This window comes from Vitis vinifera, chromosome 3, assembly GCF_030704535.1.
Source record: "Vitis vinifera cultivar Pinot Noir 40024 chromosome 3, ASM3070453v1".
Lineage (NCBI taxonomy): Eukaryota > Viridiplantae > Streptophyta > Magnoliopsida > Vitales > Vitaceae > Vitis > Vitis vinifera.
The window spans coordinates 18,534,352-18,606,440 of record NC_081807.1 but is presented as its reverse complement, the minus strand read 5'-3'; the positions used below and the strand labels follow the sequence as shown (position 1 = coordinate 18,606,440).

General features: G+C 35.3%; 1 protein-coding gene and 1 long non-coding RNA gene across 2 annotated transcripts; both read right to left on the bottom strand.

Annotated features, from left to right (window-relative positions):
- Window positions 1-18,223: 18,223 nt before the first annotated feature.
- On the bottom strand, window positions 18,224-32,648 carry LOC100265806 (peptidyl-prolyl isomerase FKBP12-like). Its single transcript, NM_001281050.1, is given in 5 exon segments — window positions 18,224-18,523; window positions 19,575-19,627; window positions 23,646-23,707; window positions 23,834-23,867; window positions 32,543-32,648. Coding segments are annotated over 5 exon segments (339 nt in total). The 5' UTR covers window positions 32,631-32,648; the 3' UTR covers window positions 18,224-18,421.
- Window positions 32,649-35,890: 3,242 nt separating this feature from the next.
- On the bottom strand, window positions 35,891-37,217 carry LOC132253570 (uncharacterized). The gene is made up of 2 exons (XR_009465430.1): window positions 37,057-37,217; window positions 35,891-36,085 (listed from the first exon to the last, which is right to left on the bottom strand). It is a non-coding gene; the product is annotated as an uncharacterized LOC132253570 (long non-coding RNA).
- Window positions 37,218-72,089: the final 34,872 nt, after the last annotated feature.

The following is a 72,089-nucleotide window of genomic DNA, read 5'->3' as shown; positions in this document are numbered from 1 at the left end:
AGGAGCCATCGGGGGCCTTCTCAAACTTCATCCTCCCCAAGGACTGCTCATCGTATGTATCATAAATACTAGGGGCCTCAAAGTCTGTCTCTCTACTCAAATCAACCCTGGCATCCTTGAATACTCTAGTAAGGAAGGCACCGTAGATGAGTACTCAGGTTGTGTTCTCACATCATGATATCATGTGCATCATCATTAGATACCCCACAGGAATCTGTCTCCCCATCAGAATCGAGTCTATGAGGAATGCCTCAAGGTAGGAGACCTCGTCTCAATACCCACCTCATGATAGTAGAATGGAGCAGATCATGTGGTGAAAGACTCGGCTACTCACGATCAGGCTATGTGCCGATGGTTTTCCCATCCCTTAGGCATCTATAAGGTCGTACATCCTCTAAATAGCCTCTTTAGGCTCAAAACCCGACACATTGGGCCAAGCTTTGAACTCATATACCTTGAGTCCAATTGGAGCAATGTCGAAAATGTGGTAAATGTTCTCCAGGTCCAACTGGATCTCAATTCCTCTAATAGTGGAAATGATCGGTCCACCAAGTCCATATGTCACTCTCGAGTAGAAAGCTCGCACCAAATTCGAGAAAATCGACTTGAAAATTGTCACAATTGGAAGCCATCCCATTCGTCCGAAAAGTCTCTCAAACCTGAAATGTTGTAGTTGGGAGAAATTAATATTTCTCCCTAGAACCACCTTCCTTTGAGCGAACTTCTGCTTGTATCTTTGATAATCCTCCACAATGCTGAAGAGGGGCGTGTCAAACCTCGCCTTTCGGCAAGCCTCTGTCTGAGCAGGTTGAGACAGCTCAGTAGGGCGCTTGCTCTATGCCCTGAAGACAGTCGTCTCTCTCTTAGGCGTCATTAAAAAGTCAAAAAGAATGGGACGAGGCTGGTAGAGAAATAACTGAGCATAACCAAGAGAAAACAAACCCAAACAAAAGCCCTAGGCTCGCGGGAACAGAGCTAAAATAGGCTGTGACGTGTGCTAAAGGAGGAGCCATCCAAAAAACGAAGCCCTAGGTCCCAAAAATCAATCTGAAATCCTTTAAAATGCTGCAATGGCGTCAAAAATCTCTTTTGGGCAGCTGAAACGGCACAACCCTTGAAGAACTAGAGGAAACAAGTGAAAAAATGAGACGCGGGAGGGGTATTTAAAACGACACCCTAACAAATTGGTCCTAATCCGGTCGACCACCTGGTCAATAGTCAATGTGGTCAACGCTTTGATTTTTGTGCATTTTCTCGTCTCGTGATCCTCCCTTGCCCTTTTTAGTTGAAATCGCCAATTTTTTTATGTATGCTAAGGGAATTTTGATTTTTGGTCAAAATTTGACCATTTTCCTAAGTATATGTCCATATGATACATATGACATGAAATTCGCAATCAGAGGGTATATTCAACAAGAATTCATTAAACAATTATTAGATCATAAAGAAATCACCTCTAGTTGTCTTCTAATATCAACAAATTGTTCTTCACTTAGAGGTTTTGTAAATATATCGGCAAGTTGATCCTTTGTGCTTATAAACTCAAATGTAATGTCACCCTTTTGTGCATGGTCTTTAAGAAAATGATGTCTAATTTCTATATGCTTAATCCTAGAGTGTTGCACGGGATTTTTTTGAAATATTTATGGCACTTGTGTTATCACATTTAATAGGAACATGCTCAAAAGCCAAATTGAAATTACTAAGTGTTTATTTCATCGAAATAATTTGTGCACAACATAAACCAACTACTATGTATTTAGCTTCCGCCGTTGACAAAGCTACCGAATTTTGCTTCTTACTATGCCATGAAACAAGTGAGTGTCCTAGGAAATGACAAGTGCCACTGGTGCTTTTTCTTTCAAATTTACAACTGGCAAAATCGGCATTCGAGAATCCAATTAATTCAAAGTTATCTCCCTTAAGATACCATAAGCCTATGTCCATTGTCCCTTTCAAATATCTAAGAATTCGTTTTACGACACTTAAGTGAGATTCTTTAGGACAAGATTGAAATCTAGCACACAAGCATACACTATACATGATGTTGGGTCTACTAGCGGTCAAATATAGGAAAGAACCTATCATGCCACTATACATAGTTGAGTCAATGGATTTACCTTTCTCATCCTTATCAAGCTTGATGGATGACCTCATTGGAGTCTTCATTCTTTTGGCTTCTTCCATGTTGAACCTTTTGAGAAGATCTCTTATATATTTTGCTTGATTGATGAAGGTTCCTTCCTTTAGTTGTTTGATTTGAAGTCCAAGGAAGAGGTTGAGTTCTCCCATCATGCTCATTTCAAACTCACTATGCATTCACTTAGAAAACTCTTCACAAAGAGAGACATTAGTAGCTCCAAAAATAATATCATCAATATATATTTGAACTAAGAGCATGTCATTTTCTTTGGTCTTTATGAAAAGAGTTGTGTCAATTTTTCCCATTTTAAAACCCTTTTTCAAAAGAAATTTACTCAATCTTTAATACCATGCTTTAGGTGCTTGTTTCAAACCATAAAGTGCCTTTTTAAGTTTAAAAACATGGTTAGGAAAGTTAAAACTTTGAAAACCAGGTGGTTGTTCAACATATACTTTTTCATTTATAAAGTCATTTAGGAAAGCACTTTTCATATCCATTTGATATAAAATAGTCTTTAAAACATGTAAAGTCAAGTAGCATCCTAATGGCTTCTAATCTAGTTACAGGAGCAAAGGTTTTTTCATAATCTATCCCTTCTTCTTGATTATAACCTTGGGCTACCAATCTTGCTTTATTTCTAACAATTATATCATTTTCATCTATTTTATTTCTAAAGACCCATCTAGTCCCAATAACACTTTGATTTGAAGGTCTTGGCACTAATTCCCATACCTCACTTCTTTCAAACTGATTTAACTCTTCTTGCATAGCAATCATCCAATTTTCATCAACTATAGCATCATTTATATTTTTAGGCTCAATTTGAGAGATAAAAGCAAGATTATTGCAAATATTTCTAAGAGATGATATAGTTCTTACCCCACTAGATGGATTACCTATAATTTGATCTTGTGGGTGGTTGATGACAAACTTCCAATCTTTAGGAAGGTCTTGGCTTGATTCACCTTACACTTGTTGAGGAAGGGGTAGTGCCAAAGGTGATTCTTCTTGCTTGGGATCCTCTCAAATTTCTTCTTGTTGCCTTCTATCTTCAATTTTCAATTTTTCCATAGAGGTCTCCAAGCCTAAATCATCATCAAAACTCTCTCTTTCTTGGAGAGAATTGTTAGATTCATAAAAAATAACATGGATGGACTTCTCTACAACCATGGTTCTTGTTAAAAACTTTAAAGGCTTTACTTGAAGTTGAGTAACCAATAAAAATTCCAACATTCGATTTTGCATCAAATTTTCCAAGATTATCTTTGGTGTTTAATATAAAACATTTGCACCCAAAGACTTTGAAATAGCTAATGTTGGGTTTCTTGTTTTTCCAAAGCTCATAGGGAGTTTTCTTAAGAATAAGCCTCAGTAATATTCTATTTAAAACATAACAAGAGGTGTTAACCACTTCGGCCCAAAAATATTTTGGCAAATTGTTTTCATTTAGCATGGTTCTAGCCATTTCTTGAAGAGTTCTATTTTTCCTTTCAACTACCCCATTTTGTTGAGGAGTTTTAGGAGCCGAAAAATTGTGGTTAATACCATGCTCATTGCAATAGTCTTCAAAATAAAAAATTTCAAATTCTCTCCCATGATCACTTCTTAAACAAGTAATTGTAAAACTTTTTTCATTTTGAACTTTATTGCAAAACTTTGAAAACTCATAAAAGACTTCATTCTTTTGACTTAAAAATAAGACCCAAGTGTATCTAGAGAAGTCATCCACAATAACATATGCGTAAGATTTTCCTCTAAGGCTTGGTGTCCTAGAGGGACCAAATAAGTCCATATGCAACAACTCAAGAGGCCTAATTGTTGAAATGAATTTTTTTTTAAAAGAGTTTTTATTTGATTTCCTACTTGACAAGCTTCATGATGTGACTCATGGTAGCTTAGCTTTAAAGGCGTATCAACAAAATTTATACCTTAAATACTATTACTAAAGTAGCCAAGCTACTATAGCATAGTGGTTCTAGGATCGTTCACTGGGAAGGGTTTTTACAAACACTAGTGATATTCAAATTAGGAAAATAGGTGATTTTCTTATGGATGTTAGCTTTAAAAGAAGATGTAAATGTTTTAGAAAGATTTAAACTAATCTAAGCTAACATTAAAGACTAAAATGAAAGGATGTAAAAACAAGTTTCTCAAAGATAGGATAGCTATGCTCTGACTCTTATGCAAATTGGAAATCTCAGGATAGGCTCCTCGCGTTGGGGTTGCAACTATGGTGATGCTTGCTTCCCGAACCGGTATGGATTTAGCAAATCAAGTTTTAATCCTTTAAAATGACAAAACAGATGGTAGTGAATTTCATCAATGGTTATTCACCTTAGACTTCCTTTGAATGGCTCGTAAGAGATAACTAATGGTCTAAAGCCAAAAGCTTACCAAATATTGGCAACTCAAAGTCATTTTAGGTGATAAACTCACCTTTCAATGGCCATTGAAATTGGCTCTAATGGATTAATACAAAACTTGGAATTGAAAACCTCACCTTCCAATAGCTCGTAGGAGATAACTAATGAATAGAAATCCAAAAGCTTATCAAGTATTGGCCGTTGGAAGTTGTCCAAAGGAAATAAAAAACCAAACTTTGCATTAATGAACCTTTAATGAAAAACGTCTACCTTACCTTCCGGGTGCGAGAAATTTCCATGGGATTGCATCCAAGTCATCACATAACATCCATACTTTGAGAAACTAAAAGTTTTAGCCAATCATCCTCTGAGGAAAAGCCCTCAGAGGCTGTTTGGCTTCCAAGAAAATAAAATAGTAAAGAGAAAAGAGAGACGAGAGAGCTCTGTATATATTCTCTAAGTGTCAAACGTAATATGTATTCTATATTTTCCAAGAGGTGATTTCCACCCCTTATATAGTCTTTACAAAAGCAAAAGCTTGTGATTGGTTAGTTACAAGGATAAGAAAGGAAATTACATCACAAAATACAAAGGAAAATATCTAAAGTGGAGTCGGCAAAAGCAGAGGAAAATTCGCAACACGCATGGGTTATGCAAATTTTGAAGGTGTTATGCGAATTTCGCATAACCTGGAGCAGTTGGCTTCCAAAGGCCATATCTTCCTCATTTCAACTCCAAATCATGTACGGTTTAAAGCGTTGGATTCTTGACTTCCAGAGATTTGAAATGGTATATAGTATGTAAAAAATGGACTTCGGGAAGTGCTCCAAAAGTGCGAAAGAAGACTGCAGCTGCTGTCCTCTTTGCTTCTCTTCACTTTGCTTGTTTTTCCTCTTTTCCATTGTTCTTTCCTTGCATACTTTGAACGACTTTGGCAAAGGGCTATGGAGCTCCAAAGCTTGGTTCTTCATGAATTTGAGCTTCCAAAAGCTTTTCCATAACTTGTCCAAGTAGCTCCTCCATCATTTGGCATGCTTGAATTGATTCATAAGCTGATAAAAACATGTAAACTTGCCACAAAATGGTTAAAACCAATTACTAAGGACCTTAATGAATTAATTGGGTTAAATGAATATGATTACTACTCAAAGCTGCTTAAAACCATTATAATTAGGTCTACAAAATAGCACTTTTTGGTAGTAATCACACCCCCCAACCGACTCATTGCTAGTCCCTTAACAATGGAGGAGATAAAAACTAAGTAAACTATAATAATATACATAAAAGGGATCATGCAAATCACTCCAAAAAATGATATGAGTGGCATGATGGACATCCATGGATCAATATAGATGTGAAACTCAACCTATAATAAGAGTTGTCAAAGCATTCACTTGATCATAGAGTACAAAGAATGGATATTATGCAAGTTTAAGCATCAAAAGAATTTCCACTCTCAAAAGATCCAAATCAAATTCTTCCACTAAAATCTAAGTGTTATTTATTAGTTTCCGGATATAGTATGTCAAACTAATCTCTCCCCTCAACCTAGTTCTTTTCAAAGCTTAGCAAACTAATCAACCTCCAATAGGCTAAGAACGCACCTCTTTTCTTTCACAATTTTTTTCTTGTACGAGTGCAAAGCTTAAAGGCATTCTTTTCTAAATTGTCCATGTAACGGGGGTCCATCGATGACTCCCAACCAATTAAGGTTTAGGGCATCAAGCTTTAAGGATCTTTCAACCACTAACTCCTCGGATTTTACCCCGGACTTTTGAGAATGATTTTTAATACCCAAGCACCTACAATATGTTAAACTCCACCTATTCACCCTTGTAACGAGCATTGAGGTCGGTGACTCCCAACCAATTAAGGCTTAGGGCACCAGGTTTTAAATATTTTCACCATATACCCCTCAGACCTTGCTCGGGTTTCAAGGCAAGCAAACATTTTTCTTTCTTTCTTTATTTTCTTCAAAGACTCATTGGCCTTTTACAAGGTGTCTCAACACTATTAAATGAGGTCAAAGGTACCAAGTCTAAAATTTTCCTAAGTCAAAAGGGAAATAGTTTTTCATCTTATAATCGGAACCTATTGTGCACGGTGTGTGATAAGCTTAAAGTGGAAGAAATAAGTTTGCATGCAATGAGAGTTTCAACAATTCATCAACTTTTAGAAGAGCATAATACAAACTCTAAGACTCATGTAATCAAGTTGAAACTCGACTTCTCTCATTTAATTTTGAGAGTTAATCCTTAATATCCATGGAGTTTAAAGCAAAAATTTTAAAATTTAAACAAAAAGTAACTAATTTAACTAAGTATGATAAAAATTTAAACTAATACTTACTTCCTCATCTCTCCCCCCAACCGAGATGAACATTGTCCTCAATGTTTGAATCGAAAATAAGGAGGAAGGAAGTGGTACCTCATGTGATGTGGACTTGGAGTTGAGAAGGTAAACCACCTATTTCAAAATTCAAAAATTGAATGAGAGAGGAATTTATACTAAATATTTACAAAAATGATGAGTGGGTCCCACTTTGAGCAGCTGAGGACAAGGCTCAAAGGCTTGGGATTGGGAAGGGTAGGGATGAAGAAGCTAAAAAATTCGCACAAGGGAAGAGTGGTGTGAAAATTTCGTACAAGGGGATGTGTTGTGCGAAAATTTCGCACAAGGCACTATTCACCCGCCCAAATGCAAAATTGGATTCTTTCAAATGGTCATAACTTCTTCGTTTCAAATCCAAATCGTACACCGTTTGAAGCACTAGACTCCTGACTTCCTAAGCTTCAAAAAGAGATATGGTATGAATAATTTGAGCTCCAGAAAGTGCTCCAAAAGCGTGTCCAACAGTAGCAAAATGGGGTGCGGCTGCAACATTCCCGTTCAGCTTTGCACAGTCGTCTTCAAACGGCCATAACTTCTTCGTTTCAACTCCAAATCGAGCACCGTTTGAACCTATGGACTCCTGACTTCCCAAGATTTGAAACGAGATATAGTACGCATGAAATAAACTTCAGGAAGTGATCGAAATGGGCCCAACAGTTTCCGTAATGGGGGTGGTGCGAATTGCTCTGTTTTGGCTTTTCTCCCCTGTTTTCCCTTGTTTTCACCATAACTTCGATTTTTGCAAGCATCATACCTGCATGAACACTTCAAAACTCATCTTAAAAACATATTAAAACTAAATTAAAGCTAAGAATTCAAACTAAAACATGCATAAATTTAAAGAAAGCATAGAATTTAAATGAAGCTGATAGCATGTACCCCAAAAAGAAAATGAACTATTTAGCTCATCCTCACTCACACACCCACTTCATGCTGAATTCCCCCTGGATCCCAAACAAAATTGGCATCCTTCCCATTTGGTCCAAGGGAATTCGTTTCTCTTCTCTTCCTTGGAGAAGTGGATGCTTTAAAAGGTTCAGGTAACCCTTTGTCATCTTGAACCTTATGATTTTCAATGGAAGGTTGGTCCATGGAGTTGTCATAGCAATCCCCCACCAAAGTGTCGATCTTCAACACTTTCCTTGATCTTTTTGCATTGGTTCCTTGAAGGTTATGGTGGGGTGGAGGAGGAAGCTTCCTTTTTTCCCTTGCTATGTCGAGATTGGTGAGCTTCTCAATGGAGTCTTGAACTTTTTCTATCCTTAGTGATAGATCATTATAAACCCCCTCCATTCTTACATTTATTGAACTCTCCAAATTATCAATCTTTTCATTAAGATGAGAGTTGATCTTTTGTTGCTCACCTACAAAGTCCTCCATAACTTTACTTATCTTCAAAATGGCTTGCTCCAATGAAGATGTACTCATTGATGGTTAAGGCTGAGGTTGTGTTGTAAGGTTGGGATGGTTATTCCAACTTGAGGTGTAGGAGCTTTGGTAACCGTACATGTCTCTCACAGTTGGAATGGTAGGGCACTCCCATACCATATGCTCATATGAATCATCTCCATTCAAAGCATACTTACTACTCCATTGGCTTTGTTGAACTTGCCTTTTCCCTAATTCAATCCGATCCCTCATGGATAAGTATGCAAATTTGTCCTTCTCATGATCATAATGAGAGCTTTGATCTTCATGTGGAATTTCCATTTCTAAAAAAATAATATTCAACTAAGGCTCTTTTCTTCAACTTGTACCAGGGTTCCCTCTTGGTCTCGAATCCAACAAGGAATGCACAAATTGAAATTAAAACAAAAATAAAAGAAAAGAGAATAAAAAAAAATTAACTAAATAAAAACTAAACTAAAAAAATTATAAGAAAACTCACCAAACTTGTGATGAAGATCACAAGTTACCCTTAATGGTTGTTTCACTGTGCTTGTGGCACCTTCCCCGGCAACGGCGCCATTTGATGCGACTCATGGTAGCTTAGCTTTAAAGGTGTATCAACAAAATTTATACCTTAAATACTATTACTAAAGTAGCCAAGCTACTATAGCATAGTGGTTCTAGGATCGTTCACTGGGAAGGGTTTTCGCAAACACTAGTGATATTCAAATTAGGAAAATAGGTGATTTTCTTATGGATGTTAGCTTTAAAAGAAGATGTAAATGTTTTAGAAAGATTTAAACTAATCTAAGCTAACATTAAAGACTAAAATGAAAGGGTGTAAAAACAAGTTTCTCAAAGATAGGATAGCTATGCTCTGACTCTTATGCAAATTGGAAATCTCAGGATAGGCTCCTCGCGTTGGGGTTGCAACTATGGTGATACTTGCTTCCCGAACCGGTATGGATTTAGCAAATCAAGTTTTAATCCTTTAAAATGACAAAACAGATGGTAGTGAATTTCATCAATGGTTATTCACCTTAGACTTCCTTTGAATGGCTCGTAAGAGATAACTAATGGTCTAAAGCCAAAAGCTTACCAAATATTGGCAACTCAAAGTCATTTTAGGTGATAAACTCACCTTTCAATGGCCATTGAAATTGGTTCTAATGGATTAATACAAAACTTGGAATTGAAAACCTCACCTTCCAATAGCTCGTAGGAGATAACTAATGGATAGAAATCCAAAAGCTTATCAAGTATTGGCCGTTGGAAGTTGTCCAAAGGAAATAAAAAACCAAACTTTGCATTAATGAACCTTTAATGAAAAACGTCTACCTTACCTTCCGGGTGCGAGAAATTTCCATGGGATTGCATCCAAGTCATCACATAACATCCATACTTTGAGAAACTAAAAGTTTTAGCCAATCATCCTCTGAGGAAAAGCCCTCAGAGGCTGTTTGGCTTCCAAGAAAATAAAATAGTAAAGAGAAAAGAGAGACGAGAGAGCTCTGTATATATTCTCTAAGTGTCAAACGTAATATGTATTCTATATTTTCCAAGAGGTGATTTCCACCCCTTATATAGTCTTTACAAAAGCAAAAGCTTGTGATTGGTTAGTTACAAGGATAAGAAAGGAAATTACATCACAAAATACAAAGGAAAATATCTAAAGTGGAGTCGGCAAAAGCAGAGGAAAATTCGCAACACGCATGGGTTATGCGAATTTTGAAGGTGTTATGCAAAATTTTCGCATAACCTGGAGCAGTTGGCTTCCGAAGGCCATATCTTCCTCATTTCAACTCCAAATCATGCACGGTTTGAAGCGTTGGATTCTTGACTTCCAGAGATTTGAAATGGTATATAGTATGTAAAAAATGGACTTCGGGAAGTGCTCCAAAAGTGCGAAAGAAGACTACAGCTGCTGTCCTCTTTGCTTCTCTTCACTTTGCTTGTTTTTCCTCTTTTCCATTGTTCTTTCCTTGCATACTTTGAACGACTTTGGCAAAGGGCTATGGAGCTCCAAAGCTTGGTTCTTCATGAATTTGAGCTTCCAAAAGCTTTGCCATAACTTGTCCAAGTAGCTCCTCCATCATTTGGCATGCTTGAATTGATTCATAAGCTGATAAAAACATGTAAACTTGCCACAAAATGGTTAAAACCAATTACTAAGGACCTTAATGAATTAATTGGGTTAAATGAATATGATTAATACTCAAAGCTGCTTAAAACCATTATAATTAGGTCTACAAAATAGCACTTTTTGGTAGTAATCACTTCACAAACTTTGTCTTTTTGAAAATTTATTTTGGGAAGGCCTCTAACAAGTTCATCTTTGTTGAGTTGGGAAATGAGGTCCAAGTTAGCATGTCCCAACCTCCTATGCCACAACCAACTTTGATCATGCATGCTTGAAAAGCATCTATCATGGCCATCATATTTTGAAATATTTATAGCGTAAACATTCTCACATCTATGGCCCATGAAGATGGTTTTATCATTTTGAATATCCTTGATGATGCAATGAGATGCTTCAAAAATCACTTTGAAACATTTGTCACAAAGTTAACTAATGCTTAAAAGGTTATGTTTTAAACCATCCACTAATAAAACACTTTCAATAAGAGTCATTACCAATGTTACCTTGTGTAGACCCTCAATTTTGTCCATTGACACTTGCATTTTATCCTATGGGTGTCACATGCACCCATGTTTTCATATGACCCCGCCATGGCCCCCTTTTGGCCTTGATCGATTTCTGAGCCTTGTGTAGGTTCATTTGCGGTCCAATGTAGTGCGGTTGTATAGTTCATTTTGGATTTCCTTCATGGCCAATTTCCCTAGGTGTTCACATCATGCTATAGGGAAGGAAGTGAGGCCCCCAAAAAATTTCAGTTCAATTGGAATTCATAGGAGCAAGTTCGAATTCAGAGCACTTGGGCTTGTTTTGATCATATCTTCCTCATCCAAACTCGGAATCGTGCACCGTTTTTTTTTTGGACTCCTTATTCTTCAAGGAATATTATATCAAAATTTCAAATTTTTTCTCAACCGACTCGACCGGTTCCCAAAGTTTCAGTTTAGGCATAATTCATTGAAGCATGTTTGAATTCGGAGCACTTGGGCTTGTTTTGATCATATCTCCCTTATCCGAACTTGGAATCGCACACCGTTTTTTTTTTTATGGACTCCTTATTCTTCAATGAAAATTCTGTCAAAATTTAAAAAAAATTTCTCAACCGCCTTGACCAGTTCCCAAAGTTTCAGTTTAGGCAGAATTCATTGAAGTAAGTCCGAATTCGGAGCACTTCGGCTTGTTTTGATCATATCTCCCTCATCCAACCTCAGAATCACACACCATTTTTTTTTATGGACTCCTTATTCTTCAAGGAACATTCTGTCAAATTTTCAAAAATTTTCTCAACCGGATCGACCGGTTGGCATCCGGTTCAACTTGTTCATCAAGTCAGCTTGTATGGATCACTGATTTTGGTGATTTTGGAGCCCAATTCCTACATGGCTTGGGCCTATGGGCTCCAGATCAGTTTTTGGGCTGTATTTTGGATCCATTTTGGGCTTTATTTCGGATTCCTTGCAGCCCACTATGAATCCATATGGATCCTTGGTGGGGAAGCAAGTTGAAAGCTTAAGATAGTCAGCTTGCATGGAAAATCAGGATGGGAGTTAATAGGGAAGCTGATTCCAAGACTGATTGGAGCTCTTTCTAGAGCTTGAAGGAGAGAAAAATGAAGAGGCTTTGATGGCTGGAGGTCTGGGACTATAAAAGAGGAAAAAAATCAAATTTGAAGGGACTTCTTCTTTTTTCTAAGAGTGGGGACTCTGTGGAATCGTGGGGGAGGAATTTTATAAGAGGTTTTTGGAGGGTTTCTTTTCGTGAGTGGTCTGAGGGAGTGGAGTGAAGAGGTCCTCAGACTTTTAGGGGTCTCGGATACGTTTGGAGAAGTTTTGCAAGCTAAAGGAGCACCTCTCAAAGGCAGGTTCTTCAAGTACGTTTCTGGTTCCTCACGGAACTCTTGCTTGCATTTGGTTCCTCTTTCTGATCGTTCTAGAATGATTAATGCTTTATTGATTGGTGTGGATGAAAAGGGCCACAAATTGTTATGTTGAAATTGGTTCTTTGTGTGTTTTCCATGATCTTCACTCAGTTGACGCCATTGATCCCGTTTGATTTTTTTCATGTTAAAAATCTATTTTGAATCATTCTCCTATTTTATAAACGCATTGCCTTGTTTTGACCGGTTCTCCCTCATCCGGGCTCGAAATTGAGCGTCGTTACTTTTTTTGGATTCTTTATTCTTTGGGGAATTTACTGTTAAAATTTCAAAAAATTTCTCAACCGGTTCAACAAGTCCTGCATGTCCATCCCTATTTTATAAATGTGTTGCCTTGTTTTGATCGGTTCTCCCTCATCCAGGCTCGGAATTGAGCACCGTTGCTTTTGTTGTATTATTTATTCTTTGGGAAATCTACTGTTAAAATTTCAGAATTTTCTCAACCAGTTCAACAGGTCCTGCATATCCAGCCTTGTTTTATAAACGTGTTGCCTTGTTTTGATCAGTTTTCCCTCATCCGGGCTCGGAATTGAGCGACGTTGCCTTAGTTGGATTCTTTATTCTTTGGGGAATCTACTATTAAAATTTCAGAATTTTTTCTCAACTGGTTGAACCGGTCAGGAACCGGTCAAACAGTCTCTGCATGATCAGCCCTGTTTTAGTATGTTTTGACCCCTATTTTTGTTATGGCTTGAGCCCTTAGGTTCCGAGGCACTTGTGGGCCTCTTTTATAGTTTTAAATGGGCTTTGAACTGAATCAGAATAGACCCGCTTTAGAGCTAGAGGCATTGGGGGTTAGGTAAGTTTGGTTTGATTTGATGTTGGAGATTGGTGAATTGTTGTTTGAGGGAATGTGTAAGGAAATAAATAATTGGGTGTCGTCATTTCCATACACTTCCTCTTTAAGCATGAACTTTGATGCTTGATCATGAATGCCTACTACATGCTTGTGTTTTTTGCCTCATCTTTTCCTTGCAACGCATGGCTGGGAACCCCAGGTATGCACTCTGATTTTTACTTGTTGAGTGTATGTGCATGCTAAATACTAGGCGGGTCTATGTGATTCATGTCATTTGTTTAGCCTAAGGTTTGTTTGATCTTTGACTCATATGCTCCCATATACCCAGTTCATTAGTAGAGACCGAGTTCCGGGCCTAGAGGGGTGCTACCTCCCGTGAGGTACCTTCCCGATAGGTAACCTGATCCCCGAACCTAGAATCTAGTTTTCGCAGACCATTTTTTCCTAATTAGAGTCATGCTGGGGTTTTTGTTCTTACTTAAATTTTCCCCATTTAAAAATAAAAATAAAAAGTAAGTGGTGACTCCAAACAAAACCGTTCCTCACTAGGACGAATTTTTCAAAACTCGAAAATCAGCTTTCCCTTTTACTCTTTTTTTTAAAAAAAATAGCGAGTCGCGCTGGTTGGTGGATCGGGTAAGGGTCCACACCTTGACCAATGATCCTTCATTTTGCATTGTTTCCAAAGGTGACATATCCTCCATTTATCTTTGTAAGGAAAGCAAACTTGGATTCATCCCCGGTTATGTGTCTTGAGCATCCACTATCCAAGAACCACTTATCCTTCTTTGAACCCTACAAAATAAAATTCAAGTTGATTTAGGTACCCATATCTTTTTGGGTCCTTGAGGGTTAGTGACCTTGAATTTTTCAATTCAAACCTTTTTAGCTTTTGCATTTGAATTCTTTTCAGAACCATTTCTTAAGGGACATGTACTACTAATGTGCCCTCCCCTTCCACAAAAGTTGCAAGTAGTAGAAGGACTTGCACTTGAGGATTCTTTTACAAAGTAGTTTTTAAAATACTTTTGATTTTTTGAAGATTTGAATCTTAGCCTTTGTTTGTCAAAAACACATTTTTGGCTAGCTAAAATCATTTCAAAAGATTTTTGTCCACAAGAAAAAATTGAAAGAAAGGAGGTCAACCATTCATTTTTCTTTTTCAAAATCTCATTTTCATTTCTCAAAAATTCATTTTCTTTTTCAATATGGGATTTAGAAATTTCAACAATTGAAAATTTTTCTTTCACTTCTTCAAGTTCTTGAATTTTCTTTTTGAGAGAATTATTTTTCAAACTAATTTTTTCAAAATTCTCATATAATTCTTCAAAAACATCATGCATATCTTCATCACTAAAATTAGAGTTTACCTCATCAAGTTCATCTATTGCCATGAAGCACATGTTTGCCACTTCTTTCTCCTTTTCTTCTTCGGAGGATTCTTCACTTTCACTCCAAGTGGCCATCATTGCCTTCTTCATTCTTCTCTTGGCTTCACTTTTATAGAGAAGACAATCATATTTAATGTGTCCCGATTTTTTGCATTTGAAACACATCAAATCTCTTTTCTCTTCCCATTTGTCCTTGTCACCATGAGATGAAGATTCCTTTTTAGAAAAGTCTCTTCTAGAGGTGAACTTTCTTCCTTTAAACCTTTCACCCCTCATGTATTTGTTGAGCTTTCTTGTGATGAGGGCTAAATCATCATTTTCTTCACTTGGTTTTTCTTTTTCAACATCTTCTTCTTCCTTAGTTGTAGCTTTGAAAGCTATGCTCTTCTTCTTTTTGTCTTCACCATCTTGTAACTTCTTTGCCAAATTGATCTCATATGTCATTAATGACCCTATGAGCTCCTCCATAGGTAACTTGGTCAAGTCTTTTGCTTCTTGAATTGCGGTGACCTTTGTATGCCACTTTGATGGGAGTAACCTCAATATCTTCATCACTTTTTCTGATTCCTTGTAGGTTTTTCCTAAAGATTCAAGACCATTGACAATGTCAGTGAACCTAGTAATCATCTCAACAATAGTCTCATTTTCTTTCATCACAAACAATTCATAGTTATGAACAAGTATATTTATTTTTTACTCTTTCACTTGATTTGTTCCTTCATGAGTTGTTTCAAGCAATCTCCAAATTTCTTTAGCCGATTTATATTGGCATAATCTATTATATTCATTTCTATCCATAGCACATTGCAAAGTAAAAACGACCTTAGGAGTTAATTGAAAATTTCTTATATCAAGCTCATTCCATTCTTGCTTGGGTTTTGGAACCAAGGCTCCATCAACTGGTTTTGTAGGAAAAGCTAGGTCATCTTCAATGACGTCCCATACATATAAATCGGTTGATTGTAAATACCAAGTCATTCTAATTTTCCAATATGGATAGTCGGTTCCTGTAAAAAATAGAGCTCTATGTTTTGTAAAATTTTCAGTTTGAGATGAGCTTGATGGAATAGTCATTTCCTCTTAGACGATTAAGTCTTAAACAAAAGGCTTTGCTCTGATACGAATTGAGAAAATAAAGGCTATGCTTAAATGAGAAAAACTCCCAAGAGGGGGGTGAATTGGGTTTTTCAAAAAAATTTCAACACAACAAATTCAAACACAATATAATCAAGAAATAAAGAGATAGAGTTAGAGAATTCAAACTCGGATTTTATAGTGGTTCGGCACTTCCTTGCCTACGTCAACTCTCCTCAATCTCCTAGCCGAGTGAGGGTTCCACTAGTTTAAAGCTTCAACCAAGCTTCCAATTCTTTACACTTAGATTTCGGCTCCAATGGGCTCTTACACAATCTCTTCAAGATTCAAACCTCTTAAAGGCTTTAACACTCAAGTTGTACAATAAAGAATCCCTCAACCTAGCTCAAAGATAGCTCAAATACAAAACAAAACTAGGATGACTCACAAGGGTGCACTAAAAGATATGCAAGTGATGGTTTAATGCACTAAGAAAGAAATGAGAGCTTTTAAGCAAAAAACAGGTAGGTAGACAATTGATTGCAAGTGTTCTCTATGTCATAAATGAAGTGGAGCTCTCAATTTATAGGTTTCTAAGCTCGGGAGCCAAAAAAAGCAAAAGGCAGCCTCGATCAGTCGAGCTAGGGGTCGACCGGTTCACTAGCTGTTGGAGCATTTAATGTTTTGGCAGGTTACCGTTGCCTCGACCAAACCTCAACCGAGAAGAGGAAGCTACTGGATGAGAGAAAGTGTTTTTGGTACTCCTTGACTGGACCTCGACTGGACAAGGGCAACCGGTCGACCGGTTCCCCAACCAGTTGAGTTGGTTGGCCAAAGCCTTGACCGGTTCAACCTTTTGGCCTTGAAAACCTATTAATTTCTTTCTTTTCTAACACTTAGGCAAGATCTTTAGGTAAATTAATATGCCAATTTTGAAGCGTTTTGCCTAAAGTACATTTGATAAAACTCGGGTTTTAATGAAATTGGAATTTTAACGAATAAACCAAGTTTTCAAAGATGCATGAAAAGGTATGAAAAAAAAAAAAACCTAAGTGCACCCCATGCATTCATCTTACATTCGTTTCCTATGATCAAAAGTCTTTCAATAGTCTCAATCTTGTATCTCTTTGGTCCTTTGATGAATTTCTGAATTTATACCTCAAATTCTGTATCATTCAACCCAATTAGTCACTTAACCATTGGTTTGTTATCATCAAAACCCGATTGGGAGAACCCTTGGGCTAACACTTCTTTATCGTCTTCTTTGATTATTTTTGCGAGACAAATATTGGTTTTGTCCACAAATATGAGATCATAATCGAATAGTGGATAACCAAATTGAGCCAACCATGAAGTGTAGTTTATAGGGGTAAGTTTCAATGGTATTTAGGTGGAGACTTTAATAACAACAAGGTTGTTTGAGGATGGAATGTTAGTAACTACATTGAGAAAGCTTTAGGTTAAACAAAAGCTACTCATGGTAGTTGAGAATGTGAGGACCGTAAATGAAGAGAAAGAAAAGGTAGGATTGTAGGCTTGTAGGCTTGTTAGAGCATTTCAAAGCTTTGAAACCATAATAAGTGTAGACTCACACTTTTCATTTGCATTTTGACTCAATGAAGTCCCTTTTGATTAAAATTTTCCTTTTATTTTTTATTCTTGAAAAAATTTTGCAGTCACCGTTTAATTTATTTTATTTTTAAATGAAAAAGTAAACAAAGAAAGCCAAAGCCCTAAATCATTAGGAAAACTTAAATCTATCTCAGGAGTTATGATACTTACTAGGAAGGTACTACAAATCATCATTACACCCCTTTTAGCCATAATCAACTTGGTCTCTACTAGAAATTTGGGTAAAATTGACTCTTGATTAACCAACCATTGAATACAATGTCACATAAAATAAAAATGAAAAAGTAACTTACAGAATAGATGTATTTACAAAGTCAAACAAAGATAAATGGCTGCTATCAAATTTTTATTAGTTTTATTCTATGGCTATAGTTTAGAGAAAGTGATACTGACCAATTATTAACTAAAAATTGGTCAGTATGTGGATTTGCATATTTATTTCTTCATAATTAGTAGATTATAGTTTTATGACAAAAAAATACACATGTTTTGACCTTTTCTATTAAATTAAAAATATCATATAGGCATAAAATATTAATTAAAAATGTATATATTTTTAAATTATTTAATCTTTATACAAAAAATAATAATAAAATGAGTTCAAAAAAATAAAAATAATTTATTAGCTTTAATTTTTTTTTCCTTCATTTTTTCTTACTATTTTATTTTTTTTCTTGCACTTTCCTCGAATTTTAAATGACCAAACACAGAATTGTATAAAAATAGATTTGGGTGGAAAGACTTCGTAAAGCCCTCTATTAAGCCCACTGTTCTAGGGAAACCCATAGGTGCTTATTGTGGATGCCTAGGTGGCGCCTTATTTAACCAACGGCTGAGTTAAGCTCTTAGCCATTATATACAGCTAACTTCCTGCATCCATAAGCTCAAATGTGTCCCGTCTTGCTCCTCTTGGCTTTTGTTGCCAACTAAATGCCAACTTCTGATGCCCCAGGCATAGGAACCTATACCAAGACTAACCAACAATTATAATATAACAGTAGCTCATTGTTTAAACAAAGTACAGAAACACCATATAGTTAAAACAAGCAGCTAAGGTAATGAAACACTGCAACATGGCCTCCAGTTGAAACATAGCATTTATGTGTCTTATTTCATTAGCTATATCACACATAGGCTTCTCATCCAAACCAAATCAAATATGGCAATCACTGCAAGCTTAGGACTTCAATCTCAAAAACTAAAGCCGAGTTAGGTTGTATTCCCCATGCTGGAAATCCATTAGGGCCATAGGCGTAGTCTGGAGAGCACTGCAAGTTCATAAACAGCATTTTGAGATGTATAATCAATGACTTCCAATGCATGGCATTCAATAAAGCACACTAATTGACAGTGGACCAATAGCTATCACAATTTATGGAAACTGCTACTTTGTCAACCATATCAATATTGGATCATGAACATGGTAGCTACCCAGGATATGAAAATGTCTAGAAGAATTCAGAATTCAAAATTCAAAATTCAGTCTGCTAAAGGACGAAAAAATTATAAAGGATTAAGAAGCTATTGGTAGATTGAAAGAGAGATTGAAAAAGAAAAAGCAAAAAATAATGGGTCATTAAATCATGGGTTCAAGAATCTGCAAAAAAATGTCCAATGTTGGTGAGAAGGGAAAAAGGGGTGCCAAGGAAGGCATATACATGCTGTAGAATTATTTATAATATTCCCAAAACCGTTTTATAGTTTGTTACATTGTTCATTCCTTGCAAAATACTTGATAACAAAGCTTAAGGAGCAAACACTATTTACTTGAGCACATTGATTATTTGGAAAATCTGCCACACTGCTTAGAAGTAGCACACCCAAAAAAAATTATCCAATTATCCCTAACAACTTAAAACATAAGTCAAAAAACAAGAGACCAAAAAGATATAGGTGAGGAGTCTCTCTCCCTTATAGGCTTGTTGGAGTGGTTAGCATCCACTTAAGGGGTGGTGAGTCTCTCTTGGTTTTTTGTTTTAGAGGCCTTAGCCGCCTTGTATACCACCTGTATGCTGTGTGGATTTTTGTCTCTTCTTTTATGAATTTCTAGTTTACTTATCAAAAAAAAAAAAAAACCAAGAGACCAAAAAGAAGGAAAATAACAAGACTAGTACTCCTCGAGATTTTCCCAAATTAGCTCCTCGTTGATCTTTACATGCATTACTTTATAAATTGTTTTCCACAATGAGATTTTTTTCAAAGTAGTCTTTAACCTTATATGTGCATGTATCACTTCATACAATGTTCTCAATAATATATCAATTTAAACTCTAATGACTGACTTTAAAGCAGAAATCAAATCAAGGGATGAAATAATACCTGCAGACGAGCAACTTCTCCCACTTGCATTCCCATCACACCTTCATCCCATCCTGCAAATAGATAGAATGTGGTGTTGGAAAGTCAACATAATACAAAGTTAGGAATGAGCTGTACATTTTGTATTCAATTTACTTTAGTTTCTGATATTGTGATCTTTTTTCCTTTATTATCCAATCTTCTCCCTGAATTTTAGGAATTGTATAGTTAGGTAACAATAATTATTCCCTTTTCAGTGTAGAGGAATATGAACTATTCTTCTTCATTGTTATGGTATCAGAGCTGTAGGAAAATTTTTGGCCTTCATTGCCACTAAAATTTTTTTCTGAGATCGGCCTTCTTTGCGGGAACACCAGTTTGTTTTTCCATCTGCAGTTGTTCCTTTTTTTGGTTTGTTTCCATATTTGTTTCTTCTCCTCTCATTCCTACCACCAATCACGTCTAAAACATTAAAATTAATCTCTTCAGCCCTTGCTTCAAACACCAACACCCAACCTTCGAGCATCCTTGTTTCAACTTGGGTGGGTTGGTTAGGTTCATTGGTAACCCAAGCTCAACCCCAATTAAGAAACAATCAATCCAAGCTCAACCCAACCTAACCTCTAACTTGAGATACTCAACCCAAACCCAATCTAACCTCATTTTTCTAAACTTAGGTTGAATTCGGGTTGGTCAAGTTAAATTCGGGTTGGTTGAGTTACAATCAGGTTGATTGAGTTGCATGATTTAAAATCCATAAAGGAACTTTTGCTTCATTCTATATATTTATACCAAAATTTAAATAATAAATAAGACAAAATTCAAAGATAACAATAAAAAATTAAAAATAAACATAGATATCTATCTAAAAAATGAAAAAGTATATGATATAATTATAATTTGATATTTTTATTTAAAATTTAAAAAGAAAATGAATATTATTATACAAAATAAAACATTATAAATATTATAAAAATATTAAATCAGGTTCAGGTTAGACTCAGGTTGTCCAAACCTTGGTCCAAACCTAACTCAAATTAAGTTTGGGTTGAAAAAACTTAACCCAAACTCAAGCCAAGTATTGAAAATATTTGCCCAAGCCCGTCCAAACATTGGGTTGGATCGGGCCAACTTGCTCAAGTTGCACCCTTGCACATAACCATTATAAACATAGCATTTGACCAACACATTGTTGAATCATATCTCATTATATTTGAAAAATTATATACACAATATTATAAACATAAAATATATAATTCTAAAACCAAGTAAAATCATGCATCATAAGATCACTTACAATAAGAATTCCAAAGTGGAATTGTCGCAATACTTTCATTATGACAACTCAAAAAACCCAACTTTCAAAATAACAACACTATAAAAGCTTTTTTGCACTTCTTTTCTTTCCTTTCTTGGTAAGTGAAGACCTCTATTTATAAGGGTGGATGGGAACCTAAAGCAAATAAACTTACTAGTGACTCGTTGCATGGATTACCTAAGGGTATTGCTTAAGAAGAAATGATTTATATGGAGATGACATATGGTGACGTCTTAGAGCCATGCAGCTACTTAACTAGGTGAAGCATGCACATGACTGGTTGCATGGATCACCGAGGAAAGGATTTGCATGGAGATGACATGTTAGCATTAAGCCTTGCAACTTCTTAAGTAGGTGAAGCAAGTCCACAAGTCACCATGCCTAGTTAGGTGTCACATGGTTATAGGGGCTTAGTATCCTTTTGGTTGCATGCATTCCGACCCATCATGCAGGTTGCTTGCATTTTGACGCCTTATGCTTGGCAATGACAAGCAAGAAGGTGATGTGCTTGATTGCTTAGTAAAGGACAAGCACGAAGGTGATGCCCTTGCTTGTCTAGTAAATGAGAAGCAACAAGGTGATGCACTTGGTTATTTGGAAAAGAACAAGCAAGAAGGTGATGCACTTGGTTGCTTGGTAAAGGACAAGCAAGGAGGTGATGCTCGTGCCTACTTAGCAAGGAGGTGATTAAAAGGGAAGTTTCAAAAATATTGTTCTTAAAAACTAGGGTTGTTACAATATAACTAGTGGGGAGAACTCCCACATTCAACCTAAAACTCTAACTAGACTTTCCACATTGACAACCCCCCAACAAAAACCAACTCACTTTTCTCCAAATTGATCTTTAGACATGAGATTGGCTCAAACCACATGAATACCCAACTCAAGATTTCAACCTTTATGGCTTCATAGAGAATTACAGTATCATTATCAAATAACAAATGGGACACCACTATTCTCTCTCATCCTCTTCCACTAACTAAGAGCCCTGCGATGAAGCCTCCTTCCGAGTGCCTCCATTGCTAAAATGAAGAGATGTGGGGACTAAGGATCATTCTATCTCAAGCTTCCATAACTCTAGAAGAAGCCTATTGGCATTCCATTGACTAGTACAGAGGAACGAGCCACAGAGATACATCATTAAATCCATCTTATCCGCTTAGGGCCAAATCTCCCCCCCCCCCCCCCCCCCCTTTTTTTTTTAATGGCTAATAAGAAGTCTCAATTGGCATGATCAAATGCATCCTAGATATCATACTTACATATGAATCCCATACTGGCACTTTTTATCCTAGAGTCAACAATTTCATTTGCTATGAGGACCATATACAAAATTTGTCTATCCTCCACAAATAAATGCTGGAAAAATGAGACCACTTTTTCCCACCGCTTTTTTAAGTCTATTAGTTAGGATGTTTGCTGGAAGATTGTATAGTCCCCCATTGTTTGTACTTCCCTTTTTTGGGACTAAGACTATACAAGTAGCATTTAAACTTCTCTTAAAAGAGCCTAGCTCATAAAACTCCCTAAAAAAGCCCATTACTTCACTTCTCATAAAGTCCCAACTGAATTTCCCAAAGGCCAAAGGAGCCATTTGGTCTTGGGGCTTCTTTATCCCCACACAAACTGGAGAAGGCTAAAAAGACCTCCTTAGAAAATAGTGTCTCCAAAACACCCTGAATCTTCTCTACCCAAAGCTTCAAAAATCATTCTATCAATACTCAGTCTCTAATCCCCCGATGCAAAAAGAAGACTGAAAACTTTTTACCACCTCCTCCTTTATAAACCATCCTCATATTTCCACCATTCACCCCTATTTTAACCATTTTTCTACAAGCATTGGCCATTTTGTGTTTCCATAGATGTACACACATAATTGATCATTTATTTTTTATAAATGTAATATTTTCATGAATCAACAAGTTCAATTCATTTAAGAGGTCTCAATTTCAACATATTGCTTTATCAATTGAATAGCAGATTGAAATGAAACATTTAGAATGAGAACTTAAGAAGAGTTTTAAATTCTTTGTATATGAAACTTATCCATATTTAAGTTTAGATGAACATTCTAATTGAAAACTTAATCGCAATTAAGTTCTTTATAAATGCAACTTCAACCCAATGAGAAGAGAGAACATCATCAAATAAGAGAGCGAGGTAGGACATCATGACATAAGAGCAAATCTTCTAAGATTTTCATCAACTGAAATAGAAAGAGAATGAGCTAAAGGCACAAGGGCCTTAATAGTGTAACAAAGAGAGTAAGCTAGAAAGGAAACATGGGGACTTCATCAGGTGTGAATGAGATGAAGATGAAATCATTGCATTGAGAGAGAGACTCAACTGGAGATGAAGTTATGGTAGGACTTCGTAGGAGAGCTAGAGAAATAAATGAGTTTAAAGGGAGAGTAAAGTGGATAGAAAGACTGAGATGAAGGGGAAAATGATGCTTTTAGAGTGAAATAAAAGAAAGGGGGATAAAACTTGTCCAAAGGATGTCATATCTCAGCAAAATTAATGAGGGGCACATTTTTGCAAATAACCCTTTAAAACATGAGGAATTTAAAGTCATAATGATATTTAGTAAAATATAACAAACACTACCATCAACCTATTTGGAATATCGAGTTCTTGTCTCATGCCAGAAACCAGATGACATTCATGATAAAGGGATGATATTCAACAGAAAAGGCATCCCCATGTACATAGTCTCTTTTGTAATATAATTATGGACGCCAACTTAGCAGAAACCAACCAAAATAAAGACTAACCTTTTATAACAGAACCTTGGCCAATTTTAAATGTGAAAGGCTTCTGCCCAGGATCCTTTGTGCTAATATAAACAAAACAGCAAACCAGGAAAGACAACTATCAGAAAAGAAATGCCAATGGAGAGAGCCTTTACTGTCCACTTTTACAAATTTCAAGGATATGAAGTGCATAAAAAGGCAATCCTCACCTCCAAAACTTCTGAGAAAGATCACCATTTTTTCCTGCAACAATAATAATAATAATAAAAATGAGGGCAGCACAAAATAATAAAACTGAAATGCAACAAAAGGACCACCTGACCAAAAATCAATAATATATAGTTGGATATTGGACTGTGGGATAATCTTGGTCTTGGTTTTGGTTCAAAATCATGCATTGACCCATGAATTGTGGGCTGGTCATGGGGTTGGTTTTCTAGGTAGAAAAAAATAATGTATATTAAACCCAACTTACACAGGAGAAAAAAATAATCATACACCAATATAGTGTCAAGTAACTTAAGTTTTGCTATTTAGCTCCTAGGGATGCCCATATAATTTTCAAATGAACCAAGGTTCAATATGAATCTTAAAGGGGTTTGGCAAATGGTTTGAATCGCAAATAGTAAGCGGTTAATTTTCAGAGAGAGAGAGAGAGAGAGGGGTAAGACAATAAGAGGAGCAGAACAAGACAGAGAAGGATGTGCACAAACATAGTCAATCACACTTCCGGCTCCCTACACGCATTTAGAAATAAGGCAATCACACCTTCCAAGAGCTTCAAAGCAGTAAAATGGTCATTGATCAATCCTTAACCAACCTCAAAAATATTTTCATTGATTTATCATTAACCCTAGTCCATGAATCAAAACTTTTATTTAGACTTGGTAAATTAACTCCAAAAGACATAAAAACCCTCATTTAGTCACTCTGCTATAATAGCATGAAAAGTTCACACTTGTCACTCAACCAGTTTCAGGCTGCAGAAACATGGAAAGTAACTATTTATAGAACATAAACCGAAGTATCAAGGTAAGTCACACTGCAGTAACTTGAAAATGATTATAATTTAATCATAATCAGTATAGCATAGACCAAATATGCTTTAAACATAAAAGGAACAAAGAAGGCTTAGCAATAATAAGACTCCAAAGAAAGTGACCAAGAGAGAGTATTAATCCTTGAAAACACATTTTTAAATGACCAGAACACCTCCCAAGGAGAACAGCATTCAATGCCCTCAGTTTATGACCTAGACCAAATGCATTCTAAATAAACAAAGATCAGCCCTAGTTTCTTAAGTAGACTGCAAAAGGCTCCAGGAGAACACATGCACACAGAAGTGCGAGTGCACGTGCAAGCATGCGCACACAAAAAAAACACCCCTTTCCAAATTGACCTAGACTTCACAGTAGGAATACAAACCACAATAAGAAAACATGAGCCGTAAAGCACCTCATATGCAACTGCTTATTTAACTTAAATCCTGAAGTAATCAACTTAAAACAGTTACTAAAAACTAATTATAAATGCAATATAATTTGAATTAGATCTTCCCTATAGCTGGTATATCAAGAAGGATATAAGTTAAATAAATAAAACAAAAATAAAAATAAAATGGGATAAATAAAACATTCCAAATTGACCTAATTCAACACTAGGAATACAAACGACTATAAGAACACAAAGAGTCATAAAGCACCTCATACACAACTTATTTGACTTCAATCCTACCATAATAAACTTGGAACACTACTTTCCACCTCAAATTGCAGTGTTTTTATTTTCTAAAAACTAATTTGAATGCAATATAATTTGAAAATTAGAACTTCCCTACAGCCAGTAAATTATTTTTCTTGCAATGTTTTCGCCATCTTTGTCCTCGAAATTAAAAATTCTTTGCAGCCAGTGTGTTATTTTTCTTACAATGTCCTCACCATGTTTGTCCTTTTAATATATGTCATGCTGTGAGAAACTCATAGTTGCTTTTAATACGTGCCCAATGCACAGGCACAAACTGTTGAAGATTATTACAGCTTGTTAAAGATTATTCCAATTGTATACACAGCTACATATGAAGATTATTACAGTTGTACGCATAGCTGTAAATCTTCCAAAGTTGTATATTACAGCTGTAATATATAGTTCTGTGTGTGTGAATATCCAGCTGTGTAAATTTGTGTATATAATCCCTGATTTGCAGGGATCTTTAATATGGTAGTTTCCAACTCTTTCCTGATTCTTTCTTTTTTGCTATTGTATATAATTCTGGGGTTGTATACTTTTAAAATATGAATGAGAAGTATAATTCTTCACCACGTGGCATTAGAGCTAAATTAGGCTCCTTGGGACTTTTTCTTTTTAACCTTTATTACTAAGTTGTAGTACCCTCTTTCCTCTGTTTTTTGAAACCCAGTTTAACAGCCTTCATTGCCATTCAAAGGCACTCTGCTATATTTTTCTCTAAAATTATTTCCAAATTCTACCCACCATATTTGAGATTGTTGACAAGTCCAACAACGTGAATCCTCTATCAACGGCAGACTTGTCCAGAACAATGAACAAGGACACTATTTGGTGTAACTACTACAAGAGGCCGAGACACACAAGGGACTGATGCAGGCACCCTTCACCAACTCTCAAATCAATGAAAACCCTTTACAAGAGGGTGAATTCTATTGGCAATGAACATTTTGAGCTTAACAAGGAAGAAATCGAAAAATTAAAGAATCTCCTAGGAACCCTTAAGAGTCCTAGTGGTGCTTGCTCTCTCACTCAGTCAGATGAATCTCTTCTCTTACTTTTAGTGTCTCAGATATGTCTTTCCTAAGCTCTTGGGTCATCAAATCAAGAGCTATAGATCGTATGACTCATTCCTCACAAAAATTGAGTACCTATAGCCCATGTCCTAGAAATGGAAAATAGCCACCGCTGATGGCTCTCTAGCCATCGTGGCTAGTCAAGGGGAAGTTTACCTGAATAAATCCATAGTTTTGAAGAATGTGATACATGTACCTAAGCTTTCCACCAATCTTATTTCCATTCATTAACTTACCAAAGAATTGAATTTTCATACGAATTTTTATCCCTGTCATTGTCTATTTCAGGAATGGGTACGGGAAAGATGATTAGACATGCTAGGGAAAATAATGGGCTTTACTATCTTGAGCTACCGTTTGGTCAAAACAAGACTGAGAACCAGGTACACTTACCATTCCTTTCTAAAATCCCATCCACAACAAAAGATAAGATTTGGCTTCATCATCATCGTCTTAAACATCCATCATTTGGCATTCTTAAAATTATGTTTCCTTTATTATAAGGAATTGATGTAGAAAAATTACATTGTGATATTTGTGAACTTGCAAAGCACCGTCATGCTTCTTTTCCAATAAGTAACAAAAGAGTTTCAATCCCTTCTGCATTAGTCCACAATGATATTTGAGGTCCTACAACAATTCCTACTATTTCAAGTTTTTTGCCTCATTTATAGATGACTGTGTTCGAGTAACTTGGTTATTTCTTTTTAAACAAAAATCAAATTTGAGTGTTGTATTTCCTAATTTTTACAAAATAGTCAAAACTCAATTTGAAGTGGGAATTAAGAAGCTTAGGCCTGATAAGACAAAGGATTACTTCAATCAAGTCATATTTCCTTATTTTCAACAAGAAGGTATTATCCATGAATCATCTTGCATTACTCTCCAATAAAATGGGGTTGCTGAAAGAAAAAATGGTCATCTTCTTGCTATTAAAAGAGCTTTTTTGTTTCAGAAAAAATGTTTCTAAATCATATTAAGGGAAAGCAGTACTTATAGCTGCTCATCTTATAAATCAGTGGTCATCTAGATTTTTGGAGGTTCAAAAGACCAATGGAAATTTTTTCAAAATACTTCCCAAACTTTACAATGTCTACCAATCTTGTTCAAAAGGGTTTTTGTAGCATTTCTTTTATCCATATCCACACTCATAACAGAGGGAAATTAGATCTAATTAAGTGCATTTTTGTGGGGCATTCATCTACTCAAAAGGTTACAAATGCTTATCATCTACCCATTTGACAATTTTATGTCTCTTACGATGTATCCTTTGTTGAACATGAAAGCTACTTCAATCATCCTTATCTCCAAGGAGAGACATCATTCATGGAAAATACAAATATAGGAGATTTTTTCTTACTTGACTTGCCCCCATTTGTGTCTAAAGCCTCACAATCACAATCATTTGTGTATGGGCACTCACAAATTCCTAAATCTACAAGTCCACTTTCGAGGAAACAAGTTTCCAATTCTACAAGGCCAACTTTGGTTTACTCAAGGAAGAAAGCAACCATCACTGAACTTGTGCAAGTCCAAGAGTCAGAATCGACCACTTCCTATGAAGTAAATGATACATTTTCTCCTAAGATTTCTCCTGATTTTATTGATATTAGTGATCTAAATCTGCCCATTGCAATTAGAAAAGGCACAAGAACATGTACTCAACACCTTCTATATCCACTTTCCCATTTTATGTCCTATGAAAGATAATCATCATCTTATAAAAAATTTCTCACCAGCCTAAACACCATGTCCATACCTAAGACCTCATCTGAGGCACCAAATGGCAAGGAGTGGAAACAAGTCATGAGAGCTGAGATGGAAGCACTTGAAAAGAATGGGACTTGGGATGTTGTTGAGTTACCAAGTGAGAAGAGTCCAATGGGGTACAAGTGGGAATTCATAGTAAAGTACAAGGTGGACGGTTCTCTGGAAATATAGAAAACCAGGCTCATTGCCCAAGGCTATATTCAAACACATGGAGTAGATTACCAAGAAACTTTCGCATCAGTAGCCAAGATGAATACTATGAGAGTTTTACTCTCTTTAGCTGCCCAATTTTAATAGGAATTACAATAGTTTGATGTGAAAAATGTGTTTTTGCATTAAGAGTTCAAAGAAGAAACATAGTTGTGAAAGGCACGCCTAGGCTCAGGGCGACGCGACGCCACCCTCCGGCGCCTCTCCTGAAGGCAGGCGACGCCCCTTCAGGAAGGCACCGCTTAGGCGCGCAAGGCGCGAGGCGCTCGCCTGAGTCGTCTCCGACGGTCCGACCAGGTACGCACCCCTCTTTCTCCTTCTCCTTCTCCTTCTCCTTCTCCTTCTTCTTCTTCTTCTTCTTCTTCCTCTTCCTCCTCCTCCCGTCGGGCTGCAGAACTCTTAGCCCTAATTTCTTTTTTTAATTTGTGGGACCAAACGGCGTCGTTTTGGCCCTTTTTAATTTAAAAGGAAGGGTCCAAAACGACGTCGTTTTGGACCCTGTTCCTTTTAAAAAAAAAAACAAGCCAAAACGACACCGTTTTAGCCTATTCCTCCATTCCAGCCCCTTTTTTTGGTCTTTCTCAACCCGAGACCACTCCCAATCGTGCCCTAGCCTCAGCCGTGCTGGAGAAGTGAAGAAGAAGAGGAAAAAAAAAAAAAAATATATATATATATATATATATAGGGGAAAATAGGAGAAAATATATAAGTAAATTAGGGTCCGCCTCACTTCACTAAAGCCTGCGCCTTAGGTGCGCCTTACGCCTCAGGCTCCAGGACTACTTTGCGCCTTGGTGCGCCTTGAGCCTTTTAAAACTATGAGAAGAAATTTATATGGATCTTCCACCTGATTTTAATATGCACTTGGAAGGAAAAAAAAGTATGTAAATTGAAGAAAGTTTTGTATGGACTAAAACAATCTCCGCGAGATTGGTTTGGAAGACTTGCCAAAGTCATGATAAACGTTGGCTACAAACAAAGTCACGATGACCACACCTTCTTTGTTAAACACTCAACCTCAATGGGAGTAACTGCCCAACTAGGTTATGTGGATGATATAATAGTGATTGGAAATGATCTTGAAGAAAGAGAAGCAATGAAATTGTGCTTAGGAAAAGAGTTTGAAATACAGGAGCTTGGAAGACTAAAGTATTTCTTAGGAATTGAAGTGGCTCACTCAAAAAAGAGAATTTTCGTCTCCCCACAAAAGCATGTTCTTGACTTATTACAAGAGATAGGAAAAACAAGATGTAAACCAGCTGACAAACCTATTGATTTGAATCACAAGCTTGGAGAAGCAAGTGAGGATGCAGCCATAGACAAGTATATGTACCAGAGATCGGTTGGTAGGTTGATCCACCTCTCACATATGTGACCAAGCATAACCTATGCAATTAGCCTAGTGAGTTAATTTATGCATAACCTAAAGGAAGTTCATCTACAGGTTGTATACAAAATCCTATACTACCTAAAAGCAACTCCAAGAAAATGAATTTTGTTTAAGAAAAGCACTGAGCTATCATTGGAGGCTCGTACTGATGCAGATTATGTAAGATCAATTATTAATTAGAAGTCTACCACAAGATATTGCACTTTTCTTGGAGAGAACTTGGTAACCTAGAGGAGTAAGAGACAAAATGTTGTTGAAAGATCTAGTGTAGTAGCAGAGTTTCGTGCAATGGCCCAAGGAATCTATGAGTTGCTTTGGCTCAAGATTATAACCCAATGCAACATCACATAACCAAACATGTGGAAGTAAACAAACATTCTATTAAGAAAAAGTTGGATAGTGACTTAATCCGCACACCATATGTGTCCACTAGAAGTCAATTAGTCGTCATCTTAACAAAAGGATCAATCAATTCCCAATTTCAAGAAATCATTATCAAGTTGGGAATGGATAATATCTCTTCACCAACTTGAAAAGGAGTATTGAAGATTATTACAACTATATACACAACTATACATGAAGATTATTACAATCATATACACAACTGTATATGAAGATTATTATAGCTGTAAATCTTCCATAGTTATATATTATAGTTATAATTATGTATATAATCCTTTATTTGTATAAATATTTAATAGGGTAGTTTCCAATTCTTTTCTTATTCTTTCTTTTTTGTTGTCGCACGTAATTCTAGGGTTGTATACTTTTAAAATATGAATGATAAATACAATTTTTCTCCACACAAACTTTTTTTTTTCCTTACAAGAAGGAGCTATGCATTGAGTCTTGATTACATAATAGCTCTTAGCTCTCTCTCATTAGTTTCTCTCCCTTTGTTTGATTCCTAGATCAACTTCTAGAAAAATTGAGAAGCTTCAAAGGAATTTCTTTATAGAGTTACAAAGAGCACTTACTTGCCTAAAAATGCATGGCCAGAATGCTATGCATCAAGATCTAAAATTTGTGATGACTTATCCCTCAAGCCTTCAATTTATTGGGTAATCTATCTGAATTCTCCTTCTTTTTTCATCATTTTTGATAGATAAGTCAAAATTAACTTCAAAAGAGCTGAAATGAGGTGCAACAAGGTACAAGGAAAGTATACGTGGATTACTCCAAAAACAAAATAACAAATAAAAGAGAAGATGAAGCCTTCATCTTAAGGACAGCCCAAAAAAACTCTACCAAGGTTATGCAGGTTCTTTATATTTCTAGCACTATAGAAGATCTTATTTTGCTGTATAGTGAGATAAAGGATCAAAGATGACAAAAGAAAAAAGAATCTTAGGCAATCACACCAAGATTCCTAGGCAATTACACCTAGAGTATGTTTAGTACCTAAGAATAGGAAATGGAGTAAAAATTAGAATGGAGGTGAATTAGCATACAATGTAGAAGAAAAAAATCAAAATCCTTAAATGAGTGTGTTCTGATTTCCATAATAATGAATTTTATACCAAATGCACCCCTAGGGATTTCTAAGCAATCACACTTAGGCCACGTTTTGAAGGTTAAGAGTAAAGAATGGGAATGGAAAATCAATTCTATGCTCATTCATTAATGTGTTTGGATTGTTTTTGTATAATGGGAATAGGAGTAAAAAATTCATTGTTATTGAAAATAAATATCCTTCTATCTAGGATTTTGATTTCTCTATTGTACATGGTATTATGATTCACCACCATTACCATTTTTATTCTCACATACCAAATGCACCTAGGTGTAAAGAAAAGAATATACATCCTTAACAATCACACCAAGTTTCCTAAGTAATCACACCAAAGAAAGGCAAAATCACACCTTTAAGAAGCTATATGGTTACTAAATTCTCAATAAATTCTTTTCACTAAAATTAAAAGACAACATAGGTGTATATAGACTTGTGGAACTCCTTCTCCTAATAAGACTAAGATTTTATTTCCAGTAGGAATATAACTCTTTTTATTTATCATATTATAAAGCAAAATAAATAGAAATATTAATAAAAGATAAACAATAAAAATCAGACAAAAATAAACAACTGAAATCAATTCTAACAAATAAAAATCAGACTTGAACTAAAACTATGAAATACTAAAATTACTAAACTATTCTTGCTGAATATTGCTTCCCATTAGAAGGGTAGTCTCCCCTTCCCTAAGGGGATTCCTAACCACCCGAACAAAAGGTTCATAAAAAGATATTCATTAATGCGTTAAGGTCGCCCATAAGATGCAAGAAGTTAATCAAAAGGCAAATGCACTTAAAACAAGAAGTTAATCAAACCCTTCTATGAGAAAAGTATGTCTTCTTCTCCTATTTCATGCTTTTTCTCATTTTCTTTCTGACCCCTCGTCTTTTGAATTCCCAAATGCATTAGAAACCATAGTATTATTTAACAAATTAGATCATTCTTCAGCAATTCAAAATATTAATTTTATGTATTTACTTTAAACAAAACACTTTTGTCTGATGAGGAAACAGAAGCAGGTTCGCCGATCGGGGAATAGCTTCGTCTTCCTTTTATGATCAATTGAACGAACATTGTGATTTCATGGATTCCGAATCATTAAAAAAAATAGCGAAAAAAACATTTTACTTCATCAGAAAGCAAGCAACACTAAACACGATCAATACTTTCTCAGCAAGCAAACAACAGTAGACGAGAGACAAGAGAAGGGAAAAACCAAATCCAGTGCAGTGGACAGTGACGTTCTGACCGCGTACCGGCTTAGGACCGGTTCCGGCACTCAACAACACCTTCTCCACTCCCATCTTCTGCTTCGTCTTCGTTCCTCTTTGCTTTAGGGTTATAAACTTATAATATCTCCTGTCAATATGGGCCGTCAGCCCAAGACGCAAAAATCGTCGCCCTTAACGACAATAAAATCCTACGAAAATACCATACTTTGAAAATGGGCCTTTCTTTGACTAATGGTTTGAACGCAATCAATATGACGATATATAATTCAAATTAAAAATAATTATAGAAAAATTAATCTCTTTATATAAATATATAAATTTTCATCTTTTATTTAAATATATTAATTTATTAAATTTTGTTGATTGTGGGTTGGGTGCACATTCAAAAAAGAGTGTAGTCTAAGTAACAAGATGCACTCTCCTTTGTTAGAAAGGAGTGGTAGGCAGGACTCAGCTTGAGGTTTTATTCCGAGAAAAGGAGTATGAGACCAAATCGATGAATTTGCAATCCAAGTTCATGTTCATTTGTTGATTTTTCTTCAAGTTATCTATTTTAGTATGCCACATATTTGCAATAGTTGACCCATCAAGGTAGCATAATTGGTCACTAAAAAGTACAATCTCCCTAAGTGGCATATGGTTCTAGGTTCAAATCATGTCACTGATGATACCTTGAATTTTTCAAGTGTCCGTTGTTACGAGATGATTAGTACTCTGAGGTTTGGATCTCTATGAAAAATCTTTAAATTTATCAAGTGTTCATTGTTACGGGATGATTAGTACTCTGAGGTTTGGATCCTTATGGAAAAGTCTTACGAGCTTGACCATAGAAGGTTCCTCAATCATAAAAAAATAAAAAATAAAAACATATTTGCAATATCTTCACAACTGTTCATATAAGATTAATTTACACCTCTCCATGTTGATTTGGAGGGAGAAAACATATTATATCTCATCACTCTTCTCATCTAAAATCAACTTCCACCATTTTTTAAATAATCATTTGAGGCCTTTAGCTAAAGGCATTTGTTAATCACTTAATATAATTAAATGTATTAAAACTTGTTAAACAATATTACAATATAATTGAACATAGTTCATTATTATTTAATTAAATACGCTTTTATCTTAACTCCCATTTGAGTGTTTATTTATAGATAAGCATTTTTTACACTACCAATATGTTATGTGGTACTTAAATGAACAAAAATAATAATAATTCTATTTATTTTACTATACCTGTCTTTTGGACCTTGTCGATATAGTAGCCTAGAATGTTTTTTTATTCTATTTGAAAACATTTATTTAAAAAATTGATTTTTATTTCATTTCAAGTTGTCACTTCTTTTATTTTTTAAAAAGAAAATAAAATAAAAAATAAAATCTGAAAAAACATTAAGGATCTTAAATGATTTTTAATAAAGAAAAAGGTCTAGAAAATGAGAATGAATTCGAGATCAGGTTACTCCACTTAACTCAAAATGAATCAATATCCACTAAAATTTAGACATTCTTGATAATCCATTAATTGATTGATGGATAAAATATTAACATAGACACAAAGAAACCATAAAGTACATGATAGCATAGAGCATGGTGAATTACAATCAAAAGAAAAAAGTTCTATAAAGCATAAAATTTGAAATGTATAAATGAGAACCAAATCTAGATCATGGGACTCACTTTATTGTTTGTTACAGAAGGATTTTGAGAGCTTTTGAGGAGGATCTGAGAGTGAAGCTAGCTAGGTAGAGAAAGCTTGCTAGTGAAGAAGAAGAAGAAGAGAAAGGTCGTGCTGCAGACTTTCAGGTAAAGCTACCTTGAACTTGGTACGTTTCCGTTTCTTAATGTCTTGCTTCATTTTCTACCGATCTATGAGTATGGTTTTATTGCTTGTTGTGGACATCAAGGGTCACAGGTATGGTTTTGGTTGAACGTGGTTATTTGCACAAAATGCTCTGTTTTGGTTCTCTTTGATACTCTTGTTCTGTTCCTCTGTAAATGGCCGCATTCTTCTTTGGGATTGGATGTCTGATAATTATATTGTGGACTTCCCTGTTCATTCCACCAACTTATAACCCGTTCATCACTCATGAAACGAGGCTTTACCTAATGATCCATTGGGTTCCTCATTTTTACCCTGTTTTTTTAAGCAAATTCATCCTTCACACCTCTCTGCTCTCATGAAGCTGGTTATGGGAAGCTTTGATCCGCGTATTACTACCTGAGATTAGCAGCACTGGTGGCTTCATGAAAATGATATTCCCTGAGAAAAATGTTTCCACGCTGAAGCTTCACAAAACTGGAGACTATGAGAATGCAAAGGTTTCTGCCAGAAAAGCCAGCCAACAGCAGCTCTAATCATATATGAGGGCATGGTGTTGCAGCCATTCTTAGGAAGAGACAAAATGAGGATCTAGAACAAAGCCATGCAAGATGATTAGAAGCTATAGAACGAGCTTTCATGAAGCTGAAGCGCCTTTTCTAGTTATGTGGATGTGAAAAAGTTTGCTTCCATAGGGTCTATTAAAGCTGGGACAGTGTAGCTGTAATGGGTCGCCCATATTCGTACGTAAAATGATGAATTGATACTCTGAAATGCATAGTTGGTGATCCCTTTAAGAAGAGCATCGAACAAAGACCTCAGATGGGTTCTCATGCAATTTGACAAGATCCTTGGTTGGATGAAATCCGGTACTAAGGCTGGGGCAGTTCTTGAAGCTGAAGTTAGAAAATTCATCCCCAAAAGCTATTATATTCAACTCATTTGTCTTCTTGGATGACCACAATAATATGTTGGTTGCAAATGAAAGGATCTCTATTCCGGTGTGGTCCATCTGGAAATCCAAGGACTCTTGAAGAGTTGTTTCACATCATCAAGGAGCGGTAGTAGCAATCCCGATGTGACATAACTGGTAGTGTCTTGGAAGTTTATAATGAGCAAATATGGGATTTTTTAGTTACGGGAACTTAACCTGGAGTTATCACAGAGGAAGCGTGAGGACATTGTAGCTCTTTTGTTCTCAACCATTCTCTGCTAGGATCATACAGTGCCGACACAAGTTGGTAAGGGAATTCTGCTACAACAGACAAACTGAATGGGGGATAATTTCTGTGCTTGGGTTAGTGTCACGACCCAAATTCCGGGCGACCTAATATTTGGCCCGTGACCCCAGGTTAAAGGTTTGACCCTAAGGGTTTCTCCTATTCCATGTTGGCAGTCAATTAAAATGAATTTTTTTTTTTTCACATATAAGTCCCACTAGGTTCTCACCAACTAACAATATTTCAAATCTTACTCAAACACATTAAAATTTAATAAACATCATTGCATTCCAAAATAAAATTTCATAAAAATCCCCTTAATCAAATTAAGGTCTTATTACATTATCCATAATTCACTTTTTACAAGGTCTCAATACCACAAACACAATAAAAAAAATAAAACACATTCCACTAAACCGCTCCAGGGGCATCCTGAAGTCCTCACTGTTCCACCTGTGGATCCTCATGAGTGATATCTACATCTAAAAATATATAAAAAAAAAGGGGTTAGCATTTCCACATTGCTCAGTAGGGTGCCTAACACCCAAAGGGTTAATGGGGGATTACTATATTTCAATAACCCAAACACAACAATTTACCAATATAAATCAAGTCACACAATTTAACATATAACATTATACTCAATCCCACAACATCCAATCATTAAATGAATGCATATGAACGTGTAACATACAGTCATACAATGCACTATCGTTCTCGGGCTTTCACCGAAGGATACGCGTCTGCACCCAAATATACTCCCCATTTGGAGTCTTCCCGAGGTAAACTTTTGGGTCTTTCACCCTAGGGATCTCTCTCCCTTCTTAATTCGCCTCACACGGGCTTTCACTTTTCATCACTATTTTATTTTTTTCCATTTCATACACTTTTCACAAAGTTTTTTTTTTTTTCATACAACCATGATGCAAATGAATGCCACAAATTCCAAAATTCCTCAATAATTTCTATAATTCCAATAATTTCAACATTCTTAATAACCCAATAAAATAAAATTTTCACATTTAAAATTCCCGAAAATATACCAACAAATTTTCAGAAATTCACACATCAACATACTTGAATTTATATCACAATTTCAAAATTTTTCAATACTTCTAATAATTCCTAATATTTGGAAATAACTAATTTTCCACAATAAAATTACCGCAATTATTCCAATCAGTTTTCAAAAATTCATAAATCACTAGATGTGAAATCTTGCCCTAATTCCGAAATTTTCCTACATTTTTAACAATTTTTTACAACCTAAAATAATTATTTATCAATTACAAAGAATTCCGGAAATTACAAAAAATCCAGAAAAAATCTCAAATCATTCCAGAAAATTCACACAACATCACAATTACCTACTTAACTCATAATTATCAGATTTATAATTTTTTTCGAATGAAAAATACATTAAATTTGAGTTTTAGGGTTAGTTTTCTCCTACCACAAATCTGAGAATTTGGCCGTTAAAAACGAAATCAGCCACCGTAGACTTGTTCCTCTAGTCGAATAGAGCACTTCCTCTGAATTTGGGCCGAAACGGAGGTCGTTTGGCCGTCCAAACGGCCGGTCAAAGATCTGGCGAGTGACCTAATTTCTGCACAGTAGCCCCTCTCTCTCTCTCTCCCTTTTTTTTTTTTTTTTTTTAACAGCCCACCTTTGTATTCCTACCACTACCAGCCACTAAAGCCCAAAACCAAGGCCCAAAGATTTTATTCCCATCCATACTTACGGGCCACTCCCAAAAAGCCCATTTGCATAAAGAAAAATTTATTTCTTTTATTTTTACTTTTCTTTTGTTTATTCTAATTGTTTTATTGGATTTCCAATTCTTTTTTTTTTAACACACAAATTTATTTATTAACATCAATCTAAAACTAATTTTTCTCAATTTTATTATTCATCAATTTAATTTAATTTTTCTTAATTAATTCTAATTAATTTTTAATTAATTCATTTTTTTTTTTCGTTTTCGTTTTTCGTTTCCGAAAATTTTCAATTTTTAAAGTCTTAAGAAATTTTCTATCTTAAGACTGACATGACATAAAATTTCAACTCGTCTATTTGACCAACACAATAAAATGAAATTCACCAATCCGAAATTGACACGTGTTCTCCAAACACTTTTCTTTTTGACTTTTCAACCATCACACAAAATAAGACTTTTCAAACTAAAAATGCTAACGTGTCATAAAATACCCGATCATTACAGTTAGCGTTCTGACTATTCAAATGTGGAATAAGCTTCGTGTCACTGGTTTTGGGGAGAAGGTTAAGATCATGACTCAGAGAATCATGAATATTCCTAGCGCGTCGAGCTCACTTGTAGTCTACGTTCTTCTTGATGTAGCGCCAATGCTTGCAATGGTGATCGGTGGAGACTCAAGCTTCGTGTCTCTCTCTCATTATCAATATTTGCATTCGTTCTAGATGGGTTTTTTTTTTTTTTTTCTAATTGTGAAGATGATAGTAATGGAGGACTGGCCAAAGATAACAACTAACAGGTGTGAGAGTGATTCATGCATGATTCGTCATATTGGAGTTGAAATTGCTCCTGGCTGCAGTCCCCATCCTTGCCATATAACCCCCTCCATTTCATTTCTGTCGTTTCCCATGAACAGGAAATCCCGTGTGCATGGCCTTGCATGGCCACTTCAACCGTTATGCCCATTTCTCACTCATGCCCATTTCATGCCCACATTCCCCTACCCATATTCATACCCATTTCTTCATACCCATTGAGACACTCCCCTCACTACCCAACAAGCCAAACTATTCCATCACCTTTACAAAACCCGTCATCATACCCCCCACGTACCATTTCTCTCACTATCTAACCTTCATTCTTCCTATACCTATCACACACCCACATCTTCATCCATTTCTTCAATCCCTATCCCCTGCATATCACCATTTTTTTAAAACACCCTGTAGACCCTCAATTTTGTCCCTTGAGCACATGTCTTTAAATTCACTTCCAGTGCTCCACGGTAGTTCCTTGGTGGCCCATTACTACTCGTACGACTTACCTTTTTCTGAGTCACCTCGGAGACTTTGGTTGAGGGATTATTTGATCCCTTATTGTGACCCCTGGCAGCCCTAACTTAGACTTAGGCTTTTCTTGTCTTTTTTTAGGATAGCTTTTAGATACACTTGGCCTTTAGGCACCGTTCTAGGCCCACTTAGGCACACTTGGCCCATTAGGCACTTTTAGACTCACTTTTTGTATGACTTGCTTGTTTGCATGGCTCGTAGGGCCCATTTTTTGTTAATTTGTTTATTTTTATTCTATTTTATTTTATTTTCCTCTTTATATTATTTTCCTTAACTTATTTATTTATTTATTATTTTTACCATTTTCTAATTTATTTACTTATTTATCTATCCATGCAATTATTTAACTTCTAAAATTTCATGTTTTTGCAAGGAAACTTACCATTGGAGTTTAAGGAAGGTGGGACTCTTCTTGGAAGGTTTTGGAGGGGAATTTGAAGTTGGAAAGATTGTCTTTTGATTGGAAGATTTAAAAAAAAAAGAGAAGAGAAGAAGAAAGGAAGGAGGAGAATTTTCCTTTTGGGGGAAAAATTTAGGTCTCGAGGGAAGATATATATGTGAGAAAAAGGATTTTTCTGGTGGGCGGAGCACGTATTGGAGTCTGGAGGGGGAGGATCGTCGTGAAGAGAAGCACAAAGGAATTGGAGAAGAGAGCAATTGCAACCAAGGCTGCCCAGGTATGATTCTCGCCACTCTTGGAATTCTTACCCATACTTGATTTTTCCGTGTGTTCGATTCCTGAATATTCAATTGTTTTGTTGATTTTTGTGTGGACGAAAAGGGCCACAATTTGCTTTGTTGAGATTGGTTATTTGCCTGTTTGCCTTGTTTTGATTTTGGATGTCATTAATGTCTTCGGAAGCATATAACTCCATGCCTGTTCCCACTAACCTGAACCTATTGAAAAATCATGAGGTGTGGTTTTATTTTCTTGGAATCTCCCATGTCCGTTTTCCATCGTTTCCGCTATTCTCTACTATATTCGTTTTTTGTTTTTCTTCCTACCCGTCACGTAGCCATCAACTCTTCATATGGGGGTGACTCCAAGGTTTGGGAAGGCAGTCATAAGTTTTAGCACAGGCATTAAACGCTCCAAAATTCTGGAATTGCTATCACAACATGGGGTTTAGAGAGGATTGTCCAAGTGGCTTATCGGCTGTTTATGCACCCATTAAATCTGGGTACTGTAATACAGCTTTGAAAGTTGATACGGAGATCAGAGATGTGGCTCCTCCGGATCCGAATATTCCAAGGTTTATATGTTTATGTGCTCGCAAAGCTTGGTTACAATGATGTAAGTTTGTGGGTTGATGTGGTGGTTAGAGATGTGGCTTCTGGAAATTTGATTACTCCAGGGTATCTACACGAAAGGAAGAGTGAGGAGCATGGGGGTTGTTCGAAGAAATGCCTACGAGAAGGAGCCTGATTCCACCATTGAGAAAATCTATAGTTTTATAAGGGTGTTGTTCAGAAGCGTGCTGTTATCACGAAAACAGGGAGGAGAAATCCATAGATTCGACGAAGAGTGAAAAACAGAGAACACGCATTGAGAGGGGAGAAATAGATGGGCAGATTCAAGTTTGGGAGCAAATTTCTCGGTTCAAGAAAGGAGTAGTGACCGGAAACCTAGCAATTGGAGAAGAGATCATGCAGCCACAGTTTCGTGAAGGCAAAAAGATACAACATGGGTGAGAATCTCTAAATTGTTCTCTGCGGAAGTACCAGGGGTTCAAGTAAAATTAGAAAGATAAGCAGTTCTGGGTTCCTAGCCATCATCTGCCCTTGCTTATGTCTCAATCATACTTTGTCTCTATGTTTTTCCGCAACGTCAAATTCTGCTGCCTTTCTTAATGGTAGTTTGGAGTTGCTTGGGTTCAGGGATCTGCACTTGTTCTGGCTGTTTAACCTGGTGATAGATATTATGAAGAACATAATTTAAACAGTGGAGGATCTGATCAGAAGGGGATTTGTACAATGTGTTCTGGACATAACAACAACAGAGGTTGCTGATTATGTAGTTGGAAGAGTTAAATCTATTTTCCTTGAGTATTCGCTTGCTAACTCAAGGGAAGAGAGAAGAAATCTGTATCTGGTGCTTTTTTACTACATTCGACATCAAATTAATGAAACATGCGAAGCTACCAGTGTCTCCGAACATACTAATGATGAGATTCAACCCCTTGCCACCCTATTCACCTTCGCAGCTGCACCTGAAGCCTTTTACATCTCTGTTAAGCTTGGGGTGTATGTCGTTGAGGAAGGAGTTCTTGATCACAGAGATGGCATGAAAGCAAAGCCCTCATGAGCCACTTTACATTCTCTTCTTCATCCGGATAGAATTGCTCATCAATACAATGAGTACACCTCGTCTAGTGATTTGCTGATTGCAGAAACTAGTGAGGAAAGGAATGCCAGTATATGGTCAACTATAAATAACCCGCCTACGCATGCCATTGCTGAGATGAAATCAAAATCTGAAGTTGAAAAGGAAAAATGTCTGTTGGAAGCAACAAAGACGCCATATCTGAAGCCAAGGTTCTGAATGACTCTGTTTTTAATAGTGAAAGTGTGACAAACAGTGTTATACATGCTAGATGTTAAAATTGAAGGAGATCAAATCAGCACCGAGGGCATTGAACAGTTTGCTTCTGGAGGATTATCTCATCTATATGATAACCACATGAGGGTACAATATAAAGGGGCAGCTTTTAGCGAGCCGAATCCACACCCTTTCGTCGCCGTTGGTGTTGCATAGGAACTTACGATGAATGAGAAAATCAGTCAGTCAATTCTGGTTAGTGGTGAAAGTGGGACAGGTAAAACAGAGTAAGCTTATGCGTTATCTTGCCTACATGGGAGGGAGATCTGTAGCTAAGGGAAGACTATTGAGCAACGAATTCTTGAGTCCAATCTAGTTCTAGAAGCATTCGGTGATGCAAAGACTGTCAGAAACAATAATTCAAGTCGTTTGGTAAGTTTGTGGAGATTCAATTTGATCAGAGGAGAAGGATTTCAAGAGCAACTATCAGGACTTATTTTCCGGAAAGATCCTGTGTTTGTCAAGTGCCTAATCCTGAGAAATTATCATCGCTTCTACATGTTTTGTGATGCATCAGCAGAGAATGTTCAAAGGTCCAGATTGGGAAAAGCAGGAAGTTTCCATTATCTGAATCAATCCACTCGCTATGAGTTGGAAGGTTGACAGCAATTAAAGACCTTTGCCATCTCATTTTTCCCTCACTAAAATCTGAACCTAAGGCATACATGCATGCTGTCACCATGGCTCCCGGTCACTCACATCTAGAAGATAAGAACATAAGGAAAATCCTTGTGGTAAATGAGCAAACAAACCTGGTTTTACGCAGTTCGTTGATGATTCACATGAAAGCATTTGATTCAAGACACCATCTCGCAGAACTGAAAGCGATGTTAAGGAGAGAACTGAAGGTTTGGTCTTCTGGTTTGTGCTTAGAGGGGAATAGGATTTCTGCTGGAGGTAGTTGGAGCCTTTCTGATAATTCTTCCAGAGATTCTGTTGCAAATGAAACCAGTGCAGCATCTAGAACTGACAAACCAGCTTTGGAGCAAAGAGATAAAAAGTACTCTTCAAATAATAATGGTCCAGAAGTGGGGATTAGTCGGTGTTGTGTAGTCCTTTAGTCTTCACTAAGACCATTAGTTGGCAAAGTTCACCAGATTTTGAGGCAATTCAGGATTAATTTACTTGATATGGATGCTGCACTCCCTGAGGAGGCTCCAAGGCCATCAAGGCCTGACTTAGAAAAGAAATTGGCATGTCACGCTTTTGATTAAATCTGCAGAGACAATCTTTGGGATGGTTCAAGCAACAATCATGCTCGAGGGCATGATTAAGATTGAATACTTGATGAACGGATGGTGGCATTGGTCATCACTCTCTGCTGTTGCCAAGACTTCTATCATTTCTTCCCTTGCCCTCTACATATACTCTCTGGATGCTGCCATTGCTTATGAGAAGATCTCATTTAATTTGGATGACTGGCAGTCCCTCGCTCAACCAGAAATGACAGTATCTCCCACTCAGCAGATACCACGTGCAGAACAGCCAATTCCTCCATAAGTTAACCATCCTTCCTCATCTTCAGCTATTGCATTATCAAATCTTCTCCAAAGTGCTAGCGTAAATGAATCAAAAGGAAGCTTAGTTAAAAGTCCTAACCTGCTTTTGTCCGAATTATCAGAGTTTTCAAGAGAAACATTGCAGCAAATACACGAATCAATTGGATTCAGCTTATGGTCTCAATGCTGATGGTGAAAAATAGCTATGCTGATCCAGAAGAGTACAGTGATGAAGATTACAGTAGTTTCCAGAGGCCAAAAGTAGTAATTGAAGGAAAACCAGAGAAGACTCTCAAAGCCAAAAGAATCATGGGACTCTGAACAGTTTGAAGATCTTTGATCAAATCAGTCCAAAAATCAATCCTAATCAGAGGATGCATACTGATAGAGATCAGGGAAGGTATCTGTTTACTAGGACACCGTCCAGACTTGAACTTACTGACATATACGCCAAAGGCCCTTCTTGAGGCAGGCATGATGGAGCTTAAGAAACTGGAAAAGACCAGATTACTCCTACAGAATTGGACAATAGCAGGAAGAAGAACCTGGGCTCATAATTTTTTGTAAGCAATAGTACCATGTCAACTGATGACACTTAACCCATCAGGAATGCATCATCTCATCAAAGTCTTGACGGATCAGCTAATTCAAACACTACTTTAAATAGTTATCACCATGGCTCAGTCTTGGGTGCCATGAATGATCAGCTTTCTTCTGTCATGGGTACTCAGGAGACGATTCAGTGAGCTTAGTTGCTGAAGATTACTAATGATGCTAACAAGAAATTCATTTGTGACGGAAATTCCAACCTAATGCTTGACGATTGCTTAGATTGTGATTTTGGTAGAGAATGACTCTCTCAAAAGACGACATCGAAACTAAAGCCACTATAATAAATGCAGATTCTGAAACTATTTCTACTGGGAGTGTATGAAGGCTCATTCTGAGATACATGTGAGGGAAGGTGCCAAACCCCTTGAACTAATGTCTGATGCGAACAAACTGATCATGGCTGAAGCTGGAGCATTGGGTGCTCTAACCAAGTATTTGTCTTTAAGCCCTCAAGACTCTTCTGAGGCCATAGTGTCTGAATTGTTGAAAATACTATTTAGCAGTCCTGATTTTCTTCATTGCGAAGCGTCAATCAATTCCGTGAATCGACTGATAACCGTGTTACATTTGGAGTCAAGAAATGTTATATTCAGTAGAGCTTCACTTGAGCCTCTCGATGTTGAGAATATCAGAGATTTTAAGTCAGCTAAGCAGGTGGCTCACTCATTGTTTGACATGCTTAATACTGCATCATAGAGTGAGCAAAAAGCTGTTCTTGTTGCCTTAATCAAGTTGACTATGGGAAATTCGTCAAAAATCATCTTTGATGACAAACGTCGAGGGAATCCCCTTGAAAGTCTTTACAAAATTTTGCCATCTTCGACTTCATCTTCATAATCAAAGGGAAATGTTGCACAACTTTGCTTTGTTCTGTATAATATCCCAAAGATCCAAGCATTGCTGATGGTTCCTAAATGCATAGAACCCCTTATACTGCTGAGGTGATCTGAGAATAGCATAGTTGAAGAATCTGATATTTATGCCTTTTGAGAGATTGTTAGATGAGGCTACAGCTTCAATACATACAGCAGCAGGTAATTTGATTCAGAAAATAGTGGGAAGAGAAACAAGCGAATGTACAGTCCATAGTCACCTTTGCAACCCAGATGCCTCAACCCCATACTCAGGTTGAATTATTGAGCAAAAGGTCAAGCGAGATGCAAGCAATGCGGAACTTCCTAAGGCACATCCCTGTATATGTTCTAAAAGATAGAAACAAGACTAATGATGGTCACTTAACAGCTGAATGGAGATAACATCAAAGTCCGCTACTGTTTATGTGCCATTCTGGAATGGTGAGATTCAATGATGTTTTTTGTAAGCAATAAAGCGCAATCCCATGCAGATTACGAAAACATTTTGCCCCCAAACATAGATCTTAGGCATGCTCTGTACTTCAGAAAGAGGAAAGCTGCGTACTCTGGAATGCATGACTTTGTTTGAAGAAAGAAGTTGCCCTCAAGAGTGGTCTGATTAAACTTGCTACAGATTCGCAAGAAGCTTCAAGTCACTGTCTCCAGAATCTGCATGTCCAATCCTCATTCGCTGCCAGAACCGTAGAGCGATTCACATGGATTTCGTCATCTTCGATCTTCTTTTTTTGTAGCGAGAGTTTGAAAGCAACCTCAATTGGGCTGACCACAAACTACTCAAATTGCTGGTGTATCATCTCACGCCATGTCAATATGTCAGCAAGGATATAATAAAACATCCTCCACAGCAGCCTTCTCCTCAAGCAACATTTACAACGCCATTTCCCTCAGCATTGCCGAATGAGTTGCGGGCTCCTGAAATTCAGGCATCCCTATTGATGGATAAGGTTAAACGATTTAAATTTGAGAGCAGACATAGTGTCACTCAGTTCAACAGAACGCGCCAGCAAGTTTACTTAGTTCAACAGAACACACCAGCAGAGGTGGCAGGTCAAGGTATAAGAAGAAATGGGGAAAAGCTCAAGAACACAGTGATGCAAAGCACTTAAATGCATGCGAGAGAGTAGAAGGAAAAATTAAGAGAAAATGACAGCAGCGCCTATAACCACCAGTAATGCAGTCACAGCCAAACCCCCAAACCCCACTCGCCATGACCAGTTCGGTGCACACTACTCTCTTCCCTTCTCACCCCTCTTGTTTTCCTCATGATTTTACGTGTTTTGAATTGTGTTTTCAAAATCGTTTTCATCCAAATAATCCTGATTTTAGAGAATCATCTTTAGACCTTCTCTAGGCAATAAAATCCAGATTTCAACACCCTTTTGCTGCCATTTTCCTTCTGGCACAAGTTCACTATTTTTTATTTTTTATTTTTATTTTCAACCATTTTCTTGATTTTCTTGATTTTCCTCAAGCATGAACAAAATTCATGATTCCAAACCATGGAATTTATGGAATCAACTCATGCGAAATTAATTAGGGCTTTGGTGGGGGCCCGACATTCATGATACCTTCTTCAATATTGTTTGCTTGATATGTTGATTTTTGATTCTTCTTGATGATATACATGAATTTGTTTCGTATTTATTGTTGAGATACCCTTGTCCCCATAAGACGTGTGGATGTTCGCTAATCAGGTACGCTCTTCTCACCTTACAACTCTAAAATTCTATGAATGTGTACGTTATCATGAACTATGATCCTGTTTGATGGCGTGATTGATTGCCTTGATGCTTGTTTGATCATCTTTGATAAAATACATGTAATGTGTCATATTTCCAAACTAATCTCCTATGTTTTATGATAGCGCTTGAGAAGCCGTTCGGGTACGCACTTCGACTCTCTCTTATGGTTGGTTTTCTTATTAGGCATGCAATATTTGAAATCACCTAGCCTACTTAGGTATCCATAATTAACTGATTAATGGCCACACTTCCCTTAACTTTGTCAGTAGAGACCTTTAGAGGGCTTAGAGGGGTGCTACCTTTTAAAGGTACCTTCCCAATAAGTAACCTGATCCCCGGACCTAGACTCGGGTTTTTCAAAGACATGCTTTTCCAAAAATTATGGAGTCACATTTTAGGGTTTTTCTTTCTTGTTTCATTTTCCCTTTAAAATAAAAATAAAATAAGTGGCGACTCCAACTTTTCTAAAATTAATTTTTCACAAATAAAAAGCGAGTCTCGCCGATCGAGTGGGGACGCACGTGAAAAATGCGGGTCCACACACCCATCGAACCCTATGCATGGCCACCCTCGTTCCTCTCACACCTCTATTCATCATACACATTTTCTTCATCACTTTCACTCGTTACAAGCGGATAATACTATTGCCATGCACACGTTCTCACTTTCCCCACCGTTTTCACCATTTCATACTATCTACTGTCCAGAGAGTTTGCTATGGTGTTCTGAGTTTTGTTATGAAAAGAGGGGCGAGAGCATGTCGGTTTGTTGTGAATGAAAAGCTCTGTGTTCAGCATGCCAAGTCAATAACGTTTAAGGACGAGTACCTGATCTCTTTCAGTCAATCTGTTGGGGGATATATTGACTCAGCTAAGAGGCAGGTTCTCCTCAGATAGAGCGTCTTTGGTATCAAGATTAAGATCATGATTTGACTGGAATCCCAATGGCGAGAAGAGCCCCACAATGCCATTGTCTGATCAAGTGACTATTCAGGCATCCAAGACCACCTCTGCATGGCCACCTTTGGGTCGTGTGTCATCTTCCATTTCCCCATCCTCTGATTTTGAAAATAATTGCCCTGAAACCCATTTTGTAAATATTTTCTCAAATTCTAGTTTTCAAATAATCCTAACTTTCCCATCTTTCATCCTTAGAGTCTTTAGGTCTTAAAAGTCTCATTTTTAATAAAATGTTAATGCCATTTTTTCTTTTTGACATGCAATTTTCATAACTTCCATGATTTCTAAAATGTTTTAAAAACAAGTGTGAATTAAATTCTGTAATTCCAAGTGATAGAATCTACGGAATTAATTCATGCAAGAATAAATTGGGCTTTGGTGAGACCCCAACATTAGAGATTTAAAAATAAATTTGAGTGAAGTGTTGTATGATGTCTAATGATTTATTACTCGGTTTAGTGGCGTGTGTGATTTACTTTATGATCATTGTTGCGCACTAACCCCTTTCTTGATAGCGCATTGTGGCTCGTTGCCAAGGTACGCACCCGCTCTCGCTCTAGCTACTTTTTATTGAGTGTTTTGATTCTCACATGTGCATGATCGTTCCAGATATCCATTTATCTCCTTATTAGTTGTCATGATTGCTTCATCTCATCAGTAGACACCTGTTTTAGGGACTTAGAAGGGTGCTACGGTCTTTACCGTACCTTCTCGATAAGTAACCTAACCCCCGAGCCCGATCCGGTTTTTCGTAGACCACCTTTTCCAAAATAAGGAGTCACACTTAGGGTTTTTTTTTTTTCTTATTTTATTTACTCTTTAAAAATAAGACAAAAATAAGTGGCGACTCCAAGTCATTTTCTAAAAATAAAAATCATTTTTCAAATAAAAATCGAACTCGCCATCGAGTGGAAGCACATGAACCGAAATGCGGGGTCCATAATAGGATACTAGGTATATTCTTATGCTTCTCTTGTAACCTATTAAGTGTTTTTCCAATACTCCACAACAGTTCCCGGTGACCTATTACTACTCACGTATCTTACCTCTTTGAGCCACTCTGGATATTTTGATTGAGTGATTTAACTGGTCCCTCATTTGTAACCATTGGCAACCCCGAGTTAGATTTAATATTTTCATTATTTCTTTTAAGGTTAGCTCATCTTGCATAAAATTGTATTTCATTGTTATTATTATTATTATTTAGGGTTGCATGAATTAATATATTTTAATTTTATTTCATAAGCATGTGATTTATTACATACTTTAACTTTTATTACATAGTTTTTGATTTAATTCTTTATTCATGTACTTTTTTAGTTTAATGCTTTAATTTCACTTTTATTGCATAAATTTTAATTTAATTCATTTTATTTTTTAAGGACACATAGTTTAACTTTTACTACATAGTTTTTAATTTAATTATTTATTCATGTATTTTTCTTAATTTAATGTTTTAATTTAGCTTTATCGTATAGTTTTTAATTTAATTCGATCATTTTATTTTTTTAAGGTTGCATAGTTTTACTTTCATAAGCATGTTTAATTATTTAAACATCCCTTGGGGGTTCCACGTTTGAGGAATCAGGGCTGGTGGTTTTGAGAAGAGGAGGAAGACATGTTTTAGGGAGAGGAATCAGCAGTGGAAGATTTTCAAGGCATGGGAAAGAAAAAGGGGAAGGGGAAGACGCATAGGAATTTTGGTTTTTTTTTGGAAAAGGAAGAGAGGAGTTTTAAGGGATGGAAGGGATTGACGTTGAAAAAAAAAAGTTGGACATAGAAAGGAGGAATGGATCTAAGAGCATTTTGGAAAATGGGGAGCGAGAAGGGGCATTAGCATTCTGGAAGGAAAAGAGCAAAGGAAGAAAGAAGAAAAAGACATTATTGGGGAGGAAGGGAGCGTTCTGGAAAATTTGGAGGGGAGCAACAACGTTTCTGTGAGTGTTTGGGTTTTAGAAAATCTGAGCTTTTCTCCAAGGAGGAACATCCACAAATGCACCATCATTTTTGAGAAAGGACACCACCCAGATTTTCTTTTGAAGAAGAAGGCTCGCGTGGGCATCATCCAAAAATGCACTAAGGTGAATCATCCTGCTCTATTGGTTTGCCCATTCCTTCTTGTTTTTTTGTCTTTCTTCTTCTTAAAATATTTGAGTTTAATTTCATTGCCACGAGGGTTTGTTTTCTTTGAAAAAGGAAAAGGCCATCATGGTCTGGGTTATTTTCTGGTAAGGAGAAGGCCGATTTGGCCATTTTTTTGGTTTTGAAAGAAATTAGTTCATTACGGCCAGGTTTTGGCTTGATTAAAGGATCAAACCTTCATAGCCAGATTTAGTTTTGCTGTGTAAAAAAGGCTTTCACGACCATCTTTTGCTTTGACAGAATTGAAGGCCTTGAAGGCCGGGTTTTGCTTTGCTTAGGAGAAGACTTCATGGTCAAGTTTTGCTTTGCTTTGATTAATTTCAGATTTGACTGTTTGATTTTGATATGGATTATTAAGGCCATCACGGCCAAGTTTTGGCTTTAGCTTTAAAAATGGTTTTGGTTCTAGGTTAGATTGAAAAATTGGCATTCAAAATATATATAGCTTTGGTTTTATTTTAAATTGATAAGTTAGTATGTTTTGGTTTTAGTTTTAAAATGTAGTTCTGGTTTTTAGTTTGAATGTATAAAATTTGTATTCTTAAAAAAAAAATAGCTTTGGTTTTATTTTAGATGGATAAGTTAGCATGAAAAACAATAGTTAGTTTTTTTTTTTTTAATTTGAAAAATATTAAATTTGGTTTTGGTTTTGAAAGAAAAAAAAAATGGTTTTGGTTATAGTTTTAAAAATAGCTTTGGTTTTAGTTTTAAAAAAATGGATGTTGATTTAGCTTCAAAAATAGTCTTGGTTTCAATTTTTAAAAATAGTTTTGGTTTTAGGTTATAATTGATACTTTAGTATTCTTAAAAGAATAGCTTTGGCCTTATTTTAGATGAATAAGTTAGTATGAAGAATATTAATTTTGGTTTTGGTTTTGAAAGAAAAAAAAATAGTTTTGGTTTTTTTTTTTAATAATAGTTTTGGTTTTTCTTTTTAAAAATGATTTTGGCTTTAGCTTTAAAAATTGTTTTGGTTTTAGTTTTAGAAAATAGTTTTGGTTTTATTTTAGAAGGATAAGTTAGTATGGAAGACAATTGTTGGTTTTAATTCTAAAAAAAATGGTTCTGGTTTTAGCCTAGATAGAAAAATTGGCTCTAAAAAATAAATAGCTTTGGTTTTATTTTAGGTTGAGAAGTTAGTAAGAAAAATAATAGTTTTGGTTTTAGTTTTAAAAATAGTTCTAGTTTTATTTTAGATTGATAAGTTAGTATGAAATATAGAAAATTTGGTGTCCTTAAAAAATAGTTTTGTTTTTAGGTTAGATAGAAAATTTGGTATCTAGTTTAGGTTAGATTGAAAAGTTAGCGATTTAAAAAAAATAATTAGTTTTAAGTTTTGGTTATATAGAAAAGTCAAAATTTTCAACAGAAAAGTTCAATTTATTTATTTATTTTTTTAAAAAAATTGGTTTTAGTTCTTTTAAATTGCTATTGGAACAATACATGATAAGTACGAAAGTTTGGATTCTTTTCTTTTAATAATTATGAATAATTTCTTAATGAGTGCAACAAGTAGGAAGTTATAATTTATTTTTATTCTTATGAATCATTCGTTATTCCCCATAATCCTTTGTATGCATGAAATAATTCTTCAATTTATTTATTTGGTAAACTAATAATTTCTTTTGAGGGAGTGCTTGCTTATGCTAACAAGTTATGTATTTCCATCCTTTATTTCTTTCGTATATATTTTATATTCTTTGGATTGACTCACTTTCTATTGATCGGTCTTGGTGAGGATGTATTTGCATTAATATCATGTGTTGCTTGTTCTCTAACTTTAATGTTTTGTGATAAGCGCTAGTTAAAGGATAGTTACACTTTTGGTCCTATTTGTTTTCATTAATTAAGCATGCTTGCCTATTGCCATGATATCATCCATGTTTGTTTTGTTTTAGTATCTACTTGATTGATAAGTCATTTTCTATAATCTCCTTAGTTCAATAATAGAGACATTTTTAGGGCTTAGAGGGGTGCTACCTCTTTGGAGGTACCTTCTTAATAATTAACCTGATCCTTAGACCCGAATTCAGGTTTTCATAGACAACTTTTCCAAAAAATAGGAGTTATTTTTTTAAGGTTTTATTTTTTATTTTGTTTTCCATTTAAAAAATAAATAAACTAAGTAGCGACTTTTTATTTATTTATAAAATACCACTTTTTAAAAAAATAAAAATAAAAATGAGTCTCGTTAGTCAAGTGGGAATGCACGTGAAATTTGCGGGTCCACAATTGAGCCCTATAAAGCATGACATGATGTAATAGATTGAGATTCATTTATATATTTATTTATTTATGTTTCTTGGTTTCCCTTTACTATCCCATTTGCATTAATTTGTTATTTGAACATATACGCTCATATTTCTTACATTGTACATAACTTGGGTGTATTAGGAGTTGCATAGAGGATACAAGTTATGAGTTCCTTATAAGTATATAAGTTGTTTATAGTCAATTCATGGATTTGGGCAATCTAGTAGATATTGTAATGCATTAGTGTGTATGATTATATATTAAATATGATTTATGGTGAATCAGAACATAAAACTATCAATTGTCATGATTCACTAAATTATTATGCTGTATGGACTCTTAACCTTGAAAGGATATTGAGCCTGTGCCAAAATTAATAAGAGCCTTTGACTTATGGGTGAGATTCTAATGTGGTCATATATCCATATGGATTAGGTCACTATTGATGAAGGTTGGTAACAACAAATATTCTCAATAGAGACACCATGATATCTCAAGGTATTGAGATAGTTTGTCCCCTTGTGTGATTTAAAGGACATGTGATTTATAAGACTATGGTCAACATAATTTCTTCAGTGGAATTTCGAAATATTCTCCTTAAAGTTAGAGTATATCAATTGATCACATAATAGGTGAGATCTAGAACTCAAGAATTAGAGAGGTAATCTCAATAGGTGATAACACTACTTTGTTAGATTATGAACATCAGTTCATAGGGCGTCTACATGGATAGTTGATGAGAACTCAAATTATATATTGGGATGACTTTAAAAGAGTCTATTTTAGTATGTTTGAGGTACTCATGACAAGTCCATTCCTCTAGTTTGTTGTTAATGCCTTAGAAAAATTTGTTTTGATGTGTTTTGCGAGAAATTTCAAAGTTAAGCATGTTTGGAGAACTTTCAGCACTTCACAAAGAAAGAAGCATCTAGGTCGGGAACATTATCACTAAAAGTCCATGTCAGTCTGAGCATAACCCCAAAATAGAGCACTAAAAAAAACCTATTGGAGATTATGCACCTTGGGAGCACCAATCTAATTTGCACACTTGGAGAAGAACACTTAAAAATTACGCACCTTTGACTGGTGAATTAGATTGCGCACTTAGGGGACCTTATCTACATTGTGTGCTTCCTAATGCACCTTGAAGGAACTTTGCTTAGATTACACATTTTAGCACACTTTGGTGAACAACACACCTTCCCTAAGCAGCTTAACAATTGCATACTCTTTAAGTTCCCAGAGAAAGAAATACACCTTACTACCTCAACTTGCATGAACACTCACAAAACTAGTAGTTTATTAGTGCACTATTATTCAATAATAAGCCAAGGGCACACCTAGCCATCCTCGATGTACAATTTTAATCCAATAAATAGCGCACAACACTAGCTAATAAAATGCATTCTCTCATCTAACCATGGTTTGAAATGTTAAGAAATTTAACCTATCGGGGAGGTCTAACACAATATTTGACACTGATAATCGACCAACAAATTTATTGATGATATTTTTGGAATATCAACGATATTTCAGTATTTATCAGCATTTTTGTTGATTTTTTGGGAAATTCCTTGATTTTTCGATCAAGCCTTCAGCTCTTGCAGCCCTTCAGCTAAATAGGCCCTTGCAGCCAAACAACCAACGTGTCTAATCCACGGGTCAAAGACCTTCAACCCTTATAGCCAAACAACAATGGGCATGTTTTTTTTTTTTTTTTTTTTTTTTTATCATTTTAGCTAAGGGGATTTGAACCAGATCCAAAAGGCTCGTATGGAACCTTAGCTACCATTGGGCTAAGTTCACTTTTATGAATATTTGTTAACAATAAATATGTTAGAGTTCATTATTAATAAAAATAAATTGATTAATTCTAATTATTTTATTTAATTAATTAATAAAAGTATAAAAACCAACATTATAATTTTTTTAACAAGTCTTTTATATATATATATATATATATATATATCATTTATATGATAATTAAATATAAAAATATAAATATCAAAAAAATCATATATGCATTATATATCTTTGCTTATCGATGATTTTTTTCCTTAACTATACCTATGTTAATTACACTCACAAGATAACTTTAACATGTGAATTTTTACTTATTTTATCATGTGAGTTTTTCCAACTATTACTATCAATTTTGAATAATTTTCACCTTACATTTTTGTTAAAACATCCATCGATATTTATGATATAGCCATAAAATCCAACTACCAATATCTATATCTATATATATATATATGTATTTACCAATATTTCAAACCATTCCTCTTACTACAAAGCACACCCTAGATAGCTTCCATTTTAGCACATTGCCTTAATTGCTCCACTTTTCGCTCATGTTACAACTTCTTATTTTCACACACTCATCAAGGTTACGCAACAAATAACGCCCCTATAATTCTCAATGATTCATTTTCACCGCCATGCTATCACATTGAAAAGACAAGAAATATAGTCGAATAATTTATACAAACCTTTTTTGATTGACGATTATGGCTATAGGATCAATAGCATGGGCAAGAGGCATAGTTGAGTATGCATAGTTTCAGAGTAATAGGGAGGGAGAGGGATTTTGTTGCCTATATATACAAGAATAGTAAATAGAAAAAACTCTCTTAGAAGGAGAAGACATAGTTAAGGAAATAAGTTATAATCTTTGTGTGTGTGTGTGTGTGTGTTTTTTTTTGTAATTTTTTTCTTTCTAAGTGTTTTAATGAATTTATTTTCTTTTGAATTCTTATGTTGTGTGTTTTTTTTTCTGTGTCTTTCTTACCCTAAGGAATAAAAATAGTTGAGGTCTCATCATCTCAATCTAGTTTACTTTCGATTTAACTATCGATAGTTGAAAATGATCATAAATTAGGTCAATTGTCACAAGGACCAAAATGTATCCATTGGCTTAGGTCCATAGTCATGAAGACTGAAATGAGTCTTTGCGATGAGCAAGGGCTATAGTTGTGAGGGTTAAAAGTCAAGTGACCCTAGCCTCAATTCCTACAATCCTGTAAACCAGAAACGAGCCTCTTGACATGTGCACAAACCTATCTAAATAATTTGGTTGCAATGATCGACTAGAAGCAATCGTACCGAGTTGGTCTCTCGTTGAGGCAATTGATGCTTATGTCAATACAAGCCTTGCAATTGGCATAAACCCAGGTGTTGTTCCTAAGGCTGATAACACAGGGCTCGTCAGACATGATTGATCACGCATGCCAGAAGTCTTAAAGACTTGACTGGACAGATCTTCCCATCTGAGAGTCCTATGAGCCCAAACTGTCGATTCTGTCTGGTCTTGTGGAAGAAAGGAACCCTCTCATTTCTGAAGCCATGCAGAAGTTGTCTTAGTCTACACGGAAAGATCCCAAACAAGTTACATACTTGTCCTAAACGGCCAAGGGGTTTTGAGCTTGAAAGGGACATGTGGAGGGGAACCTCCCACATATAACATAAATTGCTTATATGTCAAGTGGTTTAAAAAGTGAGACGCACCCTTGAGGGAAATTTCAAAACAGTTGCACCAATCTTGGTGTGAAGGACACACCATTGAGGGAGCGACATCCGCATTGTTCTGGGGAGTGAGGGTGCACGTTTTAAGAAGGTATAGAGGAGAAAGAAAGAAATGAGGCTGTCATTTTTTGAGAATTTTGAGGAATCAGTCTGTGTTTTTTTGAAAGGGTGTTTTTGAGGCTGCTATTGGAAGTATCAGTCCATGTTTTTGAAAGAGCATTTTGGGGCTGCTGTAAAGGTGACGGTCCGGTTTTTGAAAGAGCATTTTAGGGCTACTGTTTGAGTGATCAATCTGTGTTTTTGAAATAACATTTTGGGGCTGCTGTAAGGGTGATCAGTCTAGGTTTTTGAAAGAGCATTTTAGGGTTGTTGTAAGGTTGATTAGTCCAGGTTTTTGAAAGAGCATTTTGGGGCTGCTGTAAGGAGGAATCAATTCGTGTTTTGAAGGGGCATTTTTTAGGCTGTTGTTGGAAGAATTAGTTCGTGTTTTGAAATGGCATATAGGGCTGCTGTTTGAGGGGATCAGTCCGTGTTTTGAAAGAGCATTTTGGGGCTATTTTGAGTGATCAATTTGTGTTTTTGAAAGAACATTTTAGGGTTGCTGTAAGGGTGATTAATCCAGGTTTTTGAAAGTGCATTTGGGGCTATTGTTTAAGGGGACCAGTCCATGTTTTGAAAGAGGATTTTGGGGTTGCTGTTTGAGTGATCAATCTGTGTTTTTGAAAGAGCATTTGGGGTTGTTGTTTGAGGGGATCAGTCTGTGTTTTGAAAGAGCATTTTGGGGCTGTTGTTTGAGTTATCAATCCGTGTTTTTGAAAGAACATTTTGGGGCTATTGTAAAGGTGATCAATCCGGGTTTTGAAAGAGCATTTTGAGGCTGCTTTTTGAGTAATCAATCCATGTTTTTGAAAGAGCATTTTGGGGATGCTGTAAGGATGATTGGTCCGAGTTTTTGAAAGAGAATTTTGGGGCTGCTGTAAGGGTGATTAGTCCATGTTTTGATAGAACATAGGAGGCTACTGTTTGGGAGGGGTTCAGTCCGTGTTTAGGAGAGGGCATAGGAGGCTATTGTTTGGGAAGGATTCAGTCCAGGTTTTAGAGAGATTCAAGCTACTGTTTAGGAAGGAATTAGTCTGTGTTTAGGAGATGGATTCAGGCTGTTGTTTGGAAAGGAATCATAAAGGTCTTTGGAAGGTACATATTATCTTCCATGCATTTTAAAAGTCTCATGTTAAGTAGTTTACAATTTTAGAATTTAGTTTTATTGTTTTTAGCCATATTATTTAAATCTTTATGTTGCAAAGTTTGACTAATTTAAATATTATTTTATGTACTTATCTATTTATTCATTGTTCATGGTCTCTTGGTACTAGAATGCTATTCACTCCCATGTTATGTAATTTTTTTATCTTATGAAGTCTAATAGATTTAACATTTACTTGTTTTTGTCACGCTTAGTTTCATGTTATTAGGATGCTCTCCATGCTATAAAAAAAAAAAGATTTTATCTTGCAAAGGTCGATAATGGCTTATTTTTATAATCTTGTTTTAGGTTTGTTTTATTAGTTTATTTCCCATGCATGCCATAACTGAATTCTATTTAGTGTTGTCCTTGATTCATTATATAAATTATAAAGGTTTAAAATTTAGCTTTGTATTAATTTAATTCATGTTAATTTGAAGTTGATAATTAGCTAGTTAGATTACTTCTTTCTAGTTGTTGGTTATAATTTTATTTTTTAGTTTAGTTCATGCTTGTTTTAAATTGACAATTGGCTAGTTATATTAATTCTAGTTAGTTATTAAGTTAGGTATAATTGTAGTTTCAGTTTAATTTATTTTTATTTGATAACTTGCTGGTTTGATTAATTCTTAATATTTGCTAAGTTTGTCCTAATTTTAGTCATAGCTTAATTCATGTTTACTTTTTTTTTAATTGATGATTCGTGAGTTTGGTTGACCATTGCGATTATTGAGTTTTTTTAGAATTTCAATTAATTAATTTAGTTAATCTTATGTTATTGTTTATATGTTTCCAATTTTTTTAATTTAGGTTTTGATCTATCATACTGATTTTGCTACTATTTAGAATTTTAATTTATTAATTTAGTTAATCTTGTGTTTTTGTTCACATGTTTCAAAGTTCGTTAATTTAGGTTTTGATTTATTAATATTTTGTAGCTGGTTAGTGTTGAAGTTAATTAATTTAGTTAATCCCATGATTTTGTTTGTATATTTTTTATTTATTTATTTATTTTAGTTATTTATTTATTTATTTTTAAGTTCGTCTTTAGTTTATAAATACTTATTCTATGTGTTTGTTGGAATTTCAATTAATTGATTTAGTTAATCTCATATTTATTGTTTCCATGTTTTCAAGTTTGTTAATTTTAGTTTGTGATCTAATCGTGTTTTATTTTATGTGCTTTCAATATTCTAGTGGATAGTTCTTGATCAATTCTTCATTGTTTAGTTTGGTCCAAAATTCTTAGTTTATTGTTTTGGGTGTTTATTTAATGAAATTCAATCTTCAGAGGTCATCGGAAAATAGTGAATATTGGTCTCCATTCTCACCATTTTAATTTTCTCGATTGTCAATAATATATATATATATATATATATAAAGATAATTCTACTTTGTGATATTGTTTTCTTTTGTTTTGCGTGGTATCCTGTCTCATACATTTTGTTGTTTTTCAAATTAATTTCTTTTATTTTAAAATAAAATACCTTTCTCAAAATGCCATTCTTAAAAATCTATTTTAAAAATTCATTTAGAGTCCTCATGGATCAAAATATCATTTTCTTAAAATAATATGCGACCATTTTTTGATCGGTTTGCATCTTTCTCAGTTTTCAATGAAAATTTTGGTTTTGAGTAAAACATGAATCAAAGCTTGTGGCCCCAAGTGGCCCCAAATAATAGCAAATGATTTAGTTTTACACGAGGGAAACAGAGAAAAACAAACCATTTTGGCTATTGTTTGTACAAATACATTCATAAGAGCAATGAGAAGATTATTATTATGACATTTGTTGTTTTTCCAATATTTATCATTTCCATATCCACATATGGTCATGTTCATGGGAAGTTGTGACCTTGGATGAGCATATAGGGTTCATGATTAGTTTGTTTTATTTGAATATGCTAGGCAAAATCAAATTGTAATATATAGCATAATTCATTTTCTACATTTATGATTTTCTACGTACGTTAAGGATTAGATGTTTTTTTTCTCCCTATATACTTTGGGTTGCTTTTTTAAATATATACATATTCATTTATCTATGCAAAAAATATAGTGAGTAATAAGAGCTTTGCATTGAAATGGTATATAGTGAGTATCGGTGGGGGTATAGGTTAGCCGATTCATATTTAGTGGTCAACTGGTGTGAATTATATCGAAGAATTGTAAATGCAATGTGTATCGATTCCATGATAATTTCATCTTATATTTACCAGTCGACCGGTTCCAAATAATTCCCATGTAACTATTGGATGCAGTGGCTACATCGAGGATTTCACACGACCAACAAAGGCCAATTCTCAACCAGTTGAGTTGTTCAATTCATTCATGCAATTTCTTCTAGTGGCTACCGACTGAGAAATAACTATAACCGGTAGAGGAAAATTTTCAACTGGTTAACATTGGTGATCGAGCCATTAAGTACAATTTTGAGGATGGGAAATGAAGGAAACTATAATTCCAAATTATCGAATTATGATATACCCGAATTGACATATATCACTACATTTACCAATTTCATATGAATTAAATCGAATCAATTACTTTCCTATAGGTAATTCATAACATTAAAACACTATACCTAATTTCTGAATCATCATTATAAGTAATTCATTACATTAAAAAGTGCTACTAAGCTTCCACATTGGTATAAATCAATTAATTTGTGATTTCAATGAAATTAATTTAAAGTAAGGGGATATTGAATTACATTTAAAATTCCAAATTAACACCAATACCAAATTAATTACATTAAAACTCCAAAACTATACTCCTACAGAGATATAAATCAATCAATTTGTCATTGCAATGAAATTAATTTAAAGTAAGGGAATATTGAATTACATTTCAATTTCTGAATTAACACCAATACCAAATTAATTACATTAAAATATTGATACTATACTTTTACATTGATATAAATCAATTAATTTACCATTTTCAATCATAAGTTTCTTTTCTTTGAATTCAAAAATCATGCAATACTTTGTTTAAGATTACATATTCACCAAAGTGAAAACATCAAGGAGCATAAGTACTCCATTGTATCAACTATAACTCACTGCATTAAGGAATACCAATACCTAAAGTTGGCCTCCATGTTTGTTTAAAAGAATTTTCACTAGTTGTTTTTTGAGTCGACTAGTCCGAATTGGATTGTGGCCATCTATGGTTCATTCCATTTTCCTTTTCATTGAATGTCCATTGACCATATGCATTTAAAATCTACTTTTAAATTATAGTATGCACATCAAATACCAACATGTATTGGTGGAGAATTAGTTGAACATGTACCATTAGAGAGGTGGCCCGGATTGCTTATGGGGCCCAAAGTCAAAGACAAGGAATACCGATCCAGCTTCACGGGATCCGATTCCATTGTACATATTGACCGGTAGTGCTTGGATGACCCCCAAATGTTGTAGTGTGAACCAGTTGATTGATTGAACTCAACCGATTACATAGCGGTTGATCGAAATAAAGTCAATCTCATGGCCATAAAACTTGCAGTGCCTAGCGGTTGGGAAATTTAGTCTACCGGTTGAGGCATTTCCTCAAGCGGTAGGACTTTAGTGGTTCCACACTAACGTACATATGAAAATTGGGGAAAAGAAATGGAAAACATGAGGCTAAATTGTGAAGTTTTCTATTAAGAGGTATAGTTCCAACTTCACATAATTGTAAAACTTTAACCATATTTTCCATTAATTATATTCGCACGTGCAACTATATTTTGAAAATGATATAAATGAATCGGTTTCCTGTTTGATCAATCATTTTACCACTTGTAATCAATTAAATTAAAAAACTAAAGGATAGTGATTTCTATCAGTCAACTTCACTATGGTTCCGAATTCATACTTATCATTAAATACTTGGTTTAAAAGTACATATTACACAAAGTCAGAACGTCAAATGATAGAAATTCTGATTTAATAGCTTTCATCCCTTACTCCATTAAGGAATAACAAAAAGACTGCATATCATTTTCATATGGAGTATTGTTTGGATCCCCACCTTCACATGGTGCTGTAATAGTTTCTTCATATTGCTGAAATCCTGGTACCTACACATGGACATTCCATGGTTAAAATTGACCCGTACAATTCCATTGCAATTACTTAAACAAAATCATTCAATAATGCATAGTTAAAATTAATGTCTAAAATGTGTTCATTGATCGAGGTTACATTGACAAGTGCATTGAAATCTATATACATGTTAGATGGGTCATTCCACGAATGCTCCACTCGCATTTTCTGCATTTTCAAAAATTAAGTGATGTCAATTACTGTTGAATTAAATGTTATCAAAGTTTATGCTGTTATATAACAAGCTTATTGTACATGACATAAGGTTGTAAACATGTCAACGGAACAATTTGATGAAGGCATCAATTCCATTTCAATGTCACATTGGGAAGACAAATTACTTTCATGCACCATACTCATAATGCAATGAAAACAATTATGTTTGTTATATATGTAAGTATAACTAAAAAACACAAGTTTTGCGGAAAATGTTTAATGAATCTTACATACCATATCACGCCGATAACCAGTATGAGGGATTGTAGCTTCTGGACACTTTCAAATTGTGTGACCTACTCTTTTACAACGACTACACCATCTTCCCTTTTGAAAATTTGATGCTACTTTGCTTCGATTTCCTTTAATTTTCACTATATTTGGATCACGAACTCGGTGGGGACTTGTGGCTCCATTTGTTGCTAATTTCTTCCCTTTCAAATTATTCTTATGGAGTTCATCCATTATCACAGTTAAATTTTCTATTTCATTATTCCCTTCTAGAAATGAAGATGACATATGTGACGCATAGTAAGAGAGCTTGTTGCACATCGAACTCAATGAACCGTATCATACAATCCAATCCATGTTGTTATTCGTCTCATTCACCAGTGGTGATCTTGGATGCACATTTGCTAACTTTGTCCACCTTTTCAAAATACATAAAAGAAGAATCTCTTCCAAATGTTCTACTTTCGTAACAACAGCCATGTGACAACAAGGGATGCTAATTAACTCAAACATCATGCATGAGCATTTTAATGTTACAATATTCAGCCAAAATTGGACTTCCCATTTAAAGTTCGGGTGTCTAAACTTAGATAATGTGTATGCCCGCATTGAATCATTGCTTACAAGGCCTACCACAAAGAATAACTCTGCATTCTTCATCTCCTCATGAAATTTAAGGACTCTGTCTTTGCCTCATTTTGTCGAATTCTCATTATCGCCCTGTCAAATTGTTGTACAAACTCATACAGTTGCAAATGAATTTTCAAGAATCTATTTAGATATGCATTCATACTCTCACACCTTTGTGTGCTTCTCATCCCTCCAAAGAAATTTCCATGTAAATACGCCTTAGCCCATCTTTTGCATTTCACATAAATCTTTGTGACCCAACGATTCCCATTAAGACCTAACTTTTCAACCATTTCATGCTAAACCTTTTCGAATTCTTCAGGATTCCCTCGCATGAACATGCACCTTGCAAAGATGCTTGTAAAGTCCTTAATATGCACATTCGTGAATGCATTTTGTTGTAGATGCCATCAACACATGCGATGACACGCATCAGGAAAGACTTTTTTAATTGCCTTATGCATTGCTTTATCCCCATCAATTACTACAGATATGTATTCAGTATTGCTATAAGAAATGTCTCCAATACCCATTCATATGTAGCAATACTTTCATCCATCAATAGCGCACAACCAAATACCACTGTTTGGTGGTGATGATTAACACCAACCAACACGACTAGGGGCTTTTTATAGGCATTTGTCCTATAGGTTGTATCAAATTCTAGCACATTTCCAAAACACGCATAATCCATTTGAGCAATCGAATCAAGCCAAAACAAGTTTGCTAGTCAACTTTCTTCATCGACGTTGAATTTATAAAAAAAATGAAGAATCCATTTCTCATTTTCCACACAAGTAAGCCAAAGTCACTTTTGCATTACCGTCTTTAATTTCAATTCTACGCATTGCATCAACGTGATTGTATTTATCTTTTTATGTGAAACCAACATGCTAATGTCCTCTTGATTGTTGGACCATATAGTCCATAATTTGTGTTGTTTTAACACCAACTTTACACATAACATCAACTTGTGTCTTATCTGGATTACTTACTATCCAATGAGACCAAAGGAATTGTGTCTTGATAGCATCGACCAAATGATGATTATGCTCTCCTCTAAATTCTTTTACAATCCATTTTTCAACTTTTCTATCCAACCTAATACGAAATGCAGTTTCACATCCAACTCTAGTCAACGATCGTGCCTCACGCTGTCGATTGTCATTTTGATTAAACTTTGTCGATCGATGTCCTTCTCTATAACATACCCACTTTCGAGATATTATATATCCATTCTTGTCTCGTTTCAAATCATCTTTTTGAATATTAAATCCGATAACTTTGGCAAACAAGTTGTAAAATGTTTCAGCCTCATTTATGAAATTGAATTTCAATTTGTAGACTTCTTCAACCGAAATATCCTTCAACACCTTCTCTTTCAAATAGTTTGCATCATGGTGGTAACTCCCACCAATATATGTATCGTCATGGACCACACCATCAAGTTTCACTTCAAATTCCTGCTTGATTGTTTTTTATTTCCGATTGTAGCACCTACATTTTAGAAAACTTAAAAATCATAGGAATAAGACCTTGATGAAGGATTGTATCACTTTCATATAAATCGATTGCATAATTCCAATCAACTTATAATGTATACATCATCCATTTTTGAGATTGTGAGTACTGGTTGACATGGTAAATTCGATCGATTTAAAACCGGTCGACCTATTGGTGTTTATATTGAAATTGCTCCTACTTTGCAGTGTCTACAAGCTAAAGAAAAATGTCAGTTGGTTGAGAAAAAATTCAACCGGTATCCACCGAACGGATGCGTGTTTTCCCCATAAGTTGAAATAAAAAATGTCAATTGATGAATATTACTAAGAACATGCTATAGACATGCATAACCTTTATTTTCTTAAAAGAATAGGTTTGAGAAATATTTTCCCCATCCATTTGAGGGTTGGGAGTAGTTACATTGAAAAATCTATTGTGGTTTTGTTTAACAAATCATTATTAAGTTAAGGATGATACCTTGACAATGGAAAGTGCAAGTTTGATGCAGCTTCAACTAAAAAATTATGGTCCTTTGTTTTTTTGTATGAAAGGCTCCAACAAAGAGAATACCTCATTCACTTTCCAGCTCCCTTAGAAAAGGTTGCTTTCCAAATAACTACTAACATATCTAGGTGGTTGGTTGGTGAAGTAATTAGAGATTTTAATAGGTTGTCACATATGGAAAAACAACTTGTACAATGGTATAGTTGGTGGTTGAAATTTACCATTTTTGCTTAATTTTATTAGGTGACATTAAATAGAACAATAATAGGTAGGAGGGAAAGTCAACCTAATCTGGATGATTACACTAATTTAAAACGGATCTATGTATAACTTTACAAAATATAAAGTGGAGATATGGACTTGATTTATAATATTTACATTTCTCCATGGATTTTACCCTAACTAGTTTAATTAAGTTGTCATACTATATCCTACTTAGTATAGATTTTAATCAATTAACATGAATTAATTTAATTAAGGCATCATACTATATCCTACATATGAGAAATGTTAGTTAATTAACCTGAATTAATTTAAATAAGCTATTGTACTATATCCTAGTTATTACAAATTTTAATCTATTAATCCTTAATTAATTAAATTCATGTATGATACTATATCCTACTTATGAGAAATGTTTGTCAATTAACCTAAATTAATTTAATTAAGTTGTCTTACTATATCCTAGTTATTATAAATTTTAATCTAAACACCTTAATTAATTTAATGAAGTTGTCATTGTCTATGCTAGGAACAAAATAATTACCCTGAATTAATTAAGTGAAGGTATCATACTATCTTACTTATTAGAAATGTCAGTCAATTACCCTGAATTAATTTAATTAAGGTATCATACTATATACTACTTATGAGAAATGTTAGACAATTAACTTAAATGAATTTAAATAAGCTATGATACTATATCCTAGTTATTACAAATTTTAATCTATTGACCTTAATTAATTCAATTCATGTATGATACTATATCCTACTTATGAGAAATGTTTGTCAATTAACCTGAATTAATTTAATTAAGTTTTCCTACTATATCCTAGTTATTATAAATTTTAATCTAAACAACTTAATTAATTTAATGAAGTTGTCATTGTCTATGCTAGGAACAAAATAATTACCCTGAATTAATTAAGTGAAGGTATCATACTATCCTACTTATTAGAAATGTCAGTCAATTACCTTGAATTAATTTAATTAAGGTATCATCCTATATACTATTTATGAGAAATGTTAGGTAATTAACTTGAATTAATTTAAATAAGCTATGGTACTATATCCTAGTTATTACAAATTTTAATCTATTGACCTTAATTAATTTAATTCATGTATGATACTATATCCTATTTATGAGAAATGTTTGTCAATTAACCTGAATTAATTTAATTAAGTTGTCCTACTATATCCTAGTTATTGTAAATTTTAATCTAAACACCTTAATTAATTTAATGAAGTTGTCATAGTATATGCTAATTATTATAAGAACAAAATAATTACCCTGAATTAATTAAGTAAAGGTATCATACTATCCTACTTATTAGAAATGTCAGTCAATTACCTTGAATTAATTTAATTAAGTTATCATACTATATCCTACTTAATATAAATTTTATTTAATTAACCTCAATTAATTTAATTAAGCTATATCCAAATATTTTTTCATATAATCAATCAACCTAGGGTGATAAGTTAAATGACAAGTATGGGAGATTTGAAATTAATAAAATAGAAACAATAATGTTTCATCTATATAGGACATTAATTTAATTAAAATGTTTTAATCTCAAACTATATGCATTTCCATTTAATACCAAGGTCGACCGATCTGGGTAACCTACTTATAACCCTCAACCCTTCCCTTTTCTCTTCCCTTAAACTTCATCTTCCTGAAATACCTCAACCCGAAATCAACTTACCATGGCACCGAAATGAGCATCGGTCAAACCAAGCTCCAACGCCAACAAAGGGAAGAGACCGGAGGTAGCAAGGATGACTGTGACCAAAGGAAAGAGATTGAAGGTAGCAAGGACCAGCGGTAGCAAACAAAAGACACCAGAGGTAGGAAAGAGCAGCGCCAACAAAGAGAAGAGAACGATTGTCAATCAAAATGTTGAGGTTCGTAAGAAGGCCACTTTGATCGAGCTACGTTCACAACCCCATAGCTAGCACAAAGATTTAATCTTCATTTTGCCAACTGGACCATAATCCCGGGTAGGAACATTGATTTTTCAAAGCTCAGTTATTTCCAATTTGATAGGCTTTTCACGAGAATGGGCTGGTTACCTATTGTGTCTGTGAAAGAGTTTCTTTATCCTAGGGTTGTGAAATGTTTCTACTGCAATATGACTTTTGAAGATGAAGGACCGATTAGTACAACCATTAATGGTGTACAAATAAATTTTGATGTAGCTGAGATTTGTCAAATTTTAGACATTCCAAATGAAGGGGCTTGTTTATATGAATAAAAGTAGTGGCCAAGGGTGGATGGTTTCAAATCTGCAGAAGCTATACATAGGCTCTGTGGTTATTAGAAAGCCGGTAGACCAAAATCTCATTCATTGGTTGTGTTGAGTCACATCATACAACACATGATCTAGTACATTTTTATCCCTAATGGATGACATCGAGATGATGTATCTTTCTTGGAGGTGTTTCTAGTTGATACCATTCTGATTGAAAGAAAGATTAATATGGGTTGCATAATTTTCCGGCATATGAAAGCTTGTTCATTAAGCGAAGATTCAGTGTTCGCATATGGCATGTTCATCACAAAGATTGTGAAATACTTCAATATGAATTTGCGGAATGAGACAGACGGTAAGAAACTAAAATCATTTTATACATATGATCGGGCTTCACTTCTTTGCATGCATTTTGTTAGTAAAAAATATAGTTTGTGGGGAAGGAAGTCTTCTATGCCCCCTTCAGAGGTAGATGTGTCTTCAAACGACGGGTCATCTCAGGAGGAGGAATATGAAAATCAAGATGTATAGGGAAGAGTTACTGAAAATGAGAATGTGACAGCAATACCGTCAAATGATGGTATAGGAGCTAAGGCAGTTGCAGATCATCCTTCACAAATTTCTAGAAATGAGGCTAAGGCATCAAATAACCTCAATGACCAAATTAGATCTCTTGGTACGCGCTTAGAGGAGATGGCTTTATCCAATGAACGACGTTTGACATCTTTGGAGCAGCGCATTGATGGTTTCCAAGAGGAATTCAAATTGGGTATGCAAGTTATACGAGCCCAGCATGATGAGCTGATGGAATTCTTACGAGGCTAGTTCTCACTTCATGCCCCAAGCTATATATGAACCCTTCTACATTTTCCACTACTTATATCCTTAGCAAAATTTGGTTTTTTTTTTTTTGGACATTTGGCTAATGTAATTGACATTTTGTATTTATGACTTTCCCTTACAACTTATTTGGGTAGTGATAGGCCATTCACATAAATGGCATAAATGTTTTCATTGACTACATATGATGGTATATGGATGATGTATTTACTTATACACTTATGGATTATATTATGCATCAATAGATTTAGCAAGTAATATGGCCCTTATACTTTAATTTGATATGTCTCATTTGAAGATTGGAATTTCATGCACTTTAAGCTTATTTTAACACTTATTTTGTATATTTATAATTATACGGGGGGATGATATAATATGGGTTTCCATTAGGATGGTATGAATTTTTCAGTCTCAGTTTGTTGATTTTCCAATCATTATAGAAGGGTGTCCTACTCATCACATGGCACTTTAAGACACTAATATTTGGTAGGAGATGTTAGCATTTGTGAATAATGCATCTATGTGTATATGTTGAAATATTTTAGCTTCTTCATTTACTTACTAGGCTCCATTTATTCTTTCTGATTTGTCTTAATTTTCTTTTTAGTTTTGGATTTTCCATTTTTTGATTTTGATGGTTTCTCTCAGTCATGAGTTCGTCTTGTTCGTGGGATTGTTAAGGATGTTAAAGTTGACATAATAATTCTAAATAATGGCACAGAGGTTCTATATAGGTTGTTGGTATGGTCTACAGGTGTTGAACCCTCATTTTTTGTGAAGTCCATGGAACTCCTAAAATCCTTCGGTGGAAGGTAACTCTCTTTTTCTTTGTTTCCCTTCAAAGCACATTTTTTCCTCAGTGTTGATCCATACATCCAAAAAGCCGGTTTTTTCTATGGGTAAAATCTATTTGAGTTTAGGTTTCTTGTGTGCTCTTCTATTACGACCTCTCCATCTTGAGTTTGTCAATATAGTTTTGTTTAGGTATTCCATCAAATTTGTTAATGTTCTCTTATAAAATTGTGGACCGCATAAAAAAACGACTTCATTGATGGAATAAAGACAAACAATGCACAACCAAATTTTATCCCCTCTTGTGAGAACCTAATAGGACAATCAAATAGAGCAACAAGAATTCACCTAATTAACAAGTATATGAACACCGACAATTTTTAGCGTGGAAAACCTTCTCAAATGTGATAAGTAAAAACCACAGGACCCTTAGACCACTTAAAAACTCCACTAATATAATCAATGGGTTACACAATTATCTCTAGATAAAACTAGAGGCATACATCAACCATGTCTCAAGACAAATTAATCTTGGCAATTTCAACAACTTTGCATAAAGACAATGGAGAAATCTCATCAAACATAGCCACTGTTCTCGGACTGACATATAATTGTTCTGAACTCCAAATCCAATCTCCACCATTCATAATGAAGATCAATGAGTTATGAACGTGCTCACCAAAACTCAATTCAATCAAACCACATATTAACCTTGATCGGAGCTCATGATCAAAACTGTCTAAATAGAAAACTCACCAAAACAGAGGCTCTGTTCTCGGACTGAAAGATGACTGTCCGGAACTCCAAATCCGATCTCCACCATTCAGATTCAAGATCAATGAGTCAAAAATCTCTCCTCCAAATTTCAGGTCGATCGGCCCACAGACAAAGCGGGATCAGACCTTTAATTAAATCTGGATAGTGAAGAAAAACTGAATTTTTCTCTTTAACTTCAAAAATAGTGGTTCTCCTCTTCTCTCTCTTTTCTCCTTCTACTCTTTTTTGCTTCTACCTTTGGTGGCTGCAAAAAAAAAAATTAGAAGAAGAAGAAAAAGAGGGATTCTTCTTCTAACCCTTTTATATAAAGGCCTAAGAGGCCTTAAATTTTGGGCTCTTAATTTGGGCCTTCCATATGAGGAAAAACCCAACAAATCTCTTCCTTTCTGATTATGTGGAGGGACTTGCCATCCCGACGATTGAATAACAAACTTCAAGCTTCTCCCTTGGTAAGGACTTCGTTAATATATTTGAGCCATTGTGATCAGTATGTATATTCTCAAGTTCAAACAAGTTGTCATTGAGAGCATTTCTCATTCAATGATACCTCACATCAATGTGCTTCGATTTTGCATGAAAGGTAGAATTCTTACTAAGGTGAATGCGTTTTGGTTATCACAGTATACCACATAGCGTTGTTGCTTAAACTCGAGCTCATGTATGAAACGTTTCATCCACAACAACTTTTTACATGCTTCTGCTACTGCAATGTACTCTGCCTCTATTGTAGAAAGTGCAACACATTTCTGTAGTCTTGATTGCCAAGACACGACACCTCCTGAGAATGTCATCAAATAGCCTGAAGTAGACTTTCTATTATTTACATCTCCTGCCATGTCTGAATCAGTGTAGCCAACAAGTACTAGTTTTCCACTTCCAAAAGTGAGTTTCAACTTGGCAGTGCCTCGCAAATATCTCATAATCCACTTGACTGCCTCCCAATGTAGTCTTCCTGGATTAGATAGAATGCGGCTAACAACACCAACTGCATAAGCTATGTTTGGTCTAGTACATACCATGACATACATCAAACTTCCTACTACTGAAGCATACAAAACTCTTCTCATGTCTTCCTTTTCCTTATCTGTAGAAGGGCTATGTCTGCTGCTTAGCTTAAAGTGACTAGCTAGAGGAGAACTAACCAATTTAGCTTTGCTCATGCTAAATCTTTCAAGCACCTTTTCAATATATTGCTCTTGTGACATATACAACTTCTTGGATGCTCTATCTCGCTCAATTCTAATACCCAGAATTTTCTTTGCTGGCCCCAAATCCTTCATGGAAAGGATTTGCTTAACTGTTTCTTCAACTTAACAATTCTTGAAACACTTCTGCCAACAATCAAGATATCATCAACATAGAGCAACAATATAACAAAATCATCATTAGAGAATTTATGCACAAATAAACAATGGTCAAAAGTAGTTTTTTGGTAGCCTTGCTCCCCCATAATCGATTCAAACTACTTATACCACTGCCTTGGTGCTTGCTTCAAGCCATAAAGACTTTTCTTCAACTTACACACATAATCCTCTTTTCCTTTTATTGTGAAACCCTCTGACTGTTCCATATAAATTTCTTTGTCTAAATTGTCATGGAGAAATGCAGTCTTAACATCCATCTGCTCAATCCCCAAATCAAGACTAGCTGCCAAGCCCAAAACTACACGAATAGATAACATCTTAACAACAGGAGAAAAAATCTCATCAAAATCAATACATTTCTTTTGACTGAACCCTTTGACAACCAATCTAGCTTTGTAACGTGGTTGTGAAGTGTGTTTTTCTTACTTCACTCTGTAAACCCACCTATTCTTCAAAGCTTTTTTTTCCCTTTGGCAACTTGACAAGCTCAAAAAAACTATTCTCATGCAATGACTTCATCTCATCTTGCATAGCATTAACCCACTTCATCTTATTTTCATCTCCCATGGCTTCCTCATAACTTTCAGGTTCTCCCCCGTCAGTTAGTAATACATAATCATCAATAGAATACCATGTGGAAAGATGTCAGTCTTTGGTAGACCTTTTGAGTGGAATATTTGGTGGAGCCTCTGCTACTGGTGACTGATTACTACTCAAAAAGTACTCTTTTATAGTTTGAAACTAACTGTTTTAAGTACTTTTGAGTAGTAGTTAATACCTTTTAACTCAATTAACACATTAAGGAACCTAGCAAGGGTTACTAATCAGTTTTTGGTAAGTTTTGATGTTTTTGGTAGCTATTTGATTATTGAAACAAACCAAGAATGAGGGAGAATTTGGTGAAATCCATGGAAATGCAAGTTAAAGCTCAAATACATGAAGAATCCAAGCTTTGGAACACTTCATAACCCTTTACCAAGCTAATCAGAGATGCAAGGAAGAAAACCAGAGGAAGAAATCCAACAACCAGCATTTTCGCATGGCTGTGCGAAATTTTGCACACCATGCGAAACCACTTGAGGCAGCCAAAAGGATTTCGCACACCATGCCAAATTTCGCATGGTATGCGAAATCTTCTTGTGCACCGATTTCCTTAGATTTTTATCTTCTGATATTTTGTGTAATTTCCTAGTTTCTCCTTGTAACCAACCTAGATATTTTCTTTTATATCTTTTTTATATATCTTTTAGGTAGCTTATATATAAGGAGAGAGAGAGAAATAAATATGGATGTTTTTTCATTAAACACTTATAAATTCCGGTAGTAAGAAATATACAGAGCTTTTGCTCTGCCTTACCTTCTCATTTTGTTTTCACCTGTTTTTCTAGCCAAACAACCTCTGAGGATGATTTCTCAGGGGATGAGTGGCTAGGTTTTACGTTTCTTGGAGTGAGGGAAGCTAGGTGAAGGACACGAATGCAAAGATGGGAGTTGTCCTTGCTTTAAATGAAAGTAGTTGTTAACCATTAATGGTTTTTATTTTAAGGTTTAGCTTTAAATCCCTTAAAATCACCTTGAATGGCCAATACTTGGTAAGCTTTTTGGATTCCATGGATGCTTATTGCTAGATCCATGGATGTCTATTAGTTATCATTTACGAGCCATTGGAAGGTGGTTAAAGGTGAGGGTCTTTAGTGTTTGAAGCCATTAATGGGAAGCAACTATCATTTTCCATGAACCCTTTGGATCAAATCTTAATTGCTAAATACAAAATCGGTTCGAGAGATAACCATCCTTTATGTTATTGTCTCCAACGCGAGGAGAAAATCCGGAATCTCCCTCTTTGCTTAAGGAACCCGATCCTAGTGACCTAAAGCTCTAAGAGACATTTTCTTTATAGTTAACATCACTTATTGTTTTAGCTTAACTTAAAAATCAATCTTTGCAACCACAATTCCATTTTCTTTAAAAGTTAATTTTCATAAGGAAAAACATCATTTTATTTCCTTCACTAAAGTAAAGTCAACTGTATGATGAAAACCCATCATTCTTGACGATCTTAGAGCCACTATACTATGTTAGCTATGCTACCCTAGTGTGAGGTGATTTAGGTTTTATATATTTTGTTGATAACACCCGTCTGAGCTAGAATCAAATGACACAACTGCAATGGGGACGAATCAGTGACTGCTCATGAACATCATCATCCATCTCAACCTGTGTGGGAGTTTCAAAATCACCAATGTCATGTTGTCATCATGTGCTTCATCTTCAACTTGTGTAGGAAGATGTGTCAAAGGAACTGGATCTAAGTCAATCAGATTATCACTATACTGAAACTTTGTTTCATCAGTCTTCTCAATGTCCTGTATGGTATGATCTTCTATAAACATAGCATCTCGACTTCTAACAAGCTTTTTCTACACCGGATCATAAAACCTGTAGCCAAGCTCATCATGACCGTAGCCAATGAATACACAAGGTCTTGTCTTAGCATCAAGCTTAGACTTCTCATTTTTCGGAATGTGCACAAAAGCCTTGCATCCAA